The sequence below is a fragment of the Bufo gargarizans genome, chromosome 6 (assembly GCF_014858855.1).
Source record: "Bufo gargarizans isolate SCDJY-AF-19 chromosome 6, ASM1485885v1, whole genome shotgun sequence".
Classification (NCBI taxonomy): domain Eukaryota; kingdom Metazoa; phylum Chordata; class Amphibia; order Anura; family Bufonidae; genus Bufo; species Bufo gargarizans.
Genome location: NC_058085.1, coordinates 276,643,283 through 276,715,371, shown reverse-complemented (window position 1 = coordinate 276,715,371; position 72,089 = coordinate 276,643,283). Strand labels below are relative to the sequence as shown.

General features: G+C 43.9%; 1 protein-coding gene across 2 annotated transcripts; it reads right to left on the bottom strand.

The window, feature by feature from the left end:
• Positions 1 to 33,707: 33,707 nt before the first annotated feature.
• On the bottom strand, positions 33,708 to 70,298 carry HNF4A (hepatocyte nuclear factor 4 alpha). Of its 2 annotated transcripts, none has more exons than XM_044298275.1 (10): positions 70,086 to 70,298; positions 53,862 to 54,036; positions 52,415 to 52,509; positions 43,916 to 44,022; positions 39,632 to 39,787; positions 38,594 to 38,681; positions 37,135 to 37,287; positions 36,464 to 36,700; positions 35,432 to 35,557; positions 33,708 to 35,331 (listed from the first exon to the last, which is right to left on the bottom strand). In XM_044298275.1, the coding sequence occupies exons 1-10, from the start codon at positions 70,204 to 70,206 to the stop codon at positions 35,189 to 35,191; spliced, it is 1,401 nt and encodes a 466-aa protein (XP_044154210.1). In that variant the 5' UTR covers positions 70,207 to 70,298; the 3' UTR covers positions 33,708 to 35,188. The 2 variants fall into 2 exon arrangements, with proteins under 2 accessions (XP_044154210.1, XP_044154211.1); XM_044298276.1 differs by having other exon boundaries at positions 33,708 to 35,328.
• Between the last annotated feature and the right edge of the window lie 1,791 nt (positions 70,299 to 72,089).

The following is a 72,089-nucleotide window of genomic DNA, read 5'->3' as shown; positions in this document are numbered from 1 at the left end:
TGTAGATGTTCTCTTTCTTCATCTTCTCCATTCAGACCAGACCACCGTGATCATTTCTTTCAGCCATCTCACGTCTCTGCAGAGTTTGACAGACATCTTAGTTTCCTACTTTTCCATCATCCTCCAATTAACATCCCATCATGCACCCCCAATAATGAGAAGCTGTGCTCCCCAAAACTATACTGCAAAAAGAACTGTGCTAAGCTGATGCTGTGCCAGGGTGCCCCCAAAGTAATGGTGCCCCCAAAGTCAGTAATGTGTCCCAGAAGTAATAATGCTCCCATAGTCCCCCAGTTGTAATAAAGCCCACCATAATGCCCCGATAGTAATAATTATCTTTATAATGTGTGACAGTAGAACCCCCCCCCCCTTATAATGTGCACCAGTACAAAAAATGCTCAGTCGTGTGGCAGTAAAAAAAGAAACACCTCCTATTAGTGCCCCCAGTAGAGCCAATGTCCCCAGAGTGCCCTCGTGTGTTCTAATGACCTGCACTGTGTGCCACTACAAAAAACACTTAGTGCCCAGTTGAGCTTAGGTGCCCATAGTGACCTTATAATTTGTGCCTGTATAAAATACTCCTATATAGTCCCCCCAGAAGATGCCCACATAGTGCTCCTTCCCCGTCTCCATAGTGCCCTCCATAATGTGGCACTATAAAATGCCCCACATAGATACCCCCATAATGCTCCTTTCCTCCCTTCCCCATAGTGGCATCAAAATGGGTGCCAGTATTAAATGCCCCTATATAATGCCCTCATAGTGCTCTTGTCCCCCACTTCTCCATAGTGCCCACCTATAATGCGTGCCAGTATATAGGACCCCCAGTAGATGCCCCCATAGTGCAGTCATACACGCACTCTCCACATACATGGACGCAGTCATACACGCACTCTCCACATACATGGACGCTGTCATACACACACTCTCCACATACATGGACGCAGTCATACACGCACTCTCCACATACATGGACGCAGTCATACACGCACTCTCCACATACATGGACGCAGTCATACACGCACTCTCCACATACATGGACGCAGTCATACACGCACTCTCCACATACATGGACGCAGTCATACACACACTCTCCACATACATGGACGCAGTCATACACGCACTCTCCACATACATGGACGCAGTCATACACGCACTCTCCACATACATGGACGCAGTCATACACACACTCTCCACATACATGGACGCAGTCATACACGCACTCTCCACATACATGGACGCAGTCATACACGCACTCTCCACATACATGGGCGCACTCATCCACGCACTCTCCACATACATGGGCGCAGTCTCCACATACAAGGACGCAGTCATACACACACTCTCCACATACATGGACGCACTCTCCACATACATGGACGCACTCATACACACACTCTCCACATACATGGACGCAGTCATACACGAACTCTCCACATACATGGACGCAGTCTCCACATACAAGGATGCAGTCATACACACACTCTCCACATACATGGATGCACTCTCCACATACATGGACGCACTCTCCACATACATGGACGCACTCTCCACATACATGGACGCAGTAATACACGCACTCTCCAAATACATGGACGCAGTCATACACACACTCTCCACATACATGGACGGAGTCATACACGCACTCTCCACATACATGGACGCACTCATACACGCACTCTCCACATACATGGACGCAGTCTCCACATACACGCACTCTCCACATACATGGACGCAGTCTCCACATACAAGGACGCAGTCATACACACACTCTCCACATACATGGACGCACTCTCCACATACATGGACGCACTCTCCACATACATGGACGCAGTCATACACGCACTCTCCACATACATGGACGCACTCATACACGCACTCTCCACATACATGGACGCAGTCTCCACATACAAGGACGCAGTCATACACACACTCTCCACATACATGGACACACTCTCCACATACATGGACGCAGTCATACACGCACTCTCCACATCCATGGACGCACACATACACACACTCTCCACATACATGGACGCACACATACACGCACTCTCCACATACATGGACGCTGTCATACACGCACCCTCCACATACATGGACGCAGTCATACACGCACTCTCCACATACATGGACGCACACACACACACACACACTCTCCACATACATGGACGCAGTCATACACGCACTCTCCACATACATGGACGCAGTCATACACGCACTCTCCACATACATGGACGCAGTCATACACGCACTCTCCACATACATGGACGCAGTCATACACGCACTCTCCACATACATGTTATAGGGTTCAGGTAGCCAAACGGCTAATGGTTTCCCGTTTAAGGTCAGATTGTAAAATATAACGGGAAACCATTAGCCGTTTGGCTACCTGAACCCTATAACTTTAAATCCCGGGTCCAAAGGGTCCCTGAAGGGAAACTCCACATACATGGACGCAGTCATACACGCACTCTCCACATACATGGACGCACACATGCACACACTCTCCACATACATGGACGCACACATATACCATACACATATATAGACACCCAGATTTCCTGCTGTGCCTCTCCCCCATACTCTAATGCCTCTGCACTTGTGCCATGCAGGATAGCAGGGAAGCTGGATGACATTTCATGATATAATTCACCCAGCTTTCCTACTGTACTGCAGGTCACATGTGCACAGTCTGGGAAAGCTGAATATAACCCCAGTTCCCCTGCCACTCACATCACTGGTGCAGTTAACTGGTGACAATCCAACTGATGTTCAGCATGATGCTGCTGGGCAGGAAAGGTTCAGGCTGCAGGAATCGCTTCGCGGGTAGAAAAGGGGCGGGGCTATGATAGCTCCGCCCACATCGGCCGTCCTGTTGCTGGCTGCTGCCTGCCACATTAATAAAAAAATAAAAAAACGGCTGATTGTGTTCGGCCCGGCCCACCGGGCAAATGCCCGGTCTGCCCTATGGCCAGTCCGGCCCTGATGAAGAGGAACTTCATCTTTCAGCATGACAACGACCCAAAGTATACATCCAAATCAGCAAAGGAATGGCTTCACCAGAAGAGGATTAAAGTTTTTGAATGGCCCAGTCAGAACCCAGACCTGAATCCGATTGAAAATCTGTGGGGTGATCTGAAGAGGGCTGTGCACAGGAGATGCCCTCGCAATCTGACAGATTTGGAGTGTTTTTGCAAAGAAGAGTGAGCAAATCTTGCCAAGGCAAAATGTGCCATGCTGATAGACTCATACCCAAAAAGAATTATTTTTTCTTCCCTCCACCTAAAAGATTTCAGTTTGTTTTTCAATTGAGTTGTACAGTTTATAGGTCACATTAAAGGTGGAAAAAGTTCTGAAATGATTTATCTTTGCCTCATTTTTTGACATCACGGAAACCTGACATTTTAACAGGGGTGTGTAGACTTTTTATATCCACTGTATGCATGTTTTTCTCAATATTTGACATGAAATCAGAATAAAACTTTCCTGTTTTTTGGTCAATTAGGATTACCATAATTATTATTATTTGCCAAATGCCAGAATAATGAGAGAGAATGTTTTAAGGCATTTTTATCACTTTCTGCAATGTCAAAAGTTTACATACACTAAGATTACTACGCCTTTAAACAATTCTGGATTGCCCATATACTGATTTCATGTGTTTGGAAGCTTCTGTTAGGTTTGTTGGCAACATCTGAGTTAATTGGAGACACACCTGTGGTTGTATTCAAATGCACACCTGAAAAACACTTCTTTCTGTAGCATCATGGAAAAGTCTAAAGAAATCGGCCAAAATATCAGGAAAAGAATTGTGGATTTGCACAAATCTGGCTCAACCTTGGGTGCAATTTCAAGATACCTGAAGGTGCCTCGTTCATCTGTACAAACAATTATACGCAACTACAAACACAATAGGAATGTCCAGCCATCATACCGCTCAGGAAGGAGACGGGTTCTGTGTCCCAGAGATAAACGTTCTTTGGTGCGACATGTGCATATCAACCCAAGAACAAAAGCAAAAGACCTTGTGAAGATGATGGCGGAAGCTGGTAAGATTGTGTCAATATCCACAGTGAAACGAGTACTGTATCAACATGGGCTGAAATGCCACTCTGCCAGGAAGAAGCCATTACTAGAGATGGCCTTGCGGTTCACCCGGCGGTCGTTTCGCGGTTCGCCGAACAAGTGAACATATGGCGATGTCCGCTAGCGCCATATTATTTAGCATTGTGCCGAACTTTGACCCATGACACATCCATCAGGTGGGACAGGACAGCCAATTGAGACGTTTCAGCACATGGACACACACCCTACCCTATAAATAAACCCGATCTGGCAGCCATTTTACATTCTGTTTTTTGCCAGTGTAGGAAGAGGTTGCTGTGTGAAGCAGGGACAGACTGTTAGGGACACCAAACGCTAGCTAATAGGGCCACAAAAGTCCTTTTAAGGACTGGTATAGGTGTGCTATCAATAGGTGTGACATACTGAGGGGTGTGATGTACTTATAATCTACTTTCTAACATAGAAAGTATATTATAGTGCATTTGTATTGTGCAGCAGTTGTGTGCAGTTCTGCTGAGATACCGCAGCTAGATAGAGGGACAAACGCTATTGGAATAACTAATTGCAACTAGTGTGATATACCTGTTGCCCCCCCAAATACAATGATTAAGGGGTGCGATATATCTGTTTCCACAAAATACTGATTGAGGGGTTTGATATACTGGCTTCCAGAAAATACTGATTGAGGGGTGTGATACACCGCTTCCACAAAATATTAATTGAGGCCTGTGATACATCAGGCTTCCACCAAATATTCATTAAGGGGTTTGATATACTGGTTTCCAGCAAATACTCCTTAAGGGGTTCTATATACCTGTTTCCACAAAATACTGATAGAGGGGATAGATATACCGGCTTCCACAAAATATTGATTAAGGCCTGCGATACACCAGCTTCCATGAAATATTAAGGGGTTTGATATACCAGCAACGGCCGCCACCCAGCGGTCTGACGACAGTACCCAGATCAGCCCAAGGATGGAGGTCCCCGCTGTTGCTGCCTACTCCGAGATCTCTAATGTCAGTGGTGGTGAAATTGACGATGATGACTTGTCGAAGGATGTCACGTGGGTGCCCACAAGAGTGGAAGAGGAGGGGAGTTTAGAGGGTGAGACAGAGCAGCAGATAGGAGGTAGAAGGAGGAGAAGCAGGTAGAACTCGCAGTGCACAGGAGGCAAAAAGCAGACAGCAAATGTATCTGTAGCGAGCCATCCACTATGCTCTGTTATATCTGGCGCTCCTAGGATGCCGTCACATGGCTCCGCAGTGTGGGCTTTTTTTAACGTGTCAGCTGCTGACAATAGTATAGTCATCTGCAGCCTGTGCTGTCAACGCATAAGTCATGGTAAGCCCAACACTCACCTAGGGACGACCGCCTTAGGAAGGCACCTGGCCTCCCATCACCGAGCCCAGTGGGAGCAACACCGTCAGAACACACAAAGCCACACTCCCGGCGCTCCACGTCCTGCCTCTTCTCCTCCCATTTGTCCTCCACTCCACCTTCCACCCTGCGGTCGTCGCGTTCATCTGGCAAAAGGCAGGCTTCCGTGACCCACTTTCAGCTCTGCGGTCACAGGCCAATCAGTGGCTAACCCCGGTCAATTTGACAGTTAGTAAAGTGGTGTGCGACAACGGTGCCAATCTGCTGAGCGCGCTGAAACAGGGCAAAATGAGACACGTGCCATGCATGGCACACGTCCTGAACTTAGTCGTGCAGCGATTTGTTGCCAAATTCCCCGGGGTCCAGGACGTCTTGCGGCAGGCCAGGAAAATCTCTGGCCATTTTAGAAGATCTTACACGGCCATGGCTCGCCTTGCTGATGCACCACCTTCAGACGTCTGATTTGTGGCAGCCCGATGGACTGGAGCGCCACCTTGTATATGCTTGATAGGCTGCTCCAGCAGCAACGTCCCGTTAACGACTACCTATACAAACTCTGCAGCAGGACAGGTTCTGGGGAGCTTGGTTTCTTTTCACCGCACCAGTGGCACCATCAGTGACATCATACCTTACGCCTTCTTTCTGGAGCGTGCATTGCGTCGTGTCATTAATCAAGCCGTCGAGGAGCAGGAGCTGGGAGATGAGGAAGTCACAATGCTGAATGAATTCCCGGGGGTCTACTCCATCTGAGACAAGTCAGCAGGAGTCTGGAGAGGAGTCAGAGGAGGATGGTGGCTTGGGGGAGGAGGGGGAGAAAGAAGAGCAGGCTTTAAACTGGGATCCCTGGTGTTGTCCGTGGCTGGGGAGAGGAGACTGAGGACGACATTCTCCTGGGTGATGAACAGGAGCCAGGGCGCTCCATCGCTTCCAATTTAGTGCAAATGGGGGCCTTCATGCTCCAGTTTTTTAAGCATAAAGGGCAAGGACCAGTACTAGGTGGCAACGTACTTAGACCCCCGGTACAAACACAAAATGGCGAACATGTTACCAGCATCACAGACGGCTGTCAGAATGCAGCATTTCCAGACCTTGCTGCGAGAGATGCTGCATTCTACTGTTGCGGGCGCTGGCAAAGGAATTTCCACCCACAGCGAAACAGGTGTGGGTACAAATCCTACCGCGCTTACAAGAAGAGGGCGGTTTGAAGATGTATTGGTCACTTCGGATATGAGATCATTCTTGCAGCCAACCCATCAACAGCCGCCCTCCGGATCCAGCCTCAGGGAATGCCTAGACCGACAGGTGTCCGACTACATCGGGTTAACGGCCAATGTGGACGCTCTGAGAAGCGAGGAACCCCTGGACTACTGGGTGTGCAGGCTGGACCTGTGGCCAGAGCTGGCACAATTTGCCATGGAACTCTTGGCTTGCCCCTCGTTGAGTGTCCTGTCCGAAAGGACGTTCAGCGCAGCAGGGGGGATCGTGAATGATAAGCGCACTCGCCTAGCTCACGACAGTGTGGACTACCTCACATTTCTAAAAATCAATGAGGCATGGATCTCGGAGAAATTCAACCCCTGTGATGACCACGTGTAATTGAATTTCCTCATGCCAGCCCACACATATCTGCCACCACCCAGAACAAAGAATGGTCTCTGTCTTATGTAAATACAGCAGCATAAAAGGCCTTTTCTGTCCAGTGAATGCCTAATGTTTGGGGCCTATACTCCACTGGCCTGCAGTAAAATTGTTATCCAATGACTGTCTAATATACCTTCAGCCACAAAATCACTTGATCTTTTCTGTCCGGTGAATGCCTAATTGTTGGGGCCTCTGAGGAATTCAACACCTGACGACCACGTGTTATCAAATTTCACCTATCATCATTAGTTTTTTTTTAAACATATGTATTTGACATGTATTTGTACTGGACTACAGTGAAATCGTTATCTAATGATCGTCTAATATACCTCCAGCCACATAATCACTTGATCTTTTCTGTCCAATGAATGCCTAATGTTTGGGGCCTGTACTCCACTGGCCTTCAGTAAAATTAATATCCAATGACCTTCTAGTGTACTTCCAGCCACATAATCACTTAATCTTTTCTGTACGGTAAATGCATAATTTTTGGGGCCTGAAATCTTACTGGCCAACAGTAAAATTGTTATACAGTGACCGCCTAATTTACCTCACGCCACATAATCACTTGATCTTTTCTGTCTGGTGAATGCCTAATGTTTGGGGCCTGTACTTCAGTGGTCTGCAATAAAATTGATATCCAATGACCATCTAATATAGCTCCAGCCACATAATCACTTGATCTTTTCTGTCCAGTGAATGCCTAATGTTTGGGGCCTGTACGCCACTGGCCTGCAGTAAAATTGATATCCAATGACCGTCTAATATACCTCCAGCGACATAATCACTTGATTTTTTCTGTACGGTAAATGCATAATTTTTGGGGCCTGTACTCCACTGGCCTGCAGTAAAATTGTTATCCAATGACCGTCTAATATAACTCCAGCCACATAATCACTTGATCTTTTCTGTCAGGTGAATGCCTAATGTTTGGGGCCTGTACTCCACTGGTCTGCAATAAAATTGATATCCAATGACCATCTAATATAGCTCCAGCCACATAATCACTTGATCTTTTCTGTCCAGTGAATGCCTAATGTTTGGGGCCTGTACGCCACTGGCCTGCAGTAAAATTGATATCCAATGACCGTCTAATATACCTCCAGCGACATAATAACTTGATTTTTTCTGTACGGTAAATGCAAAATTTTGGGGGCCTGTACTCCACTGGCCTGCAGTAAAATTGTTATCCAATGACCGTCTAATATAACTCCAGCCACATAATCACTTGATCTTTTCTGTATGATAAATGCCTAATTGTTGGGGCCTCGGAGGAATTCAATACCTGTGATGACCATGTGTTATTGTATTTCACCTATTATCATTTGGGGTTTATTCAAGAGGGGGGGATTTCATTAGTCATGTTTTTAATCCAATTTAATATTTTTTGTTTTTTTAAACATATGTATTTGACATGTATTTATACTGGACTACAGTAAAATCGTTATCCAATGACCGTCTAATATACCTCCAGCCACATAAACACTTGGGGCCAGATTTATCATTAGCTCAAGTCAGAATAATGGAGTTAAAAAGTCGCAAAAAAATGCGCAAATGATAAAACTGCGCACAAATTTGCTGGCCAGTTTTCTTAAAGTGGGCGTGTTTTCTTATGTAAATGAATCTCTAGACAGATTTACTATTGGGACTATTTAAAAAGTCGCAGAAAAGTCACAAAAAAAGTGCAATTTCACTCCAGTGAGGACCATGCTTATCCTATGAGACTTTTTAATAGAACATGCGACTTTTTCGTAAGGACGTGCGACTTTTGTAAAGCTGCTTACTGACAGATAAACTGCTACCGTCAAACCACATTTATTACAGTCTTAAAGGGCCGATCATAAATCTGACTTGGCTAAAACTGACTTTAGCCATATGTGAAAGTGGAGTGAGCTGTCAGAGTAATGATAAATCTGGCCCTTGATCTTTTCTGTCCGGTGAATGCCTTATGTTTGGGGCCTGTACTCCACTGGCCTGCAATAAAATTGATATCCAATGACTGTCTCATATACTTCCAGCCACATAATCACTTGGTCTTTTCTGTACGGTAAATGCATAATTTTTGGGGCCTGTAATCTAACTGGCCAACAGTAAAATTGTTATACGGTGACCGCCTAATGTACCTCCAGCCACATAATCACTTGTTCTTTTCTGTCTGGTGAATGCCTAATGTTTGGGGCCTGTACTCCACTGACCTGCAGTAAAATTGTTATCCAATGACCGTTTAATATACCTCCAGCCACGTAATCACTTGATCCTTTCTGTCCGGTGAATGCCTAATGTTTTGGGCCTGTACTCCAGTGGGCTGCAGTAAAATTTTTATCCACTGACTGACCGCATAATGTACCTCAAGCCACATAATCACTTGTTCTTTTATGTCAGGTGAATGCCTAATTTTTAGGGACCGTAATTTTTCTAGGCTCCAGCAGGGCGCATTTTTGGGAGTTTCCCTTTAAGATGCATAAAAAATGGCCCCTGATTAAAATACATATTTTTTGTGGGAATTTTTGTCATTGATGTCATTGATTGTCTAGTATGTCACTGTCCATGTTGTGGGACTATTTGTGCACTTCTAGTAAGTATTTGGTGGCTGCAAATATGACCCGCCCTTTCCAGCTTTATGCAAGTCAACAATTCTTAATCGTAGGTCTTCTGAGAGCTCTTTTGTGCGAGGCATCATTCACATCAGGCAATGCTTCTTGTGAAAAGCAAACCCAGAACTGGTGTGTGTTTTTTATAGGGCAGGGCAGCTATAACCAACACCTCCAATCTCATCTCATTGATTGGACTCCAGTTGGCTGACACCTCACTCCAATTAGCTCTTGGAGATGTCATTAGTCTAGGGGTTCACATACTTTTTCCACCTGCACTGTGAATGTTTACATGGTGTGTTCAATAAAAACATGGTAACATTTAATTATTTGTGTGTTATTAGTTTAAGAAGACTGTGATTGTCTATTGGTGTGACTTAGATGAAGATTAGATCACATTTTATGACCAATTTGTGCAGAAATCCATATCATTCCAAAGAGTTCACATACTTTTTCTTGCAACTGTATATATAAAATCGTTTTTTTGCTTAACCACTTCAGCCCCGCTAGGTGAAACCCCCTTCATGACCAGAGCACTTTTTACACTTCGGCACTACACTACTTTCACCGTTTATCGCTCGGTCATGCAACTTACCATACAAATGAATTTTACCTCCTTTTCTTCTCACTAATAGAGCTTTCATTTGGTGGTATTTCATTGCTGCTGGCATTTTTACTTTTTTTGTTATTAATCAAAATGTAACGATTTTTTTGCAAAAAAATGACATTTTTCACTTTCAGCTGTAAAATTTAGCAAAAAAAAACGACATCCATATATAAATTTTTCGCCAAATTTATTGTTCTACATGTCTTTGATAAAAAAAAATGTTTGGGCAAAAAAAAAAAAATTGTTTGGGTAAAAGTTATAGCATTTACAAACTATGGTACAAAAATGTGAATTTCCGCTTTTTGAAACAGCTCTGACTTTCTGAGCACCTGTCATGATTCCTGAGGTTCTACAATGCCCAAACAGTAGAAAACCCCCACAAATGACCCCATTTCGGAAAGTAGACACCCTAAGGTATTCGCTGATGGGCATAGTGAGTTCATAGAACTTTTTATTTTTTGTCACAAGTTAGCGGAAAATGATGATGATTTTATTTTTTTATTTTTTCTTACAAAGTCTCATATTCCACTAACTTGCGACAAAAAATAAAAAATTCTAGGAACTCACCATGCCCCTCACAGAATACCTTGGGGTGTCTTCTTTCCAAAATGGGGTCACTTGTGGGGTAGTTGTACTGCCCTGGCAATTTAGGGGCCCAAATGTGTGAGAAGAACTTTGCAATCAAAATGTGTAAAAAATGACCGGTGAAATCCAAAAGGTGCACTTTGGAATATGTGCCCCTTTGCCCACCTTGGCAGCAAAAAAGTGTGACACATCTGGTATCGCCGTACTCAGGAGAAGTTGGGGAATGTGTTTTGGGGTGTCATTTTACATATACCCATGCTGGGTGAGAAAAATATCTTGGTCAAATGCCAACTTTGTATAAAAAAATGGGAAAAGTTGTCTTTTGCCAAGATATTTCTCTCATCCAGCATGGGTATATGTAAAATGACACCCCAAAACACATTCCCCAACTTCTCCTGAGTACGGCGATACCAGATGTGTCACACTTTTTTGCTGCCAAGGTGGGCAAAGGGGCACATATTCCAAAGTGCACCTTTCAGATTTTGCAGGCCATTTTTTACACATTTTGATTGCAAGGTACTTCTCACACATTTGGGCCCCTAAATTGCCAGGGCAGTATAACTACGCCACAAGTGACCCCATTTTGGAAAGAAGACACCCCAAGGTATTCCGTGAGGGGCATGGCGAGTTCCTAGAATTTTTTATTTTTTGTCACAAGTTAGCGGAAAATGATGATTTTTTTTTTTTTCTCTTTTTTCCTTACAAAGTCTCATATTCCACTAACTTGCGACAAAAAATAAAAAATTCTAGGAACTCGCCATGCCCCTCACGGAATACCTTGGGGTGTCTTCTTTCCAAAATGGGGTCACTTGTGGCGTAGTTATACTGCCCTGGCAATTTAGGGGCCCATATGTGTGAGAAGTACTTTGCAATCAAAATCTGTAAAAAATGACCGGTGAAATCCGAAAGGTGCACTTTGGAATATGTGCCCCTTTGCCCACCTTGGCATCAAAAAAGTGTCACACATCTGGTATCGCCGTACTCAGGAGAAGTTGGGGAATGTGTTTTGGGGTGTCATTTTACATATACCCATGCTGGGTGAGAGAAATATCTTGGCAAAAGACAACTTTTCCCATTTTTTTATACAAAGTTGGCATTTGACCAAGATATTTTTCTCACCCAGCATGGGTATATGTAAAATGACACCCCAAAACACATTGCCCAACTTCTCCTGAGTACGGCGATACCAGATGTGTCACACTTTTTTGCTGCCAAGGTGGGCAAAGGGGCACATATTCCAAAGTGCACCTTTCGGATTTTGCAGGGCATTTTTTACACATTTTGATTGCAAAGTTCTTCTCACACATTTGGGCCCCTAAATTGCCAGGGCAGTATAACTACGCCACAAGTGACCCAATTTTGGAAAGAAGACACCCCAAGGTATTCCGTGAGGGGCATGGCGAGTTCCTAGAATTTTTTATTTTTTGTCGCAAGTTAGTGGAATATGAGACTTTGTAAGGAAAAAAGAAAAAAAAATGAAAAATCATCATTTTCCGCTAACTTGTGACAAAAAAAAAAAATTCTAGGAACTCGCCGTGCCCCTCACGGAATACCTTGGGGTGTCTTCTTTCCAAAATGGGGTCACTTGTGGCGTAGTTATACTGCCCTGGCAATTTAGGGGCCCAAATGTGTGAGAAGAACTTTGCAATCAAAATGTGTAAAAAATGCCCTGCAAAATCCGAAAGGTGCACTTTGGAATATGTGCCCCTTTGCCCACCTTGGCAGCAAAAAAGTGTGACACATCTGGTATCGCCGTACTCAGGAGAAGTTGGGCAATGTGTTTTGGGGGGTCATTTTACATATACCCATGCTGGGTGAGAGAAATATCTTGGCAAAAGACAACTTTTCCCATTTTTTTATACAAAGTTGGCATTTGACCAAGATATTTTTCTCACCCAGCATGGGTATATGTAAAATGACACCCCAAAACACATTGCCCAACTTCTCCTGAGTACAGCGATACCAGATGTGTCACACTTTCTTGCTGCCAAGGTGGGCAAAGGGGCACATATTCCTTTTAGGAGGGCATTTTTAGACATTTGGATCCCAGACTTCTTCTCACACTTTCGGGCCCCTAGAAAGCCAGGGCAGTATAAATACCCCACATGTGACCCCACTTTGGAAAGAAGACACCCCAAGGTATTCAATGAGGGGCATGGCGAGTTCCTCGAATTTTTTTTTTTTTTGCATAAGTTAGCGGATATTGATTTTTTTTTTGTTTTTTTCTCACAAAGTCTCACTTTCCGCTAACTTAGGACAAAAATTTCAATCTTTCATGGACTCAATATGCCCCTCACGGAATACCTTGGGGTGTCTTCTTTCCGAAATGGGGTCACATGTGGGGTATTTATACTGCCCTGGCTTTTTAGGGGCCCTAAAGCGTGAGAAGAAGTCTGGAATATAAATGTCTAAAAATGTTTACGCATTTGGATTCCGTGAGGGGTATGGTGCGTCCATGTGAGATTTTATTTTTTGACACAAGTTAGTAGAATATGAGACTTTGTAAGAAAAAACAAAAACAAACAAAAAATTTCCGCTAACTTGTGCCAAAAAAAATGTCTGAATGGAGCCTTACCAGGGGGGGGTGATCAATGACAGGGGGGTGATCAATGACAGGGGGGTGATCAATGACAGGGGGGTGATCACCCATATAGACTCCCTGATCACCCCCCTGTCATTGATCACCCCCCTGTAAGGCTCCATTCAGACGTCCGTATAATTTTTACGGATCCATGGATCAGATCCGCAAAACACATGCGGACGTCTGAATGGAGCCTTACAGGGGGGTTATCAATGACAGGGGGTGATCAGGGTGATCACCCCCTGTCACTGATCACCCCCCCTGTAAGGCTCCATTCAGACATCCGCATGATTTTTACGGATCCATGGATCCATGGATCGGATCCACAAAACACATGCGGACGTCTGAATGGAGCCTTACAGGGGGGTTATCAATGACAGGGGGTGATCAGGGTGATCAGGGTGATCACCCCCCTGTCACTGATCACCCCCCCTGTAAGGCTCCATTCAGACATCCGCATGATTTTTTACGGATCCATGGATACATGGATCGGATCCACAAAACACATGCGGACGTCTGAATGGAGCCTTACAGGGGGGTTATCAATGACAGGGGGTGATCAGGGTGATCACCCCCCTGTCACTGATCACCCCCCCTGTAAGGCTCCATTCAGACATCCGCATGATTTTTTACGGATCCATGGATACATGGATCGGATCCACAAAACACATGCGGACGTCTGAATGGAGCCTTACAGGGGGGTTATCAGTGACAGGGGGTGATCAGGGTGATCACCCCCCCTGTAAGGCTCCATTCAGACATCCGCATGATTTTTACGGATCCATGGATAGGATCCACAAAACACATGCGGACGTCTGAATGGAGCCTTACAGGGGGGTGATCAATGACAGGGGGGTGATCAGGGAGTGTATATGGGTGATCACCCGCCTGTCATTGATCACCCCCTGTAAGGCTCCATTCAGACGTCCGCATGTGTTTTGCGGATCCGATCCATGTATCCATGGATCCGTAAAAATCATGCAGACGTCTGAATAGAGCCTTACAGGGGGGTGATCAATGACAGGGGGGTGATCAATGACAGGGGGTGATCAGGGAGTGTATATGGGTGATCACCCGCCTGTCATTGATCACCCCCCTGTAAGGCTCCATTCAGACGTCCGCATGATTTTTACGGATCCATGGATACATGGATCGGATCCACAAAACACATGCGGACGTCTGAATGGAGCCTTACAGGGGGGTTATCAATGACAGGGGGGTGATCAGGGAGTGTATATGGGTGATCACCCGCCTGTCATTGATCACCCCCTGTAAGGCTCCATTCAGACGTCCGCATGTGTTTTGCGGATCCGATCCATGTATCCATGGATCCGTAAAAATCATGCGGACGTCTGAATGGAGCCTTACAGGGGGGTGATCAATGACAGGGGGGTGATCAATGACAGGGGGTGATCAGGGAGTTTATATGGGGTGATCATGGGTGATCAGGGGTTTATAAGGGGTTAATAAGTGACGGGGGGGGTGTAGTGTAGTGTGGTATTTGGTGCGACTGTACTGACCTACCTGAGTCCTCTGGTGGTCGATCCTAACAAAAGGGACCACCAGAGGACCAGGTAGGAGGTATATTAGACGCTGTTATGAAAACAGCATCTAATATACCTGTTAGGGGTTAAAAAATTCGGATCTCCAGCCTGCCAGCGAGCGATCGCCGCTGGCAGGCTGGAGATCCACTCGCTTACCTTCCGTTCCTGTGAGCGCGCGCGCCTGTGTGCGCGCGTTCACAGGAAATCCCGGCCCTCGCGAGATGACGCGTATATGCGTCGTCGTGCGCAGGGCTGCCGCCTCCGGACCGCACATCTGCGTTATGCGGTCCGGAGGCGGTTAAATAAAAGCACTTACAGCAATGGGGAATGTATATTGCGGACGTGCTAGCGGCGATCTAGCAGCGCATGTCCGCAGCTCTATAGGCAAAATCCGGGTGACAGAATCCCTTTAAAGTAGAGAATTTTTTGAGCGATTAGCAGTATTCTGGATTTTCCCCAAATTTACACGTGCAAGAGAGCCCATATAACTGGACTCCAATAATACAAATGACAGGTGATGATTTGGGGGTCCTGGTACAGATTATGTATCAGGCTCCTGCAGGTTACACCTCTGCCGTGAACGGAATGCGAGGAGCTCAGCATTCTGTAATAGCCATGAAACATTGTAGAGAACACGTTAATCCTCCACTTCGTTAACCATCTAACTCCGCCATGTTAATGTTTCTAGTACAATGAGCCATTTTCATGCCCGGGGTGAGAAGAGTAAGATAACTTATTGACTTACACTGCTTGAGTCAGCACAATGGTTGTAGGACAACGTCTAATTAAATGCCCGACTTTAATTGAAAGCAGTGGCAGAATTGGCAATGGTGATCGATGGGTATAACGGCATCAGATTCACAGTAATTTGATTCATGCGTGGGATTCAAAGATTTTAATAGTAGGAAATATTTTTTTAATAATTCTGGATCAGTGTAGGCAAGAATTATGGGGGTCATTTATTAAACAGCAATATGCCTAAATTAGTCGTATTTCTGTCGCAGATTGTTGTACAAAGGTCCTTTGCGCCACAATCTGCAACTTCTTTCCACTCATGCCAGGTCTAAAAAAGTGGACGTGGCATGGGCGTAGAAAATGGTCTAAATGTTAGACAGCTGAATCCGCCGAAGTTATGAAGACAGTGACGCCTCTTCATAACTCTGACGGATCCACCACCAGCACAGGGGTTTGCAGTCAGCAAAAGGCAGATCTGCAAAACACAGACACCGGCACTGTAAAAATGCCTATTCTTGTCCGCAATAAGGACAAGAATAGGACATGTTCTATCTCTTTGCTGAGCACCAGAACGGACATATGGAAGTGGACAGCACATAGTTTGCTATGCATATCTTTTGCAGCCCCATAGAAATTAATGGGTCCGCATCTGATCCGCAAAAATTGCGGATCAGATGCAGACAAAAAATGGGGCCTAAAACAGCAGGGAGATTTGTGGATTGCAAATGTTAAAAGTAGGATTAGGTCAGAAGTTTTCAGATCTGAGACATAATTTTAAGTAAAACTGCAGGGCCTCAATGTAAATTTTTTTATCATGACCGCCAACTATTATATTTCATCGATTATACTGTTGTCTTTTTATTAGGCACAGCCCAGGCGCCTTTGGACACCATTAAGTACCAGGACCGATGAGACTGCTACCTGTGAACCCGATCCGTTCCAGTGCAGAGGGTCCGGTCCATGACGTGTAAACTTCAACAAGCAGCTTGTCACTGTTGGGTCTTGTGCCACTTGGGGACACATCACCGCTGAGGCCAAACAGTGCTGCTAGTGCCAGACTGCAGGAACACACCCATGACAGGTAACACCCATCTGGACCTTCAATGGAGCCAGCTAGCAATTCATTCATAACTTCTAGCAGGAATAATAAAGGAATGGCACAACATAGAGTCATAAGAATTGATGCTCCCGAATTGTTATTACATGGGGAATGCTAGTACGGGTAGTTACTAAATCAGACATGTCAGGAGAGGTAAGGGGGGTCCTCTTTAAGGGTTGGAAAACTCCTTGGCCAACCCCTTTAATAAATGACATCAGTGCATAGTGTTATAAACTTCTCTCCATTGATAAGGCAGCTTTTATTGCTACTTAGTAGTCACTATGCAGTTAAGATAACACTTGATCTGTGCTGTATCAGCATTGCCACGTCTCCATCGAGTCACATCTCTTTTTATGGCAGATTACATACAGGGGGGTTGTTTACAGTCGCATTGCATGCAGCGTTCACATCGCTCTGGGGCTGTAAAGATAATTCTTATTATTGTGTCAAAACCATGAGAAAATCCAGCCATTTTAGATGCTGAGTAGAGTTGAGTGGACACCTGGAAGTTCGGGTTCGATGGGTTCGGCCAAACTTTGCAAAAAAGTTCGAGTTCAGGACCCGAACTTGACCCCGAACCCGAACCCCATTGAAGACAATGGGGACCCAAACTTTGGAGAACTAAAATGGCTCTAAAGTCATGGAAAGGGCAAGAGGGCAGCAAAAGGCAGCAAAATGTGGTTTAGAGCATAGCAAGTGCTCTGCAAACAAATGTGGATAGGGAAATGATTTAAAATAACATAAAATACGTAATAAAAATAATAATCTTGATCTAGGAGGAGGAGGTCCATATGGAGTAGGTGGTAGATGAGGTGGTGGATGTGGCGGTGTAGGTGGAAGCGGAGGTGGGGGAGGTAGCCAACACTTGTTTTTGTTGTTTTTTATTTTATTATTATTATTATTTATTTTATTTTTTACAAATTTGGGTAGACCTCAAAACATTGGAAAATATAAAAAATAAAACAAAGAGAAAGTGCGCTGGAGTACAACAATGGCTGGGTGAGGCCGATATACATGCCTATTCTGAACAAGGTACGGACAAGTCCTGTGGGATCCATGCCTGGTTCATTTTAATAAACGTGTGATAACCCCCTCCTATCGTGCTAAACAAACGTTCAGACAATACACTGGCTGCAGGGCAGGCCAGCACCTCCAAGGCGTAAAGGGCAAGCTCCGGCCATGTGCCCAATTTTGAGACCCAGAAGCTGAAGGGGGCAGACCCATCATTCAGTACGTGTAGGCGTGTGCACACATACTGCTCCACCATGTCGCACGTCCCCGTGACGTTCACGATCCTATTGGATATTTTTAACTTTCGATGTTCTTTTATGCGCCTACCATGGTGATCACGGGTAACGGGGACTCAGGGTTCCATGGCGGAGAGGGAGCCTGAGAAAGGGATACCACATCCAAGGAAGGTCAATGGCTGAAATCTGATTGGGTGGAGATGTTGGACAAGTTATTAAAGCGGAAGAATCGAAGGAAGGCAGGAGGCGCGCGACAATTACCCACTCCCGACTCGGTGACGATAAATAACAATCAATACAGGACTCTTAAGATGCCCTGTTATTAGAATGAGTAATAAAAAATTACAGGGAATGTCACTGCGGTATTTTGGATGAGGAAACGTTATACAGGAGAGGCTGTGCTGCCGCTTTGTTGAGTCTAGATAACTACTGCCTGATCGCACGTCCCCGTGACGTCCACAATCCAATTGGATATATTACCTATCAACTTTCGGAGTTCTTTTATGCGCGTACCATGGTGATCACGGGTAACGGGGAATCAGGGTTCCATGCTGGAGAGGGAGCCTGAGAAAGGGATACCACATCCAAGAGAGGTCAATGGCTGAAATCTGATTGGGTGGAGATGTTGGACAAGTTATTAAAGCGGAAGAATCGAAGGAAGGCAGGAGGCGCGCGACAATTACCCACTCCCGACTCGGTGACGATAAATAACAATCAATACAGGACTCTTAAGATGCCCTGTTATTAGAATGAGTAATATCATCATCCGAGACGTGCTGCGGTGGTCCTCCCAGGCCCGGTGCTATAATAAGGCAGACCAAGCGGCCGCCTTAGGGCTCTGAGAGAGGGGGGTGGAAAAATGAAACTTTTTTTTTTTCATTAATCACTTGCATGCCGCCGGCCTCCTGCGGCTGTTCTCCTCCGTGTGGTGGTCCTCATATCTTCTCTCTGGGCTCCCGAGTCTTGACAAGTTGTTTGAGGACCTTTCCCACTCTGCCAATCAGTGGCCGCAGCTGTGTCACGTGTTAGGGCAGTGATTTCCCGCTGAGCCAATCACTGGTCTGACACATGACATAGCTGCAGCAACTAATTGGCTGAGTGGGAAAGGTCCTCAAAGTCTTGTCGGGAGAGCAGAGAGAAGATACCAGGACCACACAGAGGAGAAGAGGAGCTGCTGCAGACGGGAACAGGCCCAGGTGAGGAGGATAATGTTTATTTTTAGACAACATTAATAGAGGGGGGCAATGTGCCATGGAGGGGGGTGGTGATGTGACATGGGGGGGGGAGAAATGTGACATGGAGGGGGTTGAAATGTGACATGAGGGGGGAAATATGACACAAAGGGGGTGATGTAAAAAGCAGGGGGTGATGTCACATGGAGGGAGAGAAATGTCACATTTCTCCCCCTCCATGTCACATCACCCCCCCATGTCACATTTCTCCCCCTCCATGTCACATCACCCCCCCTCCATGTCACATTTCTCCCCCTCCATGTCACATTTCAACCCCCTCCATGTCACATTTCTCATCCCCCTCCATGTCACATTTCTCATCCCCCTCCATGTCACATTTCTCATCCCCCTCCATGTCACATTTCTCATCCCCCTCCATGTCACATTTCAACCCCCTCCATGTCACATTTCAACCCCCACCATGTCACATTTCTCATCCCCCTCCATATCACATTTCTCATCCCCCTCCATGTCACATTTCTCGTCCCCCTCCAGGTCACATTTCTCGTCCCCCTCCATGTCACATTTCTCATCCCCCTCCATGTCACATTTCTCATCCCCCTCCATGTCACATTTCTCATCCCCCTCCATGTCACATTTCAACCCCCTCCATGTCACATTTCTCATCCCCCTCCATGTCACATTTCAACCCCCTCCATGTCACATTTCAACCCCCTCCATGTCACATTTCAACCTCCTCTGTGTCACATTTCTCATCTCCCTCCATGCCACATTTCTCGTCCCCCTCCATGTCACATTTCTCGTCCCCCTCCATGGCACATTTCTCGTCCCCCTCCATGTCACATTTCTCGACCCTTTCCATGTCACATTTCTCGTCCCCCTCCATGTCACATTTCTCGCCCCCCTCATGTCACATTTCTCGTCCCCCTCCATGTCACATTTCTCGTCCCCCTCCATGTCACATTTCAACCCCCTCCATGTCACATTTCAACCCCCTCCATGTCACATTTCTCATCCCCCTCCATGTCACATTTCTCGTCCCCCTCCATGTCACATTTCTCATCCCCCTCCATGTCACATTTCTCATCCCCCTCCATGTCACATTTCTCATCCCCCTCCATGTCATATTTCAACCCCCTCCCTGTCTTATTTCTCATCCCCCTCCATGTCACATTTCTCATCCCCCTCCATGTTACATTTTTTCATCCCCCTCCATGTCACATTTCTCGTCCCCCTCCATGTCACATTTCTCGTCCCCCTCCATGTCACATTTCAACCCCCTCCATGTCACATTTCTCATCCCCCTCCATGTCACATTTCAACCCCCTCCATGTCACATCACCCCCCCATGTCACATTTCTCCCCCTCCATGTCACATTTCTCCCCCTCCATGTCACATTTCAACCCCCTCCATGTCACATTTCTCATCCCCCTCCATGTCACATTTCTCATCCCCCTCCATGTCACATTTCTCATCCCCTCCATGTCACATTTCTCATCCCCCTCCATGTCACATTTCTCATCCCCCTCCATGTCACATTTCAACCCCCACAATGTCACATTTCTCATCCCCCTCCATGTCACATTTCTCATCCCCCTCCATGTCACATTTCTCGTCCGCCTTTAGGTCACATTTCTCGTCCCCCTCCATGTCACATTTCTCACCCCCCTCCATGTCACATTTCTCATCCCCCTCCATGTCACATATCTCATCCCCCTCCATGTCACATTTCTCATCCCCCTCCATGTCACATTTTTTCATCCCCCTCCATGTCACATTTCTCGTCCCCCTCCATGTCACATTTCTCGTCCCCCTCCATGTCACATTTCTCGTCCCCCTCCATGTCACATTTCAACCCCCTCCATGTCACATTTCTCATCCCCCTCCATGTCACATTTCAACCCCCTCCATGTCACATTTCAACCCCCTCCATGTCACATTTCAACCTCCTCTGTCACATTTCTCATCCCCCTCCATGTCACATTTCAACCCCCTCCATGTCACATTTCTCATCCCCCTCCATGTCACATTTCTCATCCCCCTCCATGTCACATTTCTCATCCCCCTCCATGTCACATTTCTCGTCCCCCTCCATGTCACATTTCTCGTCCCCCTCCATGTCACATTTCTCGTCCCCCTCCATGGCACATTTCTCGTCCCCCTCCATGTCACATTTCTCGACCCTTTCCATGTCACATTTCAACCCCCTCCATGTCACATTTCTCATCCCCCTCCATGTCACATTTCACAGAAGTTTAGGTTGGGGTTCAAGGTTGTGTAGATTGTATTATTTCCCCTTATAACATGGTTATAAGGGAAAATAATAGCATTCTGAATACAGAATGCATAGTACAATAGGGCTGGGGGGGTTAAAAAAAAAATTACAATAATTTTACTCACCTTAATCCACTTGTTCACGTAGCCAGCATCTCTTCTGTCTTCTTTTGTGAGGAATAGGACCTTCGATGACGTCACTACGCTCATCACATGGTCCATCACATGATCTTTTACCATGGTGATGGATCATGTGACGGACCATGTGATGAACGTAGTGACGTCATCAAAGGTCCTATTCATCACAAAAGAAGACAGAAGAGATGCCGGCTGCGCGAACAAGTGGATTAAGCTGAGTTAAATTTTATATATATTTTTTTAACCCCTCCAGCCCTATTGTACTATGCATTCTGTATTCAGAATGCTATTATTTTCCCTTATAACCAAGTTATAAGGGAAAATAATAATGATCGGGTCCCCATCCCGATCATCACCTAGCAACCGTGCGTGAAAATCGCACCGCATCCGCACTTGCTTGCGGATGCTTGCGATTTTCACACAACCCCATTCATTTCTATGGGGCCTGCGTTACGTGAAAAACGCACAAAGAGGAGCATGCTGCGATTTTCACGCAACGCACAAGTGATGCGTGAAAATCACCGCTCATGTGCACAGCCCCATAGAAATGAATGGGTCCGGATTCAGTGCGGGTGCAATGCATTCACCTCACGCATTGCACCCGCGCAGAAATCTCGCCCGTGTGAAAGGAGCCTAACAGATGGATTTCATTAATAGATTTTCCCTGTCAGATATTCAGCACAGGGGTACTTCACAGAAAAAAAATTTGAATATGTCCCCCCCCTGGGGCCCTGAAGTCACAGATAGATTACCTATATTATTTTCCCTTCCCCTGGCACATATGCAGTGCAGGTGTCCTTAAAAAATGCCTAGATGTCGCCCACTGAGCTACCAGAACAGGATTAAAGTAATGTCCCTGGCACACATGCAGTTGCAAGTGCACTGCACTTGCAAAAATGGTTGCCGACGCCTACCTAACAAACAGACTGATTAAAGCTTATTTCTCTGTGGCACTGGGCTCAGGGGTACAGAAATGTAGCATAGCACCACAAAAATAATCGCAGTAGTTTGCAGATTTAACACCAAGAACACCAGAATTGTTTCTTAATCTCTCCCTCACAGCTGCAGCATCTTCTCCCTACACTAGTAAGAGCTGATGTGACGTGTGGCACTACGTGACTCCAGCTTATACAGGGCTCCAGATGGCGACCAAAATGGTCGCCAATGCGACTTAGAATTTACAAATGGCGACAAGACTTTTTAGTCTTGTCGCCATTTGCGACTAGACCCGCCGCCGCAGCTCTGCCGTTGAACAGCGGCGGGCACAGGAGCTGATAGTTCTCTGCCCCGCCGCCGATGTTCTTCTCAGTCTGAGTCAGTGAGTCACAGCACACAGTAGCAGAGCCGCTGGCAGCAGGGAGGGGAGGGACTCGGGAGGAGTGTAATCTGATCCTAGAGTGGAAGCTGCTTCTGCCAGCCCCTCCCCTCCCCACCCACCAACCAATCAGAGCTGAGACAAGGCAAGCACTAGCAGCTCTGAGTCACACACAGTACAGGGAGGAGTGTAATCTGATCCTAGAGTGAAAGCTGCTCTGCCAGCCCCTCCCCTCCCCGCCCACCAACCAATCAGAGCTGAGGCAAGGCAAGCACTAGCAGCTCTGAGTCTGAGTCACTGACACAAGTACAGGGAGTCTAAGAAAGAATCAAATGAGTCACAGGTTAAAAGAATCTAAAGATCCGACTTAGTTAGTGACTCATTCGATTCTTTGAGTTAAAAGAACCGTGAGTCAGACTCGAATTCTCAGCAGCGCAGTGGAGAAGGAGTCTCTCCCTCCCCCTGTGCTGCTTCCGCCCCCAATAAGAAGAGAGATGGGTAAAGGAGGGGAGGGGCTGTGGCCACTGTGCCACCAATGAAGATAACTGACCTGTAATACAAATACAGGAGGCGGGTGCCGGAATCAAATAGCCGGCACCCGACCTCTGTGACAGGGAGCTGCGATCAGTGGCAGTTGAGTTAACCCTTCAGGTGCAGTACCTGAGGGGTTAACTGTCGCTGATCGCAGCTCCCTGTCACAGAGGTCGGGTGCCGGCTATTTGATTCCGGCACCCGCCTCCTGTATTTGTATAAGAAACATTGGTGGCACAGTGCGCCCCCCCTCAGTATAAGAAACATTGGTGGCTCAGTGGGAAGTGCCAATGAGGGTTAAAAAATACTAAAAAAATTAACTCACCTCCTCCAGTTGATCGCGTAGCTGCCGGTCTCCTGTTCTTTCTTCAGGACCTGTGGTGACGTCACTGAGCTCATCACATGGTCCATTACCATGGTGATGGATCATGTGATGTATCATGTGATGAGCACAGTGATGTCACCACAGGTCCTTTGACAGGTCCTGAAGAAAGAACAGGAGACGATCAATTGGAGGAGGTGAGTTAATAATTTTTTTATTTTTTAACCCTCATTGGCACTGCCCACTGCGCCACCAATGTTTATTATATTGAGGGGGGCACACTGCGCCACCAATGTTTATTATACTGGGGTGTTGGTGGGGCACACTGCGCCACCAATGTTTTGTTATACTGGGGTTTTGGGGGTTTCACAGCGCCATCAATGTTTATTATATTGGGGGGGGGGGTGCACTGCGCCACCAATGTTTAATATACTGGGGTTTTGGGGGTTTCACTGCGCCACCAATGTCTATTATACTGGGGTGTTGGGGGGGCACACTGCGCCACCAATGTTTATTATATTGGGGGGGGGGCGCACTGCACCACCAATGTTTATTATACTGGGGTGTTGGGAGGTGCACTGCGCCACCAATGTTTATTATATTGACCTTCTACTATGCATTCTGTATTCAGAATGCTATTATTTTCCCTTATAACCATGTTATAAGGGAAAATAATACAGTGAATAGACTGTCTCCTAGCAACCATGCGTGAAAATCGCACCGCATCCACACTTGCTTGCAATTTTCCCGCAGCCCCATTAACTTCTATGGGGCCTGCATTGCGTGAAAAACGCACAACATAGAGCATGCTGCGATTTTCACGCAACGCACAAGTGATGTGTGAAAATCACCGCTCATGTGCACAGCCCCATAGAAGTGAATGGGTCCGGATTTAGTGCGGGTGCATTCCGGTATTTTGAATGCCGGATCCGGCACTAATACATTCCTATGGGGAAAAATGCTGGATCCGGCATTCAGGCAAATCTTCAGTTTTTTTCGCCGGAGATAAAACCATAGCATGCTGCAGTTTTATCTTTTGCCTGCCTGATCAGTCAAAATGACTGAAATGAAGACATCCTGATGCATCCTGAACGGATTGCTCTCCATTCAGAATGCATGGGGATATGCCTGATCAGTTCTTTTCTGGTATAAAGCCCCTAGGACGGAACTCTATGCCGGAAAAGAAAAACGCTAGTGTGAAAGTACCCTAAAATATTAAGTTTAAATCTCCCCTTTCCCAATTTTACATATAAAATATATAAACAATAAATAAACATATTACACAGCGCTGTCCAAATGATTAAATTATTAAAAAAATATCTCCTATGCGGTGAGCATTCGCCATTTTTTAGTCACCTTGTCACCCCAAAAAATAGGATAGGACTGTTCTATTATGGGCCAAATGTTTCATAAAATGCAAATGGCACGCGGCCTTTTTAATTTTTTTGCGCGGTATTGAGTATCGCAATACTTTTTTATGGTGACAACAGCGAATCAAAATTGTGGTATCAAAACAACCCTACGCCGATCTGATCGGCGTAGCGTTGTCACGATACCAAAATTTTGATTCGCTTTCGATTTGGCGACAAAAAATTTGATTTGGCTCCTAAATTTTTCAGTTCAGGAGCCAATGGCTACTAGATATTTTTTTTTTGTCTGGAGCACTCTTATATAGAGGCTGGGTTACATGCTGCACTGGCCAATCACAGCCATGCCATTAGTAGGCATGGCTGTGATGGCTTCTAAGGGCACACGAGTTAAACGCTTGTTGATTGGCTGCCCTGCAGGTTTTCAACACGCGCCATTAAATCGCCGAACACCCAAACTTTTACTGAAATGTTCGGGTTCGGGTCAAGGGTAAAAAAATCCGTAAAGTTCGGTACAAACCCGAACCTTACAGTTCAGGTTCGCTCAACCCTAATGCTGAGGCAAACAGGAAAAGTACTCACAATCTGATAAGAAGGAAAGATGCAAATTTTGAGTTGGGTCCCAACTGGGAAACACACCCATTTGCTCTGTTAGGTTATATTGGAGTCTTTTATCCAGACAGGAGGGTAGCTAGGAAGCATTGAAAAAATAGAAGGAACAAAATTGAATATGTAAAAGACAAATTAAAGCAGCCAAACTAGGGATAGAGAGATTCATTGCCAAAGAGAGTAAACTAACCCTAAAATGTTCTTCAATCATATAAATAGTAAAAAGTATAAATCTGAAGGTGTCGGCCCTTTACAGAGTAATGAGGGGGGAGTTGCAGACTGCGATGAGGAGAAAGTAAAGCTATTAAATATTTTTTTCTCCACTGTATTCACTGAGGAAAATAAACTGTCAGATAAAAAGCAGAATGTAAATTTTAATTCCCCATTAAAAGTGTCCTGTCTGACCCAGGACGAAGTACAGTGGCATCTTAAAAAGATTAAAATAGACAAATCGCCGGGACCAGATGGCACCTCCCATCTCCTAAGAGAATTAAGTAATGTCATAGCCAGACCGTTATTTCTGATATTTAAGGATATTATACTGACAGGGAGTGTTCCACAGGATTGGCGTATAGCACATGTGGTGCCAATATTCAAAAAGGGTCTAAAAACAGATCCTGGAAACTATAGGCAGGTAAGTTTTAACATCTGTCGTGGGTAAACTGTTTGAAGGTTTTCTAAGAGATGCTATCTTGGAGTACCTCAATGAAAATAAACAATTAATGCCATATCAGCATGGCTTTATGAGGGACTTCTCCAAAGCATTTGATACTACATAAAAGGTTAGTAAATAAAATAATAATGCTTGAACTGGGAGAAAATGTCTGTATGTGGGTAAGTAACTGGCTCAGTGATAGAAAACAGAGGGTGGTTATTAACGCTACACACTCAGATTGGGTCACTGTCACTAGTGGAGTACCTTAGGGGTCAGTATTGGGCCCTACTCTCTTCAATATATTTATTAATGATCTTGTAGAAGGCTTGCACAGTAAAATATCAATTTTTGCAGATGACACTAAACTGTGTAAATTAATTAACACAGAAGAGGACAGTATACTGCTACAGATGGATCTGAATAGATTGGAGGCTTGGGCAGAGAAGTGGCAGATGAGGTTTAACACTAACACATTTAAGATTATGCCCATAGGAAGGAATAATGCAAGTCACCAGTACATACTAAACAGTAAAACACTGGGTAATACTGACATGGAAAAGGACTTAGGATTTTTAGTGAGCAGCAAACTAAGCTGTAGAAACCAGTATCAGGCAGCTGCTTCCAAGGCCAATAAGATAATGGGTTTCCATTAAAAGGGGCATAGATGCCCATGATGATAACATAGTCCTACCACTTTACTAATCCCTAGTCAGACCACACATAGAGTACTGTGTATAGTTCTGGACTCCTGTGAACAAGGCAGACATAGCAGAGCTAGAGAGGGTTCAGAGGAGGGCAACTAAAGTAATAACTGGAATGGATGGACTACAGTCCCCTGAAAGATTATCAAAATTGGGGTTGTTCACTTTAGAAAAAAGACGACTGAGGGGAGATCTAATAACTATGTATAAATATATCAGGGGTCAGTGCAGAGATCTATCCCATCATCTATTTATCCCCAGGACTGTGACTGTGACGAGGGGACATCCTCTGCGTCTGGAGGAAAGAAGGTTTGTACACAAACATAGAATAGGATTATTTACTGTAAGGCCTCATGCACACAGCCGTTGTTTTGGTCCGCATCCGAGCCGCAGTTTTTGCAGCTCAGATGCGGACACATTCACTTCAATGGGGCCACAAAAGATGCGGACAGCACTCCAGTGTGCTTGAAAATCAAACAGCGGTGGCAGCATCTCCTATCATTCCATCTAGATTAGGACTTCACAGCATACATAAAATCAGCAACGTTTCGGCTGTACAACAGCCTTTGTCAAGCATGCACTCCTTGTGCTGTCCGCATCCGTTGCTCCGTTCCGTGGCCCTGCAAAAAAATATAACCTGTCCTATTCTTGTCCGTTTTGTGGACAAGAATAGGCAGTTATATCAATGGCTGTCTGTGCAGTTCTGCAAATTGCGGAAAGCACACAAACGCCATCCGTGTTTTGCAGATCCGCAATTTGCGGACCGCAAAACACACAACGGTTGTGTGCATGTAGCCTAAGAACAGTGAGACTATGGAACTCTCTTCCTAAGGAGATTGTGATGGTGAGTTCACTAAAAGAGATCAAGAGGGGCTTGGATGTATTTCTGGAGTGTAATAATATTACAGGCTATAGCTACTAGAGAGGGATCCAGGGAGTTATTCTGATTGCCTGATTGGAGTCGGGAAGAAAGGAATTTTTTCCCCTAAAGTAAAGAAAATTGGCTTCTACCTCACACAGCTTTGTTTGCCTTCCTCTGGATCAACTTGCAGGATAATAGGCCGAACTGGATGGACATGTCTTTTTCAGCCTTATAAACTATTTTACTATGTTACCAAGCTGTAGATAGAAGCTCCAGCCCCAGAAGACCTGGACCAACCATATACTGCATGGCTGTCTATTCATTTGGATGAGTGCAGGTCAATTGTGTGAAGCCACTTTTGGCAATCAGAGCTGATCCATAAAGGGGTTTTCTGTGATTTTCATATATATGACTTATTCTCAAGATAGGTCATTAATGAGAGATCACTGGAGTCCAACCCCTGGCACTCCCTCCGATCAGCTGTTTCAGGAAGTCTTGGCGCTCACTGGAGCTCCAGTTAACTCTGCAGCTTACCAAGCACAGCGCTGTCCATTTAAGAGTGGCTGTGCTTGGTACTGCAAGCCAGGCGCATATACTTGAATGGGGCAGAGTTTAACATAGACCATGTGATTGATGAATGTGACGTCACTGGCCTAGAAAGAGGCCTAAGCACCCATGGAGCGCCGCGGCCTCTTCATACAGCCCATTGGCAGAGGTGCTAGGAGTCGGACCCCTGCCAATCTTATATATTTATGACCTATCCTGAGGATAGGCCAGCAATATGAAAATCCCAGAAAACCATTTAAAGGAGCTTTCCGGGAGTTTAAATTTGATTTCCTATCCTCTGTGTAGAACTTCAATACCTGATCAGTGGTGGTCTGAATCAACCCACCCCAGGCCAGTGACGTCACATTTATCAGTTACATGGTCTATGTGAGACTCGGGCACATTCAAGTGTATGGGTCTGTGCTGCAGTCCCACGTACAGCCGCTATATAATGTATGTATTATGCTTGGTAGGCTGCAAGGACGCCGCAGCACTCACAGTAGCACCAAGGCCTCTCCAAACAACTGATCAGTGATCAGATATTGATGACCTATTCTGAGGATTGACCATCAATATTGTACTGCCACAAAACCATTTTAATGACCATAAAATCATGTGTGATATTACTTATGTCTATTTATCTGTAGTATCCTCACCTACTGTGTCTTTCCCCTTTCCCTTGTAGATTGCAAGCTCTTGCGGCCCTTTGTACCAATCTGTTATTAGTTTCATGTTTATGGTATTTGTGTTTTTACGTATTACGTATGTATAACCCCTCTTTGATGTAAAGCACCATGAAAATAATGGCACTTTCAAATAAATAATAATGAAATAATAATATCCATATAGACTACAAGCAATGCTCTCCTATTGACTGTGATGATCAATGGTCCATAAACATGTATGTATGCACATTGGAGTATAGAAACATTTGTGTGTGCACTATGGGGGTTATTTACTAATCTGAAATAGGCCTAAATTAGGCATCTTTCAGGCGCAGATGGCGATGCAATGTTTAGGTCTAAAATTGTTGGCGTGGCATGGGCAGGGAAGGGGATAGGCCGGCAGGTCTGTCTCATTCACCAGTTCCTATGCCTGTTTTAGGCATAGAAAATGGTTTAAATGGAAGACGGCTCGGAAGCTATCTTACATTTAGAACTGGCGCTGGATGTGCCGAAGTTATGGAGAGGCCTGCACCTATTCAGAACTTAGGCAGGTCCACCTCCAGCTATAGGGCTTTATTAAGACTGGCGTCTAAAAGGACGATCTTAATAAATGTGCCCCTATATGTATGTCTCTTGTTCTATTTCTCTGGGCTTGCATACCGTATGTATAATGGATGACTTATACTTGCATTGTGGCTGTATAATAGAAGCCACAACTCTCTGGCAGATCCATTACTTGGCGAAAACCCAGAGGCTCCCAACAGACTCACTGACTTATACTTGGGTTGTCAGGTTATGCCAAGTTGTCCGTTGTTTTGATGGGAAAAATAGTGCGAATCTTGGTTCACCTTTTCCAGGCAAAAATAACAGACACAAAACAGATCTGAACATAGTCTTATAGGAATACATGAAAATCTGACTTCCACACTTTTAATTACTCCATATTTCAGCAGAAAGGGGGGGGGGGGGGGTGTTAAAGGGCATTTGTAAATATAAAACTGACTGACCTATTGCATGTGCGCTTGGCAGCTGAAGGCATCTTTGTTCGACACACATTGCTGAGAAAAATGATGATTTAAAGGGGTTGTCTCACTTCAGTAAGTGGCATTTATCATGTAGAGAAAGTTAATACAAACCATTTACTATTGTATTGTTATTATACATATTGCTTCCTTTGCTGGCTGGATTCATTTTATTCACATTATACAGGGTGGTTGTTTCCATGGTTACAGACCACCCTGCAATCCATCAGTGGTGGCCGTGCTTGCACAATATAGGAAAAAGCACTAGCTTATGTGGGCTCCCATGGTCCTGGCCACTAGAGGCTGATGCTTTTTCGTATATACTGTGCAAGCACGACAACCACTGATGGATTGCAGGGTGGTCTGTAACCATGGAAATGAGCAGTGTATAATGTGATGGAAAAATTAATCCAGTCAGCAAAGGAAGCAATATGGACAATAACAATACATTAGTAATTGGCTTGCATTAACTTTGTCTACATGATAAATGCCACTTACTGAAGTGAGACAACCCTCTGCACTTTAATTGACAGGGCCAGGCAGTGAAAACATAATGCTTGGTCCTGATAATGCTTGGTCCTGTCAATCAAAGTGCAGAGGGCGCAGCAGTTGCAGAGAGAGCAGAGCCTCTAGGTGTAATGGCAACTCCCCTCTTGCTCCTAGGGGTTCATCTGAAGGTGCCCAGGGGCGTCGTTCATGCGGCCACTGCCCAGGCCCCTAGTCTCTTTTCATACCAAACCCCTCCCCTTTCACCCCTCTAGCCCGCCCTAGGTTCTTCTGATTACATCCTCCTCTTAGAGAGAAATCCAGCACCAGCGCCGTTCAGAAGATTTGCCACGCCTGCGCACTTAATTCCCCATTATGGACAGAGGCACAAGAGCGTTTAATGTGCATGGTCCGGCCCGTACATCCCGATCTAGCCGGCCTTGTGCCTCTGCCCATAATGGGGAATGAAGTCCGCAGGCACGCGAATCTGTTGAACGGCGCTGGCGCTGGATTTCTCTCTAAGAGGAGGACCTGAGGGGTGAAAGGGGAGATGTATGAAAAGCGACAAGGGGCCTGGGCAACGGCCGCATGAACGCCGCCCCTGGGCACCTTCAGAAGCTAATTAACATATTGAATAAAAGTGTTTTTCTGAGAAAATCGGCGATGGACAGCAATATGGAAGGTAGCATTCTAATATGAGGAATGTAATGGAGATCCTGATGGTAGTGTTCTATAATGGTGATTTTAGGTGAAGGACTCCCTTTAAGTAAATGGTGGGGCTTAAAGTGTAGTGTACATTGCAATTAGAGCAAACCCTTCAGTCAGTGACAGAGCAGCCTATGTTCTAACCTATAGTTCTTAGAATATCAATAATGGACCAAACAGTAATGGCACGCACATACATATCCAATTCCCAATAGAAAGTAGTACAAATAAAACATCAGTAACCGGTAAGGGCTCCAAAATATAAAAAAAATATAAATATCTTTATATTATATCTGACACATATTGCAAATTATTAAAAATACAACCCACTTGATAAAAATAAATCTAGGGTTAGTGGCAGAAGAGAAGGCAACATCACAGGCCATGGAACCAATACAACAGACTATCAATAACTATAATAATGAGAGCAAAGAGGCATAAGACCCATAACAATAATACAAACATAGGGTAAGGAAGTATGAAAATCACAGGGTGATGGTATATAAAACACTCTTATCTCCCCTACACACCATATGTAAAGACCCAAAATGAAATAAAAGAGGCCAAAAAGGAGCAACACAAAATTAGACATCAAATGCCGAGAGTCTAAACCGTAAAGTAACTACATGGTCACTGTAATATATCGCCAAATGTAAAATAAATATGTATGAAAAATATAAAACTGATTTGATAATTCTCTTCAAATCTAGTGTATGCTTATTTGGAGTGAGGAACACCCGGAGGACCCATTCACCAGGATTCAACAAGAGTTATATAAAAAAATGAATAATGCGATTTATTTTCAGTCTTCATAAAAGCTGATTACTTACAAAAATAGTTTAGGAAGTGTTAATCTATTGTCTATGTGTGAATATGAAAGTCCATAAAGTATCATTGTTGAAGGTTAGGAATCTTCTTCTAAGGTTCCTTGTGTGTCTTCCATCTTCTTAGGCTACTTTCACACTCGCGTTTGGTGCGGATCCGTCATGGATCTGCCCAGACGGATCCGTACTGATAATCCAAACGTCTGCATCCGTTCTAAACAGATCCGTTTGTATTATCTTTAACATTGCCAAAACGGATCCGTCTTGAACACCATTGAAAGTCAATGGGGGGGCGGATCCGTTTTGCATTGTGTGTGTCAGGACTGATCTGTTTGCCTCCGCATTGTCAGGCAGACACCAAAACGCTGCAAGCAGCGTTTTGGTGTCCGCCTCCAGAGCGGAATGGAGGCGGAACGGAGGCAAACTGATGCATTCTGAGCGGATCCTTTTCCGTTCAGAATGTATTAAGGCAAAACTGATCCATTTTGGACCGCTTGTGAAAGCCCTGATCGGATCTCACAAGCGGAAACCAAAACACCAGTGTGAAAGTAGCCTTGGCAGCAACCCCCAACAGAGTGAGTAAGAAGACTACCCCCTTGTCTGTCTCTGTTAGTCATTTATACCATAGATACAGGCGGGTCTTACTAATGTATGGGCTTATACATTGTCATATATGGAGACTTCAAATATAGGTCTTGACATCCTCATGCAGACCTCCCATTGCCAAGTGTATTACTATAGATGGTGTCAGTGTGTAGAGTAATAAATCCTTGATATTAAATACCAATTAATTTTATATCACATTATTTAACAGTCACGTAATAAAGTGAAAAAAAAAAAATGCTAAACCATGGTGCATAAACCAGGTTACCTTATTACATGACTATTACTTACTTTATGAGTTAGACTCTTGACATTTCATTTCTGTTTATTTGTTACTCCTTTTTAGCATCTTTTATTTCATTTTGGCCTTCACATGTGTGTGTGGGGGCATTCTGGGTATTTTATATACTATCACCCTGTGATTTTCATACGTGGTTCACCCTATGATTGTATTATTATGGTTCTTATGCCTCTTTTCCCTCATTACTATATTGATACCAGTGATGTCACCTTTCTCCTGCCATTTATATTATATTCATTATCAAGTGTGTTGTATTTTTTATTATTTACGATACGTGTCAATAAAGAGATTTATGTATTTGGTATATTGTGGCTCTGGTTCATTGTAGGTTTGCTACTGTTCCTAGAGTCTAGATGGAGGAGAGGTGGCAGGTACTGCAGTGTGCATGGACTACCTACGTGTGTGCCGCCGCATGGTACCGCCATATGGCACCACACTCTACCCTAGAACCAACAGCAATCTAAAGTACATTAGGATCTTTAAAAAAAAAAAATCACTGACAAATCCAGTATAAAACATGTTATTTAATTGTGTACAACCCATGAGCAGAAAAAGGAAATTCTTCACCGGGTATTATAGGACACACAATATACAAACCTCTGATATAACACAATGGAAGAGACGTTCCTATAAAACCCAGAATAATTCATGACTTATCGAAAATTGTTAATTTCCAGCAATCAGTCAAATGTACACAAATAATTTACACAGTGCATCCATTTGTAGAATAAATTACAGAGAATATCACATATCTACATGTGGAATGGTAGACCAGAATATTGAGATGTGGGCATCTCATGTATCTTATGGGATACCCCACAGACTGCTGAACGTCATATCCCATGATGCTCAGCCAGATGCCCGCCTTACTATTTCAATTCTGAACATGATGAACTATTAAAAACACAGCTTTTTACGTCATATATAAATCTTTCTTATCACAATATGGCAGTGAAATTGTTTTATAGTATAAACCATGGGCAGTGGGTGTCTGGCAGGTACGCATAAAGTTTAACCCATTCAAATGACCATATTCATGGAGAAGTCATGAATCCACAAGCTGTTATAGACTGCAGTACTCGGAACAGCCTGTGGTGGTGCTAAAGAGGGAATTTTAGTCAGTGCAAGGCCTTCGCCACCTATTGGTTGAAAAAAGTACTATAAAAAATGTTAAAAGCAGTGTTTTTCAATAAAAAGGTGATTTGGGAAGACGGCTTCTCAGTATAAGGCATAAATAATGGCTGAGGTTAAAATTAATAAGATATAATTTGCCACACACATATGTAAAGGCAAATAAAGAACAGTAAGCGTCAGATATCTGATCAACCCCATTCACTGAATTATAACTCAGTCTATAAAAATGTATAATTATCCCATTTACATGAGTTGACCAAGATTACGCAAAAGGGTTTGCGTTTATGTGTCTGGTATTGAAGCTGAACAGGGGTGAACTACAACACCAGAAGTAGCCCGTGAACAAGAGTGGCACTATTTATGAAAAACGGGAGACCATCTATAACTCTTGGGTTCCTTAGTGGATATAAACTTCAAGTGTATCTAAAGGAACAAAGTAAACCACAGCTCAACAGGTTTAACTGATGCAACATCTATGGGAAAGTAGGTGGTTTTAGGAGGAAGTTAGTACCTCTCAGACATCACAGACAAAATGGCAGGTTCAACCCTAAAATGGCCACCTTCACCGCATATAGGCAACATATCAACTTCATAGATAAAAATCATCACAAGACTAATACAATATACTGCATCTACTATGTCCATGTATAAAAGTTTCCAGAAGCTAAGGTTCAAAGAGAAAAATCCAAAAACGTGAAACTATACAAAAATATAATTTTCTTTAGGCAGAGGGAAGGAGCTATGTGGCTGCCATGATGGCATGGTCTCCAGTCTCTACAGGCAGTGGACAGAGCAGTCTTTTTGGCTTTGAGTCTATTAGTTCATTTCTGTTGCCATTCCTATTACGTTTAGGACATTACATGGCTTCCTGCTTGGTGATGGTGGGTTGTGGAATGGAAGTCGGATGCTTGGATACAGCAGTGATTGCTCCGTGAACGATTTTATACTGCTCGGCCCCTGAGCCTGCCGGTGGGGACGGTTGTGGGGTCTCTGGGGCTGCTGGAAAACAAAAGATTTTCAGCGTCAACAAAAATGGCAATAGTTGAAAAATGACAGTATTAGCAGTCGCAACCTAGAGAATTGACTAGAATATACTCACACATGTGTCCATTGTGGAGTTGGGCAGGGACGGTGTTGTTGGCCACAATGACGTTCGTCGCTAGATGCTCCTGAACAAGATGGGGGTGAAGTGAGTGATGGGAGTGGGAGGCTTCATTTGCTGAACCTGTGTGTACCAAAATGAACATTAGTATTGCACATACATTTCCATAACAAGTTAGCTACCCTTTATTCCCATTCTGTGTAAAATGTCATTGATGATTTAGAAGTAGACATGGTCCAAATGGGTCAGTGAAGAGTTCATCTGGATGCAGGGCTGCAGTCAGCACCAGGCAGACCTGGGCAGGTTTCAGGGCCCAACTGGACTTGAGGTTGTCCCATAACAATCTGGAAAACCAAGCTTTGTGCTTGTGGAACCAAGGCTAGAATAGAGAGTAGCGTAGCTTGTGGAACCAAGGGTAGGATAGAAAGTAGCATAGCACTGTTGTAGCACAAGAGCCCCCAAAGACCTGCAGCCAGTCCTGACTGGGGACAAATAAAATGGCCGCCATTACAGACACATTACACACAGTTCCAGAATTTTGGCACTTCTAATAACAGGGAAGTCTAGGGTGAAAACTGTCACCCAAAGATAGTCCCACCATAAGCTATCAAATATCTATAGCTTTATTCCAGTAAAATAAAAAGGCCCCCATTTTATGTGCATGACCATTTATCTCAGTGATGTCAATGTTAATAGTGATTAGATTAGTAATGACTTTTTCTTGACATGTCTGATTTGCTAACTACTTGCATTCCCCATGTAATGTAATTCTGGAGCATCTTTTCTTATGACTCTATATTGTGTCATTCCTTTCTTATTCCTGCTAGAAGTTATGAATTAATTGCTAGCAGTTTGCATTGAAGATCCAGATGGGTGTTACCAGTTGGGTCTGTCTCCCTGAACAGTCTGACACTGGCAGCACTGATTGGATAGTGTCAGGCTGTGCAGGGACAAACTCCCAACTGGTAACAGCCATCTGAACCTTCATTACAGGTCTTTAGATCTGAACATCCTTGCATAGATACTGACCTCCTAACAGCATTTCCTGCAGCAAGTTATCAATCTTGGCCATTCCGAAGAGTTTGACGAACTGGATCTGCTCAATCATCTGCCACGTTATGCTCTGCAGAGTCGGCAACAAAAGAAGCAGTTCTCCAAATCTCCCCCGAGAGTCGTACTGCCGATCATTGATATAATCTTCCAGGCTCACCTGGACCTGGTACCTCATCCTCTTGATTTTTGTTGGGTCGCTTAATCCTTTGGCATCTGGAAAAAACATAAAACGGGGGGAGAAAATGATTGTCTTCTACTGTAATACTAATTATTGAACCAAACTGCCCTTGACCTAGGATGGCACAAGTTCAGGGGACATTCAGTCGGTGCTTAGTTTCTCTGATACAGAGCTCCAAATGCCCTCGATAGATATAGATTTCAAAGATAACATTCTAGCTGCCTGCAACCACCACTAGAGGGAGCTTAAGAGATTACCGCACAGCATGTTATTATTGAGATCATATTTGTCATTCAGAAGTCTGGGAAATCAGGTTGTCAAACACTAAAGCAGCAGTAATGGCAGCCATCCAGCTTTCCTATAAACAAATTTAACTGATTACATTTTTTTTTAAAGGGGGGCTGTCAACCGATCTTTAACTGACGAGTTTTTGTACTTTCGAAGCTCATGAGATGATGGTTGTACTTACCAGGGTCAAAGAATATGATTGCTTTAAGGCAGGAATATTCATTATCGTCAATCTGGAGGTCCTGGAATGGAAGCACTAACTCGTCAAGGATTCTGACAGCCACTCGACCCACTTCAAGTTCGGAGCAGTTTCTTGGCACCACACGATCATTACCTGTAATTAAGTAAAGTTTATGACCTGTTTCTGGCACTGTAAATCGCAGGTGCATACTCAGCCGAGCATATATGTGAATGGGAGTGTAGTTTGTTTATTTCACTCATAACAAAATTATTGGGCTTGGTCCGCAAAAACCGGATCCGCAAAAAACACGGATGCATTCCGTATTTTGCAGAACGGAACAGCTGGCCCCTAATAGAACAGTCCTATTCTTGTCCGTAATGTGGGACGGACACACGGAAACGGAATGCACACAGAGTAACATCCGCTTTTTTGCGGACCCGTTGAAATGAATGGTTCCGTATACGGTCCGCAAAAAAAAAAAAAAAAGGAACGGACATGGAAAGAAAATACGTTTGTGTGCATGAGCCCTTAATGACACCCTTGTTCAATACTGATGTACAACTAGGCAGATTTGCCATTCCTGAGTCTTGAAAAGACCAGAGGGAGTAAAACTTCATTCATAACCAACTTTCCCAGAAATGGATGAAGCTAGGCAACTAGAATTTGTATCAACTTGACAGAAGAAGAGACTCAGAGACCGAAATTTTAATTTTAAGGGGTAATTGATATCAATGAAAGTGTTAGAATGGGCAAAATATACCAGTATTATAAAAATCATTCAAAATCCTTTTAGCTATGGTGTATTGAACATTATTTGCTTCTGACAATTTTGCACCCATTCCACATAATCTGGAGTGCTGTGTATGGAGCTAATCATCTAGATTGCAGCCGGCACCTTTTGTATCATAAATCCACAAATCCATAAGACAAAAAAAAGTTTATCCTTCATCAAACCCTCTGTAACCGCTGGGCCTTGTTTCATGTAGACTTCTTTATGAGTCTGGCCTTTTTTCGTGGTGAGTGGGCTGCTTATCAGTGTGGGTCACTAATGTTTAACACATAATGATATCATGTATTATCTGGGGGTGTTACAGCGTTTGCTATCTTAACGACATGCCATAAACATGATGTCAAGAGCTCTGTTTTTGTCGCAAACAGTAACTTGGAGACTGAAATGACCAGGTAATTTGGCATAAGGGGAATAGTTTAGATACAAAACACCAAGCGGCACCATTTTACATCAGATTGTGAGCTTCTGAGATCAGGGGAAGAAGGAGAAATGTGGGGTCATATCTCCCACATGGGCAATAACAGATCCCAGGATGCATGCATTACAACAGTCAGTGGATGTGTTGCTCCCCTTCCATTACAACATGCAGCAAAAGCAGGCAGCAGGGGGCTGGCTTCTCTATACTGCCTCTGACTGCCCCCCACCCAATTTTCTGCGACTGAGACCCACCTAGAAGTAAAACATCCTTGTAAATCATTGACCTCTTTGCAGCTCCGAGAAGTAAGTGTTCGCCTGCATGTGCACGTAACAGCGCCACCTAGGAACAAAAAGGTGGTAATGTGAGAAACATGCTCAAACTCATTGGCGTGACAGAAAATTTGCATTAAGTGGATGTGTTCGGGTTAAGTGGCTTTCACATCAATCTAGCACAACCATATTGGTGGACTGATGAAGGGTTAGAGTTATCATGTGTTTTTGGTCATCCCACCTATAGACACTAAGAGGCAGCATTGAGCATTTTTGCCCAATTCCTACTGCACCATGAGAGTTGTTCCTTAACCAGGACTTAATAAAGCTTGGCCATCAACAGAAGAAGTTAAAAAATGAATAGGATGAGCCGGATCCCTCACTTCGTTAACCATTGTTACTGTCACCCAGTTAAGCATCAAAGGTTCTTGAGGACAGAGAGGTTAATGAGTGGACGGGTCAGGTGCTGGATGGACTCTGTGAAGGACAGGGCTGGATAATTAGTGTCAACCCCACAGTGTGAACCTCATTACAAACACATGAAGGGTTTTCTGGCAGGAAATTTCCTTTGATGTTCTCACACTGGCCGAAGGGGCACACAGAAGCCAGGGCTAAAAGTCATGTAAAAAATTTCAAGACATAAAATATATGAAACATTTGGAAGAATTTACAACATGGGACGGATGAAGGGTTGTTAGCCCTGATACCGAAGGTAAGCTCTACAGTTCTTGTTGATTGGACCCACCAGCAGGTAGGGACTCTAAGGTTCCTAAAGATACCAGCATCAAAATATAGGATCATTGGGCATACAGAATACGCTGAGGCCAATTATCTGAAACCACTAATTCTACATTACACCACAGGTGATGACATGGGCAATCCAAGATGACTGCCTGATAGATAGAATTCTCTAGGTGCCAGGAGCCCACCAGAACTTGGGATAGAGCACCATGCAATAATATCTCCCTGTCTGTGCAACATATCTCCAGAAGGTGGAAATCATTCACTATGTGAACCTACCTGATCATCTAAGGGAAGTTCACAGAACGCTGGGATGTATTTGGCCCATTCCACAAGGACCAAGAGCTGTTGTTTCATGGAATCGCAGACGTCTGTGATACTGGCAATCTTCTTGCCTCTGATGTCTGTATTCAACATGGAGACTGATGACGTTATCTGTAAGAGGAAGGACTAGTTGTCATATCTATCATTCCGTCTACCTATCTATCTCATATCTATCTATCTTCATAATTTTCCTAAATATCATAAAGCCATGTAACACATTTGCACACTGCAGCGTCCTAGATCTCCCTGTAATCTTCTAACTAATTTAAAAATCCAATGAACAAGGTAATTACTAAACTACAGACACAAAAGCACTAACTATAGGCTACCAAAGTACTAGTCATGGGACTTGACATACAGTATCTCACAAAAGTGATTACACGCCTCACATTTTTGTAAATATTTTATTCTATCTTTCGATGGGACAACACTGAAGATCTGACACTGTGATACAATGTATAGTAGTCAGTGTACAGCTTGTATAACAGTGTAAATTTGGTGTATTCTCAAAATAACTCAACACACAGTCATTAATGTGTAAACAGTTGGCAACAAAAGTGAGTGAAAATGGCCAAATTGTGCCCAAAGTGTCAATATTTTGTGTGGCCAACATTATTTTCCAGCACTGCCTTGAGTCTCTTGGGCATGGAGTTCACCAGAGCTTCACAGGTTGCCACTGGACTCCTGTTCCACTCCTCCATGATGACATCACGGAGCTGGTGGATGTTAGAGACCTTGCGCTTCTCCACCTTCTGTTTGAGGATGCCCCACAGATGCGCAATAGGGTTTAGGTCTGTAGATATGCTTGGCCAGTCCAGCACCTTTACCCTCAGTTTCTTTAGCAAGGCAGTGGTCATCTTGGAGGTGTGTTTGGGGTCGTTATCATGTTGGAATACCGCCCTGCGGCTCAGTTTCTGAAGGGAGGGGATCATGCTCTGCTTCAGTATGTCACAGTATATGTTGGCATTCATGGTTCCCTCAGTGAACTGCAGCTCCCCACAGCTCATGCAGCCCTAAACCATGACACTCCCACCACCATACTTAACTGTAGGTAGGACACACTAGTCTTTGTACTCCTCACCTGGTTGCCGCCACACACGCTTGACACCATCTGAACCAAATAAGTTTATCTTGGTCTCATCAGACCACAGGACATGGTTCTAGTAATCCATGTCCTTAGTGTCCATTTACACGTCCGTTGTTTCTTTCCTGATCTGTTCCGTTTTTTGCGGAACAGATCTGGACCAGATCTGGACCCATTCATTTTCAATGGGTCCTGAAAAAAATCGGACAGCACAATGTCTGATTTTTTTTCAGGACCCATTGAAAATGAATGGGTACAGATCTGGTCCAGATCTGTTCCGCAAAAAACGGAACAAATCAGGAAAGAAACAACGGACGTGTGAATGGACCCTTAGTCTGCTAGTCTTCAGCAAACTGTTTGCAGACTTTCTTGTGAATCATCTTTAGAAGAGGCTTCCTTCTGGGACGACAGCCATGCAGACCAATTTGATGCAGTGTGCGGCCTATGGTCTGAGCACTGACAGGCTGACCCCCCCCCGCCCCATCCCATCCCTTTAACCTCTGCAGCAATGCTGGCAGCACTCATACGTCTATTTTGAAAAGACAACCTCTGGATATGACGCTGAGAGCATGTGCACTCAACTTCTTTGGACGACCATGGTGAGGCCTGTTCCGAGTGGAACCTGTCTTGTTAAATCACTGCAGCTCAGTTTCAGGGTGTTGGCAATCTTCTTATAGCCTAGAGCAGTGGTGGCGAACCTATGGCACGGGTGCCAGAGGCGGCATTCAAAGCCCTCTCTGGGGGCACCCATGCCCTGTAAAAAGTGTAAGGCGTACCAATATGCCTTAGACTTTTCCTGCCATTCACCAGCGCAGCGTGCACTATGTACAGCACAGGCAGTGCACTGAATGTAGGCAGGCTATTATAGCTAAATGATAAAGTACATGGAAGATATACTATACTGGACTGTAGTATTCAGGCTAAATTGCCGTGTTGGCACTTTGCGATAAATAAGTGGGTTTTGGGTTGCAGTTTGGGCACTCTGTCTCTAAAAGGTTCACCATCACTGACCTAGAGCCTAGACTGTCTTTATGTAGAGCAACAATTCTTTCTTTCAGATCCTCAGAGTTCTTTGCCATGAGGGGCCATGTTGAACCTCCAGTGGCCAGTATGAGAGAGTGTGAGGGCGATAACACCAAATTTACCACACCTGCTCCCCACTCACACCTGAGACCTTGTAACACTAACGAGTCACATGACACTGGGCAGGGAAAATGGCTAATTGGGCACAATTTGGCCATTTTCACTTAGGGGTGTACTCACTTTTGTTGCCCGCGGTTTACACATTAATGGCTGTGTGTTGCTATTTTGAGGGCACACCAAATTTACACTGGTATACAAGCTGTACACTGACTACTATACATTGTATCAAAGTGTCAGATCTTCAGTGTTGTCCCAAGAAAAGATATAATAAAATATTTACAAAAATATAAGGGGTGTAATCACTTTTGTGATATACTGTATATACCCTCATATACGGTACATATCATATAATACGGTAGTTATACACACATTCTTGCCAACCTTCTGGCAAGACAAGATTGTGTGTGCTGCTGTATATTTTTAGGGGGCTAGCCATGCCCGTATGCCATAAACCACTTTCTGTTGGCCCACACCCCTTTATGTGCTGTGGCACTGCTACCATTCTCTGTAAGTTGCAGTTGGGGCTGTGTCTGATGATGCTGCATCGGCAACACACACAACTAGGCGGTAATCTCTGGGAGGTACCCGGAGTATTGCTCTGTACCCAGGTGATTTGTTAACTCTTACGGGAGTCTGGGAGGTCTCCGTTTTTTTTCTGGGAGCAAGTATGGTTATACATGTGCTATTTAAAAAAAAATCATGACCATCCCATGACTGTTCATACCAGTGAAATTCAGAAATGTCCACTTCCCACCCAATTTTTACTGAAAGCGAAACACGATCCCTAATTATAAAATGTCCATAATTTCAGGCAGGAAAAAACGCTCCATCGTGACAGAACCGCCTGTTGTACTCCCAGTCTCCTGCCTTGTGCTGTTCAATCAGTGCGCTCAGTGACACAGGCTTAAACAAACAGCCTGAAAAAACAACCATTTCTAATCAATAAGCCATGACCCACAAAATGAGGTCTGATCTAGAGGTGGCCGGGTCACTCATTTACTTATCTGAAATGGGGACATTTCCTGTACAAAGAAAGAAAATCATCTCTGTAGGATAAATGACATTATAATGACCTGCAGCAACTTGTGGGCCCCTAATAATAAACTGATTGGGCTGCTGCTCCCAGCTGTAATCTGTGGGGGGAGCCAGAGAGCAAATGATCAATTCCTCTGTAGCGCCACCGCAGGAGAAATAAAGCACTACACAGTGCACACTGGAATCAATTGTCTGTATGTATAAAGTACCAATATGATGAGTCCTCCAGAGAAAGAGAGACGCTCTTATTATCTCTCCACTCTACTAACAGATGAGGGTCCTGGGGTCAACACTTTGCCTGGGGCAAGACCAGTGAGCCCTATTAAATTGCTTGTATTTTTTCCACTTAGATTTTATGTGGGTCCATCATTTGCGCGTTCGGTATTTTTGCAGTACCACCTGATATTATAGTATGTTGCACTAAATGATAAACCCAGCTCTGCTACATCTGAAAAAAGCTGGTGTCAACTCTTTGCAAGATGGGTGTATATTAAAATTCATACTCTGGACATAGGGGGTCATTTACTAACAGAAATATGTCTATATTAGGCGTATTTCTTGTGCAGATTGTGGCGCAAAGAACCAATCTGTGACTTTTCTCCGTTCACGCCAGGTCTAAAAAAGTGGGCATGGGCAGGGAAAGGGGATTTTGTACGCCAGTTTTAGGTGTAGAAAATGGTCTAAATCTACGCCAGCAAGGAAGCCGGCATAGATTTGGAAGCGGCGGTGGATCTGCAGAAGTTATGTAGAGGCCGGTGTCTCTACATAACTTCGCGGATCCACCACCAGCGCAGAGGCTTATTAGGACGTTTTAGACAGGGGTCTTATTAAATGACCCCCACGCACAATACAAACCTAAAATGCTGCCTTATTATGGCTTAAACCTGACAATCTCAGCTCTGCTGCATCTGACAACCTCATCTCTGCTGCACATTAATTAACTCCAAGCCTAAATACTAAAGCATTCAGTGGCCTACCTGCTGCGATAAAACCTCAGCTTGGATTAAGACATTGATGGACGGCAGGCTGCTGTCCTCATAGCTTGACCTCCGTGTGCTTATCCGGTCTCGTTCATTTTGTACAGCTGTAAAGGAGACACAAGGGTTAACAGAGGTATGGGACTGGGGCAATGGGAAACAATCCTAATTCTGCTCATCCATTGAAAAAATATAGTACTCAGTAAGGTGTGAAAGGGGTTAACGAAGCCTGACCAACACATTATGAGATCAAAGTCAGTGGACATCTTATTCTGGAGTATGGGGATGAGACTGTCAGGGAAGACTGGTTCCCAATTCTGCAGCGGAGGAGGGAGTCGAAATAGTCCCATAGATAGATGGATATCTGTCTATAGGACTTACCTGCTGTTTTTATCTGGTTATTAATCCTGTGATGTGTTATTCTCTGTTCACAGAAAGCTAATATCAAAATTCTGCTGGTTCCCTGTGACCGGAGAGGAGTCCACTGTGGGAGCTCAGATGGCAGTCCTATAGGTACAGCTGAGCTGTAAAGTCACAGGGTGGATACATTGCGTACAGACTCTAAAAAGGATCCGGCTAAATTTTACTTTGGGCGTGACTAGAGAAGAAAACAATAACTAGCTCAAAAATTAAATTTGCATACTTATTAAAGGGGTTATCAAATTAAAAATATTCAAAATTTTTCAAACCAGCACATGAAACTGAATATTTTTGTAATTGCATGTAATTACAAATTTTGGATAGCCAGCGAGTTGTTCAATGAAATCTATCTGTATAGCGCCACTTGCTGCTTGCTCTTTTTCAACATTTTCTTTCCACTTCACAGTTCTATCCTTCAACTGCCACCAGCTGCACCAGACAGGGCACGCCCCCTGAGAAGGGACGCGCTTCTCAGCTGCCAGCTTGAAATAAAGCTAGCAGAGCAATCGGGGCAATGGATGAGGAGATCACTGGATCCATGGGAGGTACAGGGCTGGTTCTAGCTTTGTTAGAAAGAGATCGTCATGGACTATATGATGTCTGATTTTCATTTACATTACTCATGCGATAACCCCTTTAAGTTACTTAGCTTTTGATGAAGTTTACCTTTAAATTCTAATACAAGCAAGTGTATGGAGAAGCAGAATAGGCCCAGTCCACAATGTAGCGGCCTTTTCACCATCTGGGCCCTGATCAAGCCGGGAGAGAATCAACACGGTATTTACAGCAGCACAGCACAGACAAGTGGGTCTATGTCTGAATATGAAGAGAGTCTAGTTGAGATTACAGCTAAGATTAGCCAATGGACTTCACAAGCACCAGTGACCGGGAGAGACTTCTGGGACATAGTGAACCTGAATACTTCAGGAGAGCATCCTACATAACATAATGAAGCAGAGAGTTTGCCTGCCACGATGGAGAACCCCCTTATTGGATTGCTCAATATAAAGTAAAGAAAACATTATATTCAGTACCTGAATGCTAACAAGTGGACCTATTGTAAACCTATATCAGCAACAATCTATTTCTAGCCTGTTAGAGCAACTGCCCTAGGAAAACTCATTAACTGACAACTGCCCAGCTAACAGGATTACAACATATTTGATATTTGAAATATTACCTTCTTCTGTACTAATGGACTGTACTGACTACCTAATGACAAGTGATTTAGTAAAAGTTCTGTTGTTTACTACAATTGACAATCCTTCCTACCAACTTCATTTGCACCTAACGGTGCTGGTGTCACGAACACAGGGGCCCAGCCACCAAAGCACCTTAAGCATACCCATTACCATCAAGGGCACCTCAACTTCCATCTGGCTGGTGTTCCCTGCAATAGAGAGTGCCCTGAGGATTCAGTGCTGTCTTTCTCATCACTGCACACCGGTCCATGGAGGCTCTGCTAACCGTGTGTACCAAAAACGACTACTACCCCCATCGGCCCACCGTAGCCTCATGTGTTGCCCCTGCGACTCGGTCCACTGCAGAAGCACAATCGGCAGAACTGGCCATGGTCAGGTATGTACTGGACCGCCAGGTGTTATACTTGTAAGTAAATAATTATCTGGCACGTAATATCACAGTTTATTCGGGGTTAACTAAGGAAACATTCAGTGTTTGCCAAGTGATTTGAGCTCATAAAGTGATTACACGGTACAAATAGCCAAACCACGATTGGCACTGTGATTTTCCTATAATGCACAGTGACGCTGCTGAAATCCCTGCAGCAACGACAGGACGTACATGACCTGATAAGCTCCCATTCACACATCGGACTGCTAAAATGCCAGGCTGAACCCGCCATTGAACGGAATGGAAACCTCAAGCAGGGACATTTTCACTCCTAGCGCCTCAGTCATTGGGTACATGGACCCACCCCCACCCTGTGTTCTACTGCATTATCAGTGCCAGGATGTCCCCTAAATATTTACTCAGTGTCCATTGGTCAGGGACCTAATGTCAAAACTATTGAATATTAACAGAAGTAGTAATATAGGTAAATATAAGACGACCGGACCAAGAACGGTCCCAAAATATTGTAATCACAATGTCCTGAGACCCCAATCGTCAGGGTGTCACTGTCCGGGATCCTAGTTTTCAGGGTGTCACTGTCCTGTCTCCTAGTTGTCAGGATGTCACTGTCCTGTCTCCTAGTTGTCAGCATGTCACTGTCCTGTCTCCTAGTTGTCAGCATGTCACTGTCCTGTATCCTAGTTGTCAGCATGTCACTGTCCTGTCTCCTAGTTGTCAGCATGTCACTGCCCTGTATCCTAGTTGTCAGCATGTCACTGTCCTGTCTCCTAGTTGTCAGCATGTCACTGTCCTGTCTCCTAGTTGTCAGCATGTCACTGTCCTGTATCCTAGTTGTCAGCATGTCACTGTCCTGTCTCCTAGTTGTCAGCATGTCACTGTCCTGTATCCTAGTTGTCAGCATGTCACTGTCCTGTCTCCTAGTTGTCAGCATGTCACTGTCCTGTATCCTAGTTGTCAGCATGTCACTGTCCTGTCTCCTAGTTGTCAGCATGTCACTGCCCTGTATCCTAGTTGTCAGCATGTCACTGTCCTGTCTCCTAGTTGTCAGCATGTCACTGTCCTGTCTCCTAGTTGTCAGCATGTCACTGTCCTGTCTCCTAGTTGTCAGCGTGTCACTGCCCTGTATCCTAGTTGTCAGGATGTCACTGTCCTGTCTCCTAGTTGTCAGCATGTCACTGTCCTGTCTCCTAGTTGTCAGCATGTCACTGTCCTGTCTCCTAGTTGTCAGCGTGTCACTGTCCTGTATCCTAGTTGTCAGCATGTCACTGTCCTGTATCCTAGTTGTCAGCATGTCACTGTCCTGTCTCCTAGTTGTCAGGGTGTCACTGCCCTGTCTCCTAGTTCTCATGGTGTCACTGTCCTGTATCCTAGTTGTCAGCATGTCACTGTCCTGTCTCCTAGTTGTCAGGGTGTCACTGTCCTGTCTCCTAGTTGTCAGCATGTCACTGTCCTGTCTCCTAGTTGTCAGGGTGTCATTGTCCTGTATCCTAGTTGTCAGTGTGTCATTGTCCTGTCTCCTAGTTGTCAGGGTGTCACTGTCCTGTATCCTAGTTGTCAGTGTGTCATTGTCCTGTCTCCTAGTTGTCAGGGTGTCACTGTCCTGTATCCTAGTTGTTAGCATGTCACTGTCCTGTATCCTAGTTGTCAGCATGTCACTGTCCTGTCTCCTAGTTGTCAGCATATCACTTTCCTGTCTCCTAGTTGTCAGGGTGTCACTGTCCTGTCTCCTAGTTGTCAGTGTGTCACTGTCTTGCATCCTAGTTGTCAGGGTGTCACTGTCCTGTATCATAGTTGTCAGTGTGTTACTGTCCTGGGACCCCAATCATCAGGGTGTCACTGTCCGGGATCCTAGTTGTCAGGGTGTCATTGTCTTGTATCCTAGTTGTCAGTGTGTCATTGTCCTGACTCCTAGTTGTCAGCGTGTCACTGTCCGGGATCCTAGTTGTCAGGGTGTCACTGTCCTGTATCCTAGTTGTCAGGGTGTCATTGTCTTGTATCCTCGTTGTCAGTGTGTCATTGTCCTGACTCCTAGTTGTCAGCGTGTCACTGTCCGGGATCCTAGTTGTGAATATGTTACTGTGCTATATCCTAGTTGTCAGCGTGTCATTGTCCTGTATCATAGTTGCCAGTTTGTCACTGTCCTGTATCCTAGTTATCAGAGTGTCATTGTCTTGTATCCCAGTAGTCAGCATGTCCCTGTCCTGTATTGTAGTTGTCAGCATGTCCCTGTCCTGTATCCTAGTTGTCAGCATGTCCCTGTCCTGTATCCTAGTTGTCAGCATGTCCCTGTCCTTTATTGTAGTTGTCAGCGTGTCCCTGTCCTGTATCCTAGTTGTCAGCGTGTCCCTGTCCTGTATCCTAGTTGTCAGCATGTCCCTGTCCTGTATCCTAGTTGTCAGCATGTCCCTGTCCTGTATCCTAGTTGTCAGCGTGTCCCTGTCCTGTATCCTAGTTGTCAGCGTGTCCATGTCCTTTATCCTAGTTGTCAGCGTGTCCCTGTCCTGTATCCTAGTTGTCAGCGTGTCCATGTCCTTTATCCTAGTTGTCAGCATGTCCCTGTCCTGTATCCTAGTTGTCAGCATGTCCCTGTCCTTTATTGTAGTTGTCAGCGTGTCCCTGTCCTGTATCCTAGTTGTCAGCATGTCCCTGTCCTGTATCCTAGTTGTCAGCGTGTCCCTGTCCTTTATCCTAGTTGTCAGCATGTCCCTGTCCTGTATCCTAGTTGTCAGCATGTCCCTGTCCTGTATCCTAGTTGTCAGCATGTCCCTGTCCTGTATCCTAGTTGTCAGCGTGTCCCTGTCCTGTATCCTAGTTGTCAGCATGTCACTGTCCTGTCTCCTAGTTGTCAGCGTGTCCCTGTCCTTTATCCTAGTTGTCAGCATGTCACTGTCCTGTATCCTAGTTGTCAGCGTGTCCCTGTCCTGTATCCTAGTTGTCAGCATGTCACTGTCCTGTATCCTAGTTGTCAGCATGTCCCTGTCCTGTATCCTAGTTGTCAGCGTGTCCCTGTCCTGTATCCTAGTTGTCAGCGTGACCCTGTCCTGTATCCTAGTTGTCAGCGTGTCCCTGTCCTGTATCCTAGTTGTCAGCGTGTCCCTGTCCTGTATCCTAGTTGTCAGCGTGTCCCTGTCCTGTATCCTAGTTGTCAGCGTGTCCCTGTCCTGTATCCTAGTTGTCAGCGTGTCCCTGTCCTGTATCCTAGTTGTCAGTGTGTAGTGTGTCTTTGTCCTGTAGCCCAAGTGTCAGTGTGTCATTGTTCTATACCTTACGGGTCCTTGTGTCATTGTTCTGTAGTCCGTGTCGGTGTGTCATTGAATTGGAACCTTAACCCCTTAAGTACTGGGCCCATATTTGGTTTTACATTTTCTATTTCTCCTCCCCACGTTCCAATAGCCATAACTTTTTGTAATTTTCCGTTCATATAGCCACATGAATGCAGATTTTTTGTGTGGGATAAGTTGTATTTTTTAAGTGCACCATTTAATTTACCATGTCTGTTATAGGAAAACAGGAAAAAAATTATTTGTGGGGTTAAATAAAAAATAAATAAAAAACACAATTCCATCAAGGTTTTTGGAGTTTTGACATCATGATGCTCACTGTGCGCTAAAAATGACATGACATTCTCATTCTGCGGCTCAATACGAATACGTGGACACCAAACTTGTATAGGTTTTTTACTACTTTTCAAAAATATAAACCTTTGAAAAAAATCTAAAATTTTCTTTGCATCGCCACTTCTGAAAGCCATAACTTTTTTTTATATTTCCATCCACAGAGCTATATGAGGGCTTAATTTTTGCGGGACAAACTATATTTTTGTCCTGGTACCATATTTGTGGTACTTTCGACTATTTGATCACTGTTATTCAATTTTGTTTGGGGGGGGGGGGAGATGCCAAAAAAATGGCAAATCGTGTTTTTTTAATAATTTGCCCGCACAAGAATTCTTTTAAAATATTTTAATAGTTCACACATTTGTGGATGCGATTTCACTGCTGGGGCTCCGATCGGAAGGTAGAGGGAGCTGCATCCCTCTACCTTTACTCACAGGTGCTGCGATCAGGGCTGATCGTGGAACCTGAGGGGTTAAAGGACGGGGTTCGTTGGGATAGCCGTTCTCTGTCATTGTGGCAGGGTGCCTGCTGTATGATACAGCCGGCACCCACCGCGTATGGAGCGGGGTCACTGCAGCAGTGGGCTCTATACATTCTCTCAACCACCGCGACGTATGGGTACGTGACGGTGGTTGAAGTGGTTAAAGTTTTTTTTTTTGGTCGGATTAAAAAAGTTTAACAGTGGCCGGCAAATGGTTTAAATTTTTTTTATAAAAGATCTTATACTCATTGATCCCTGCTGCAGCAATTCCTACCAGCTCCTGCTGTGCTCCGCTTCCTACTCTCATCCCAACACAGCAGAAATTAGCGGAGAATAGAGCTCAACCGATCACTGGCTGAGGCAAGTCATTGCTGTAGCCAGTGATTGGCTGAGCGGTATTCCCAGCTGCTATCAGGACGAAAGCAGGAAGTGGAGCAAAAAACAGCGGCGGTGGGGATCTGTGAGCATACGTTTTTGCAGACGACTAGCACACTTTTTTATATATATATGTCTGGAAAACATTTAAAGAAAACGTGCCATCAGAAAATTTCCTATTATTAAAATCAAGTTTTTTATGTAAAATATTCTTTTGAAAAAAATTTGGTGATGCTATTTTTCATTTTCATGTCACCATACTTTAAAAAATTATAAACTCATTCAACTCATTATTATCACAGGCAGGATTACAATGAAAGAGAACACTGATACACAGACAAAATATACGGTAATTCACTATTTGCAGTAGGCAATGCTGACAGCTTATCTACTCCCCTCCCTGCACAATGACCTCTGCACAGCTCACACAGCATGTCTACAGTCATCTCCTGTCCACTGGTCATAGGGTTGCTCGAAAGTATGGGGCACATTTATTAAGACCGGCGTTTTAGACTGGTTCTTAAATGCCGCTGCTTCTAAACGTAAGCCAGCTTCCTTGCTGTCATATATTTAGACCTTTTTCTATGCCTAACCCAAGCGTAAAAAAAATGATAAATAAGATGAGCCTACCGGCACGTCCCCTTCCCACAACTTTAGACCTGGCGTGAGCGACGATAAGTCGCAGATTGCGGCACAATTAACTGTTGTGCCACAACATGCGCCTGAAATACCCCTAATTTAGGCGAATTCCAGCTTAATAAATGACTCCCTATACGTCTAAATATTGCTTAAAGTAGCTAAAGGGAAGATGTGCCAATGTCAGGTAAAGACAATAGAATAAAAAACTACAATGGGGAAAATAGAAACAGATAAGAATAAAGGAATATGTTTCAGTATCTGTTTTTAATTAGTAAACTAGATATTGAAATGATTCTTTTATTCTTATATTTTTATTCTTATCAGTGACCCCAAGTATCAGTATGAAATGTTATGGGATTCTCAGAACAAATGATAAGCTGGGAACATGGATACTAGAACATCAAGTCCTGGGACATGAATCCGAACCCTTGTGTTGTCATTGATGTGGGATGCCCAAAGCATATCGTTCCCAGTAGATGTACATATGTGCCAAAAACACACCTCCAAACCTGGCATTATCTACACTGAAATCAGCCAATATTTAATAAGCAGATAGTATGCTTGACATCTGCAGACTGAACCCACAATGACTTCCAAACATGAGGTGTATGTCCCTGGAAGGAAATTCCCTTGTATTAAAGAGGACCTTTCATGGGTCAAGACATTATGAAATAACTAGCGCGGTCCAATCACAGCGGAAAGCATCACAGCCGGGGAGAAGGTGAGAAGGAGACGCCCATTGAGAAACAGGGCAGTCTCCTCCTCCCTGTACCGATGCTATTCATTACATACACACCAGCCGGGAAAACTGCAGGGGGGCACAGCGGGCGAACGGACAAACTAGTAAGCAATATTATATCCCTGCATTATGCCCTACATATCCTGCTAGTTATTTCATAATGTCTAGACCCATGAAAGGTCCTCTTTAAGAGCCCTTTACACGGGTTGAACAGACCATCACTAACCAGTGTTCATCGTAACGCCCATTAGCGATGATCTGGCCGTGTAAATGCACTGCCGCTTACCATTGGGTAATTGCTCATTCGGGTAATTGTATCTTCCGTGCAGCACAAAAGATCATCGTTTCCCAGTGGCGGATCGTGCTGTGTAAACACAATCTACTGCCGGAAAACACTGACTCTGTATGGGGAGGAGTGATGGCATTAGCGATCGCTCCTCCCTATACTCTGGAGGAGATCGCTGCATATAAATGCACCAGTCTCCTCCGTTAGCGATCAGCAGATTGTCGGGAAGGAACGCTTCCCTCCCAACAATCTGCTAGATCATCGTCCCGTGTAAAGGGACCATTATTTAGTTGGTAATTAGGTGGGCACCACATTAGGTCCCTTTGAGGCTAATAAAAGTACCCCTCACCTTCTTTCTTCATACCAGCCCGAAAACATTTCTTTAATCTGCAGTATCGACACTGGTTCCTCTTGTCCTTATCGACCACACATTGTCTATTAAACCTGAAATGAAACAAAGAAGATGGGGGTTTGTTGCTTATACACGGGTCAATTTTGCAGGTGATTGTTGGGAATGACATTCTTTCCCGACAATCGTCTACTCGTCAGTGGAGGAGACCATCACATTTCCTAAATGCAGCAATTTCCTGCACAGTATGGGGAGGAGTGATTGCTAATGCCATCGCTCGTCCCTATACAGACTCGTTGTTTGCCAGCAGCAGATGCTGTTTACACAGTACAATCTGCTGCCTGGAAACAACGATTCTTGTAACCGCATGAACAATGTGAATACCCGATGAGCAAGCATTTCGCTCTTTCATCGGGTAATCGGCGGCACTTTTATGCTGCCAGATAAGCATTCCTATGAACCAGTGAAAAGGGCCCTTTAGGGTTCATCCCACCAAAAATGGTGATAAAATCACAGCAGTGGAGTCTGGGAATTTAGATTACCACTAATTTCCTCTCCTTGGGGGTGGGTTGGGGGGGGGGGGGGGGGGGGTTGTACATGATTTCTATAAAGCTTTACTCATGTTTTATTGAAATTTGGGGTGAAATATATCTGTTTGCCAGCAATGGTCTACACATTCATCCTGGCAACTGTTTTCTGCACAATTTATGCTCATTTATTAATCTGGGCCAATATTGTTCTCCTGATGTGCAGTGGTGTACATAGAGAAGTAAGGGCCCCACAGCAGGGATCAAACCAGGCCCCCCACACAGGACAGAAGGGTTTCTGCCTAAACCCTTTTCAATGACCCGTGGGCCATTTTTCCACTGCCTCATTTGCTAAAAGTTGTTCCTTTAGATTTAGAGGGTAGAGTCCTGACCAAGTTTTCACCTCCAGTAGAAGAGGAGATAATCCCAACTAAGACTGGGCCCCTCTTGCCCTGGGCCCCATAGCAGTCGCATGGTCTGCCGCTATGGTAATTACGCCCCTGGGGATGTGATATTATTATACCCATTAAAGGGGTTGGCAACGATTAGAAAAGCACGGCTGCTTTCTTCCAGAAACAGCTCCACCCGCACCACAGGTTGTGTCCGCTCATCTTCATTGCAGTATGTCTCTGTTTCTGGTACACATGCATGCTCACTCTCCATTGCAATTGATGGCATTTATGGGAGTATGGGAGCAGTCAGAGGTTTCCATAACTCATTACTGATTGATATGTCATAAATTCTATTGTTGGAAAAATCACTTAAAGGTAAGCTCTGGCAAATATAGGAGTCTCCAACTGAGTGATTCATTAGGAAGTCCTACTGCTAATAAATTTACAAGGGCATTTACATGCCTCACCTATATATTGATTAGCCCATTGTGGTTGAGCTAATAGCTATAAAACATGGATCCACCCTACCTGCATGAGTACATGTGGTTCTTTCTGACGCTTCTTCTGAAAAATCCTTTGCATCCATCACAACTGGAAGCCCCGTAATGTTTTCCGGTCGCTCGGTCACCGCAGATTGCACATAAAGGGTTAACACCAATACTGTTTGCAGCATTGAGACCGGTCACTTCTGATGGTGAAGTATCTGAAGATACATAAGATTTACAGAGGTTAATTTTCAAACATATTATTTCAGTCACTGAAGTTATGGCCATATACTGGGTCAACTGTTCATCTAAAAACGAGTAATATTCTAGTTTTCAGTGACCACACTGGGATTCTGTATTCCTGGGGAGGTCACATTTGTTATTGGTTGTAGAAGAACTGGTGGCACATCATCACTTTCTAAATTTTTTCTTTAAAGGGGCTGATCTGCTTTAAAATTTTTTGTTTTGCTTAGAAAAGTCCCCTGATTATAAGCAGATCACAGAGAATCCTGTTGCTTGTATACCCAGATTCAGTTGTAATAAAAGGGGCCAACCTGCATTAAAGGGCTTCTGTCACCCCACAAAAGTCATTTTTTTTTTTTGGGGCTAGTTACAGTCCTTATAGCGCGATATAGGAGAATATAATGTTGTCACTTACTTTCATGCGGCCGTTTCTTGAGAAAACGAAGTTTTATAATATGCAAATCCGGTCTCTACCAGCAAGTAGGGCGTCTACTTGCTGGTAGCCGCAGCAGAAAACCGCCCCCTCGTCGTGTTGATTGACAGGGCCAGCCGTGATCTCCTCCTCCGGCCGGCCCTGTCAGTATTTCAAAAATCGCGCGCCTCTGTTCATTCGGCGCAGGCGCTCTGAGATGAGGAGGCTCGTCTCCTCAGAACTCCCTCAGTGCGCCTGCGCCGATGACATCACCGAAAGAGAAGACGTCATCGGCGCAGGCGCACTGAGGGAGTTCTGAGGAGACGAGCCTCCTCATCTCAGAGCGCCTGCGCCGAATGAACAGAGGCGCGCGATTTTTGAAATACCGACAGGGCCGGCCGGAGGAGGAGATCACGGCTGGCCCTGTCAATCAACACGACGAGGGGGGCGGTTTTCTGCTGCGGCTACCAGCAAGTAGACGCCCTACTTGCTGGTAGAGACCGGATTTGCATATTATAAAACTTCGTTTTCTCAAGAAATGTAACTAGCCCCCCCCCCCCAAAAAAAAAGACTTTTGTGGGGTGACAGAAGCCCTTTAACTGCTCTGCAGCACCTCCACAGGTAAGCAAGAGTATTACACATCCCTTTCAAATCTATGGGCAGTCTGTGTAATCCACAGAGGTACTGGGTCCTCCAGAGCAGGGGTCCCTGTTTGTTGCCACTCACCACAAATTGTTGAAGGTCTTGAATGTGGAACCCCTTCTATTAACTGTTGGAAAATGGGCCTTCTTAATCTAATCCAGACAACGCCTTATATTTACTTAAGTAAAAAGCCATTTAACCAGAATAGTAAAGTCTATCTAATTAGATATCGCATATGCTATGTTTATATATACTACAGTAGAATATGGGGAAGGGAGTCTCCCAGCTCAGACTGGCCCATAACTTAAAAATTTTGAAAAAAAACAAAGAGGGACAATGGCATATGCATTGCCGCAATTTTTTTCATACTACGCTCCGCCTCTAACTCCACCCAAATCATAATTACTAACTCCATCAAAACTGCAGCAGCTGGGGATCGGTTAGGTGAGTATAAGTTTCCTATTTATTATTTATTTTTACAGCATGTGGAGCCCCTAGGACAATTTTTCTTTCTTGCTCTTCAATATCGTAAATCATCAGATTATAGATATTTGAACGTCCAAATAATTAATTTAGGGTTTAATATACAGGTAGAAGCCATACAGGCACTTTAGTAAGGAACAATTTAGTAAATGTATTAATGTACAATTAATTACAGAGGGGTTGGGTTAAAAAGAGGAATTGTCCTTCCAGAAGAGACACTTGGGAGGCATGTTCTACCCCATAAGCAGCTATAACAGAAACATGAACAAGTACTGGACCCTCATAATCCAGCATTTTCATGGGTATGATGGGTTCAACGAGTACCAGGAAGGGGCCCTTTTTTCATTATTCTTCTGGGGACTCTATACTTCTTTGTACAAAATTAGACTTTTCATTCATGGACAATAGTTTTTTTTTTTTTTAACAAAGATGTTTTTATATCTTAGCACCTTTGTAACAGTTCTGTAAATGCTTCAATTTTATTACCCATGAACCAACAAACTCCAGAAGAAAAAAAAACAAACAGGCCGCACCCTAAATCAGTGCAGCCCTAAGCTGCCATCTACTTTCACTATGCAACACCCTGCAGAACAATCATATGTAAAAATTAACCAAGGTGAAACAACGGTACAGAAAGACAACAGGCAAAGACAGCATATAACACCACCTCATACTCGAGTCCATGCCTGAGATATCTGACTGTAAATATTAGCCTGCAGGATAAAGTTTATCAGTGAAGGCAACATAAACATTGGCATTGTGTGACCAACCCCAGGTAACTTTCACTAAAAACAAAACCAGCAACAGGTTGACAAGTTAGACACGTTTTGGTGGATCTTTTCTTGTTTGAGAGGATCGACCAACAGATGTGCAGTGCAAGGGATCTAGATTTCTCTGGATAACCACTTTTGGCAGAAGATCAGATATATCATGTTTGGTGGAGTCTTTGTTCTTTGACAAGCACCCACCAGTGGTCTAATGTGTATGGGCAAGACACAGCTACACTCTCTTTCTACAGCAATCAGATAGACCATGTTTTTGGATCTTTTCCTTATTAGGAAGATCCACCAATGGTCTAATGTGCATCAGAAAGGGGTGTTTCAGACTTCGTTTGGCAGTACACATTTGGTGAGAAACCAGAAAGATCATATTGGTAGATCCTGTCTTTTTTGGCAGGATCCATCAGACTGAAGTGCCTCAGGCCTACCAGAGGAATTTATTCTATATAGGACTTGTACATGCCCACTTTTAAATAATTATCATTACACATGAAGGACTTCTCATCAATAAGAGTTAAAATGATATCTGGTTATTGGTTCCTAGGTCAACTCCAAATTAGAATATCTTCTGCTTAGGGGCTCTGTTTTATTAGGGTTCCATTATTGTAACCGAGCTTGGACCCACTAGAGGATCCTCTGGTAATCTGTTGGGCCAGTCCGACCCTGCACCAATGGTCTAAAGTTCATGTACAAGTATTTTCTAGAGTCTCAATGTAAATCATATAGATCATGTTGGTGGAGCTTCCCTTCTTTGGCAGGGTCCATCATTGGTCTAATGTGAATTGTAGTGTTGAGCGAATCGAAGTTAACGAAGTGGACTTCAATACAAATTTCAGGAAAATTTTGATTTGTCACGAAGGTGAATTTCTCTGCATTTCGTGGTAACGAATCAATTTTTCCTGAAATAGCGGTAACAAATCAATTTTTTCTAAAATACTCACCTCATCCATTTGATCGTGGAAAGGCCATTGCAGCCATCTTGATTGAAGAAAACATGCCAAATCTCGCGTGGCGCTGATGTGTGATATTACCACGTCATCACACTGGCAGGATGCCCAGCATGATGACATCATCACGTCAGCGCACGCAAGATGTTGTATGTTTTCTTCAATCAAGATGGCCACGACGGTCTCTCTGCGATCAAATGGATGAAGTATGTTTGTTTTTTGTTTTTACCTCTGCTTAACCCCTGACTCTCAGATCAGCGTTGAATGCGGAATCCAAGAGGTTCAATGATGTGGGGCGGAGCAATAGCCATTCCCTGTCATTGTGCCCGCTACATACAATGGAATGTCATTCGTGACATAGTACTTCGCAATGAATCTAATTTCTTGTCGAAGTTCGGCGAAGCAGCTGAATCAAATTTTTTAAAACTTCGCTCATCACTAGTGAATGGCCAAGGGATTTTTTAGACTCTCTTAGATGTCTGCCTATGGTAGGAAATCAGATATACCATGTTGATAGATCCTTCCACCATCGGTAGATTCACCAATGGTCAAATATGCATGAGTAAAGGTCCTGGGATGTGAATTTTTGGTTTTATAAACAATATTTGGTCAATAAAGCTAGGAATGGACCCATATACTTAAATATTCCGATTTTTCTTTACCATCAAAATGTTTTTACACAGCATAGAGTAGATACATGATTATTTGCCATGATTGAAGTAATTTTTCCATAAAATCTCCCAAGAAAACTGTAACCATTGTTAGCATGGCAGTCCATGCCTGCCGCTGCTCCTCTCTCCCAGGAAGGCACAGGTGCTGCCTCACTCACCCTTCCCATTCTGCTTGGCAGCTTGGACCCGCTATCCCTTCTCTTGCTTACCCACAGCAGGCCCGGCCACCAGAGTCTAGTGCCTTTCCTGCAGTCGCACCTTGCACTTCCCTGTTTGGCCAGTTCTCATGCCTGTAGGGCCCACGCATGCTTCCTAGTTCTTAAAGAGCCAGCACATGTCCTAATTCTTCCTCAGCCTATGGATAGTTGTCTCAGTTGTCTATAGAGCACCATTTCCATTTGGAGGGTGCCTAAGCTTAGGTTCCTTGCTTGCCTTTTACCTGTGAAGCTGTACTGTTCTGACTGTCTGTTTGTGTACCACACTTCTGCCTGCCCTGATCTTAACCTGTCTACCATACTGACCCTTTGCTGCTCACTCTGATCTCGGATTAGCCGGAAAAGCAGGAACTGTGCCTGCCCTCTCCTCTGCCTGTTTACTGTATATGCCAGTATTGCCTGATTCCTTGGTGCTTTGCACTGGTGTCTCTAGTGTGTCAGCTGCCGACTACACCTGGATTATTCCAAGAGGTAGTGGCTAGGTGGCTCCCTTGCAGCGAAGACTTTATCCCTGCACAGGGGTTAAAGGGTGAAAACCAGGGGACCACCAGGATAAGTTGACCGCCAGATTGAAGTTGATCCTTCCACTTAAATTAAAGGGGTTCTACAGTTTGTTTTAACTGATGATCTATCCTCTGGATAGATCATCAGCATCTGATCGGCGGGGGTCCGACACCCGGGCCTTCTCACTGTTTACCGCTGGCCCAGTGACGTTACGACTAGTATCAACAGGCCTGGGCGGGGCTAAACTCCAGTCGTGACGTCACTGGGCCAGCGGTAAACAGGGAGAACTGCTGGAGCGCCGCTGCCTTCTCAAACAGCTGATCGGCGGGGGTCCTGGGTGTCGGATCCCCGCCGATCAGATGCTGATGATCTATCCAGAGGATAGATCATCAGCTAAAACAAACTGTAGAACCCCTTTAAGTCAGCAATTGGGTCCCTGTAAAGGGGTGTCATCATAGTTTCCCAAAAGTAGTGTCTTTTTTTTAATCCTTAATATTGAAAAACCAATTACACTGACATCTTTTCTTTTTCCCCCCTCTTAAAGAGTATAAGGGTCAACAATACCTGATATCAATGTAAAATACCAGGAGAGATAAATCAGAGATAAGTCCCTAATTTAGTAGGGTGATTCTATAAGTTGGTTGGAATTTCCCTTTAAGTAAAAGTTACAAAACAGTGTAGAATGTAGTATACAGGATTGGCTGTGTTTGCGCAGATAAGGCAGAGATAAGAAGACAAGTTTCCTTTTATTTTACGGCAGATGAGCATGATTTAGTAAGTCACCTACAATAGTTTACATGCTGCAACATTGAATTACTCAAGGACCCATCTCGTGACTTTCCTGTTCTTGTAAATGGGCGACACATAAAAACAGCAACATTTCTCAAAATACAAAAAATACAATAAATCAGTATCGCAAAATGATTATTACATGATTCTTATTATTTTTCTTATTATTTTTGGACTCGTCATTTACAGCAAACAGTAAGGAGTCTATCAGGGGGTTGTATTATGGAGAAAGGCTTTGTTTGCTGTATATATCTGTGTTGGAGGAAGGGCTGGGTGATGTTGTAGACATTCTTAAGTTAAGTGGTTTACTTTTGTTGAGTGGACATTTTGAAGATAACCCTAACCTTGTCCTATCTTTAACAAGGGGTAAGAAGTAATTCCTTAAATACTATTTCAGGTAATGTAGTATCTTCTATACTTGCTTTACTGCTGGTTGTTTCTCTCAAGGACTTCAGATGTTCATACTCCAGTCTACATGGAAAACGCATTGATTTCAGTGTCAATTGTGTAATACTTGATTACCCCTGTGGTGGCACTGTAAGAAAATTGCATATCTTTGTCAGGTTTCCCTGTACATTACAGATGATCACTGGTGATCTCAGAAGTGGACAATCTGTGATCCACGTATTATTGAGGGAACTTTCTAACTAAAGAGATGGGTGGACACCACCTTTCTAGCTGGTCATACTCATAAATTATCTATACATCCAGACTACCCATAAACATACCTATTTAGCTCAGCCAAACAGCATGTTGATTCAATAGTGAATGATGTGAGAAGAATGACTGGCAGATATCTCTTCTGCCACTTATCTCACAGAAAAGTAAAAGACCTCCCTTAAAGAGGTGGACAGTCAGGCTATCTCCATACACATTAGATTCAACTGCAATGATGGACTCATACTAATAAATTCCTAATGTTTATGGCTATCGGTTCATGAAATGAGTTAAAAGTTAGCATTTTCCCAGAAACAGCGCCACTCTCATCCATGGGAAGCATCTGGAATTGCGGCTCAGCCTCTTTCCCTTGATTAGTCTCTGGAAAAGCATGTGTAATAGCTAATGTGGAAGTAATCAAGGATCCAACAAGATAGACGTTGCCTGCCCAAACCTTACTTTTCTCTGACCATTCCAAAGGGTACCACCTCTGTCATGTCCAGTAATATATTAAAGATGCATTTAGACACACCAATAATCGGCCACCTTATCGGGAACGACCGTTCGTGCGAATGGTTGTTCCTGATCATCTGGCCATCTAAATGTGCCATCAATCACTGGACGAACGAGCAAAATGCTTGTTCATTGGGTGATCCTTTCGCTTGTGCAGGTACCACTGATCATGACAGGGGCAGGGCCAGAAATTTTGGCATTTGCCCCTCATGGTGTCATTGAGACACGGTGATTTGTTTGTGGATGTCTCCCCCCACCTGCTTATTTTTTATTTCTCGTCAGGTAATCCAAATGTTAGACGGCAACAGGACCGAGAGTTGATTGGCCAAAGGTCTTGCTGGCCAGTTGCTGGGCAGAGGGCTATTTTTAACTGGACTATGGATTGGCTAAGGTCCAGTTTCAGCAGGAATTTGGAGTATTTATGCACTGTCATCGGCTGAAGAAAGAAGAACGTACCCCGCCCACCGTCCTTGGGTTTTAGTCATGGTCTTGTTGAAAAGGGGTGGTGGGGGTTAGTCACTCAGTCTTCATGGGTGGACTGTTAATGAGCAGTTCATTAATGGACTTTAGTTAACATATGTGGGAATTTTAATGAATTAATAATTAGTGGATTTGTTAATATTTATGGTCCCCCCCCCCCCCATTTCAATAAAGACCGCAGCCATTTTTATCCATATTGGTAATACGTCTTTATTTATTAATTATTATAATTATTATAAGGTTTAAAGTTGTCAAGTCTGGCACCATGGCTTCTGAGCAGCAGATCATGCTGTCTAAACAGCAATCTGCCACGAGTGACCTCTCTATCCAGCTGTTTGCATAGACACGTTGCTGTGGTTCACCTGAATAAAACACTGTTTTTCTTTTGTTGATCAGAGACTTTGTTCTCGATTTATGATATTTTTTCTTAATATGAAAATTTGGCCTTTGGTGCAATGAGGGCGTAACCATTGCTCTTGTTGCACCCTTGCTCTGCTCCTTTCTTTGGCCAGCCCTTCCCTTGCTGCTTTGATTGACAGGGCCAGGCAGAGGCAAAGCAGAAAGGGATGGGCTTGCCACAAAAAGGAGCTTGTTTGCAACAAAAGCAATGGTGATGTCCTCATTGCACCAAAGGCCTAATTTACATATTAAGAAAAAGTATTATAAGTTGGAAAAGGAGCCAAAGAAAGAAAGCGTCAACCACAGCTATGTGTCTATGCAAACAGTTGAATAGGGAGGTCACGAGTGACAGATTCCCTTTAACCCCTTCCCGACATACTGTATGACGTAATAGTACGTCATGTCAGCAAGTGACTTGCAGCATTTTGACGTACTATTATGTCATAGTGATTGGACGGGCACCGGAGCTGTGCGCACCCCATAACTGCAGGGTCCCAGCAGTCCCCGATAGCCAGGCCCCTGCTGTATCTGCCGGCATTGCTGTAAAAGCTGACGCTGGCGGATTAAACCCTTCTATGCCGGGGTTTGCAGCGGGTAAGGGAGCCCATGGGGTCCCTGCGCTGCTGTGGCGGGGACCCAATGGGTGACAAGGCAGATGCCATGCACAGGCTGCCCAATACCTTGCACGGCATCAGGACCTGCCTTCTACGGGTGCCGAGGAGATCTAGCTTCAGGCTGGGTCTCCTAGGCAACCTGTTATTGTATTACTCTGTGTAATACACTAACAGTAAATGCATTACAATACAGATGTATTGCAATGCATTGCAGAGGGCATTAGATCCCAAAAAGTTAAAGGCCCAGAGTTGGACAGAAATAAAGTTTAAAAAAAAGTAAAAAAAAAGAAGTTTCAAGTAAAAAAAAAGAAAAAAACGCCCCTTTCCCCTGATTTTATAATAAAAAATAGAAAAAAAGGAAAAACATACATATTAGGTATCGCCGCATCCGTAACAACCAGCCCTATTATCACATGACCTAACCCCTCAGGTGAACACTGTAAAAAAAAACAAAAAAACAACAATGCCAAAAAAGCCATTGTGGAAGCGCTCATCTCCATAGTCATCTGTATAGCCGTTCTCAGATGTGCTACGGCGGGGCAGGGGAGAGGCGTCTCCCTTCTCCCTTCTACGTTCCTCTAGGTCTGCAGCCTATCAAAGGCCGATGCAGGCGGCATGTCATCGCGCCGCCTGAGCCGTACAGCGCGTGACACAGGCCGGAAGAGGCCTGCATCGCATCGCTGCCAGCCTGATGGAGTATAAGTGTTTATTTTTTTATATGGTACTACTTACTGGCACATGATTGGGGGGGAATCTATGGGGGCACTTATTACTGGCACATGATTGGGGGCATCTATGGGGGCACTTGTTACTGGCACATGATTGGGGGCTTCTTTGGGGGCACTTGTTACTGGCACATGATTGGGTGATTGGGCAGCATCTATGGAGGCATGATGGGAAAGTAGTATACTAATATTTTGTTTGTCAAACTGCAGAGACGAGAACTGGCTGAAAACTGGTCGTCTGGTCTGAAGGTCTAAAAGGAGAAGATGAGTTAAGAGAACATCTACATCAAAGGAGACGTCACTAGATGTAAGAGGTATGTGGCCTGTATTACCCTGTATGTTCTGTAGTGATGGGAGGGTGGATATAGAATTTGGCCCACCCTGCTGCATCCTGGCCCCAGACTTCAGGTCACACTGTGCATGTTCTGAATTCTGGGGGCTCACACCCATCTACTACACTCCGAGAGTTATCACTGTGTTACGCTACTTTCACACTGGCGTTTCTGGGTCCGCTTGTGAGATCCGTTTTAGGGCTCTCACAAGCGGCCAAAAACGGATCAGTTCAGCCCCAATGCAATCTGAATGGATAAGGATCCGTTCAGAATGCATCAGTTTGGCTCTGTTGCGCCTCCATTCCACTCTGGAGGTGGACACCAAAACACTGCTTGCAGCGTTTTGCTGTCCGCCTGACAATGCAGAGCCAAACAAATCCGTCCTGACTTACAATGTAAGTCAATGGGGATGGATCGGTTTTCACTGACACAATATGGTGCAATTGAAAATAGGTCCGTCCCCCATTGACTTTCAATGTAAGTCAGGACGGATTCTTTTGGAAGAATAATGCAAACGGATCCGTTCTGAACGAATAAAAGCGTTTGCATTATCGGTGCAGATCCGTCTGTGCAGATACAAGACGGATCCGCACCGAACGCAGGTTTGAAAATTGTGCGCAGTTTTCTTCCAGCCGATTCTCAGTGTATTTGCCGAATGCAACCGGATCTCCACTGGTCCCCATCATAGTGGATGGGGCCGGTCGGAGCTTTACAAGTGATCCAGCAGGCTGTTCCCTGCCTCAACAGCCTGCCGGATCGCAGTCGCTAGTGCACAACTAGCCTTATACATAGACCACTTTGAAAAGTGTTGAGGACTACCAAATATTGCAAATTTTGACTGTATGTCACAGAAAACGGCGCAGTTGGCATAACTTGTGACTTTTTTGAGCCACAAAACTGACCTATCTGATTTCATAAATGTCCCCCTTAGTTTTTATGACATTCCCTAGGCAGTAAAACTGACATGTTAACGTCAATCTGTGAGTCGGTACGATTACAGCAGTGCCTAATTTTTACAGATTTTCTTATGTCTTAAGGTGATGGGACGATGTACACGGGACGATGTTCAAGCAGATTGTCGGGAGGGAAGCGTTCCTTCCCCACAATCTGCTGATCGCTAGCGGAGGAGACCGGTACATTTACATGCAGCGATCTCCTCCAGCTCCTCTAGAGTATGGGGAGGAGCGATCACTAATACGATCGCTCTTCCCCGTACAGACTTTTTTCCCGACAGCAGATTGTGTTGTTGATCTGCCACTGGAAAACAAGGATTTTTGTGCTGCAGAAACGATCCAATTACCCGATTAATGAGCGTTTTGCTCGTTTATTGGGTAATTGGCGGTGCATTTACATCACCAGATCATCTCTAGCAAGTATTACTATGAACGCTTGTTAGCGATGATCTGTTCAATTCTTGGCCTGTGTAAAGAAAGGGCCCTTTAGTAGCTATAAAGACTTTGAAAAAAACATTTCTTTGCATTGCCATATTGTGATCTATATCCATAACTTTTTAAATATATATTTATGTATACGGAGCTGTGTCAGGGCTCATTTTGTAGGACAGTGCATTTGCTCTGCTCCATGTCCTATCTAACGGTAGGAATTGATAGATTGGCCACAGAACTTCTGCCCCCTAGTGATGAGCGGCAGGGGCAATATTCGAATTTGCGATATTTCGCTGATATTTTGTAGAATATTCGTTGAATATTCACGAATTCGAATATCCGTTATATTCTACTTTTTTTTTTTACTTTAAAATCGTCAAGGTAATGATTGCGTAATATGCGAATATTACGCGATCAATACAGGCGTCGGTCAAAAACTAATATATAGCACTATAGAATATAGTGCTATATATTTGTTTTTAGAATATTCGTCATTTTTTCCATCTGAACACATGATTGGCCCAAAAGCAATTTAAGCAGGGAGGAATCATGACTTCAGATGGAAAAAAATGATGAATATTCTAAAAACTAATATATAGCACTTTATTCAATATAGTGCTATATATTCGTTTTTTAGAATGTTCATCATTTTTTTCTACCTGAAGTCATGATTCCTCAGTTGCTTGTGGTCCAATGACTCATTGGCCAACAAGCAAGAAGCAGGGAGGAATCATGACTTCAGATGGAAATTTTTTTAACGAATATTCGAAAAAACGAATGTACAGTATAGCACTATATTCAAATTCTCGAAGTTGCGATATTTGAGATAAAAATTAGCTTTTCGAATATTCGCGCTCATACTACATAGTCTAAGTGTATTCACTGTATCTGATGTGAGTTCAGCCTGTCTCCCTTGCCTCCTGCATGTGATAGGTTTCTTATTGTCAATTATTACAAGCAAGAGGCAGGGGAGAGAAGCAGCATCTAAAAAGAAATACAAGGCCACTAGCAGCGGTGGTCGTGCTTGCACACTATACAAAAAAGCGCCAGCTTCTCTGTGGGAGAACACATAGGCCACCTGATATCTGCGCTTCAGTGGTGGTCGTAATCCCTGCAAACGATGGAAAAATGAATCCAGCCAGCAAAGAAGGCAATATGGACAATCACAATACATTCGAAAGTGCCTTGTTTACATGATAAATGCCATTTACCGAAATGAGACAACTCGTTTAATAGATGTTGGACCCTTTATTCAGAATCATCTACATAAGATGGACAGCCCATTCATTCATTCACATTGTATAATGCTTCACTTTTCCTGGTGGAGTACTACAGGGAAATTAGACGCTTGATGGCAGATTCCCCTGACACATCATTGCTAACCACTGGGGAAAAGGATCAGGACAGCCTGTAATCAGCTCATTATCCACGGACCCCTCTAATGAAACAGGATTTCCGAAGTGGGCAACCCTTTTAAAATCAAGGCCTTTTTATTTCAAATTGTTTAGGACGCGCATGAAGTGAAGGGTTTAATGGAAGTTAGGGTGACAGGAAGTAAGAAGCTTAAAGGGGTTGTCCGGGTTCAGCATATCCCCTTCTTCCCCCACTCAGCCCCTCTGACATGAGCATTGGAGCATTTCACGGTGACTAGGGATGAGCGAATCGACTTCGAATGAAACATTCAAAGTCGATTTGCATAATACTTTGTTTGAATACTGTACGGAGCGAGCGCTCCGTACAGTATTAGAATGTATTGGCTCCTATGAGCCGAAGTTATTACTTCGCGAAGTCTCGTGAGACTTTGCATAATAACTTCATAAATCAATTTCTACTGTAAAAAAACATTTCCCGAACTCGGGTTTGGTTCCAAGGTAAAATGTATTTTTTTTTACAGTAGAAATCGATTTATGAAGTTATGCGAAGTCTTGCGAGACTTCGCAAAGTAATAACTTCGGCTCATAGGAGCCAATACATTTTAATACTGTACGGAGAGCTCGCTCCGTACAGTAGTCAAACAAAGTATTATGCAAATTGACTTCGGATGTTTCATCTAAAGTCGATTCGCTCATTCCTAATACTGGCGTACTGGGCTCTCCATGGGTAATAATAATATGCATGTCTCCGGCCACTATTTTAAATAAGGATGAGCCCTTCATATCTTGACAAGTAACGGAAATGAGCTACGGTATGTAACACCGAAAGGGAAGAGTTATCAAAGGTGTTGCAAAGGAAAACTGACTTTCAACCAATCAGATTGAGCCTTTCAGTTTCCATAGGAGCTGTGAAAAATGCAAGGTGGAATCTGATTGGTTGCTATGGGCAACTAAACCAGTTTTCCTTTACACCAGTTTTTATAATCCCCCCCCCCCCCCCTTCTGCTTTAAGAAAACCTTACAGTGTTCTTCAGTGTCCCTTGGTTCCATTAAGTCCAATTCACCCTAGCCTTCCAGGTTAATGTGTGGTGGGCTTTCCCTTGAATATTTTGTTTTCACACATGGAAGTCATTCAACATGGCTGACACAACCAGTCATGTTACCTCACAATCCTGTCCTATATCCAGTTTGGAAACCAAAAATATCCACAGATTAAACCAATTTTCCTTTACAAATATGCCCGGCAGTCTCGTCTTTTACATGGGCATAAAATCATTTGCAGGCAGGACATCTCCCCTTGTACTGAGGGACGTGCTGCTGACATATTCAAAGAGTATGGGACAAATTATTTTGTGAAAGATCAGGCCGCATGGACAATATTTACCGCATGTAAGTGACAGTAAATGAGTGACGTTCGATTTGCTCTATTGTCGGGGGCAGGAAATCACCCCCGTGTAAATGGACTCTCGTTCTTTCTTGCTTTTAATTCCTCATAGTTCAGCTCCATTAATTTGCATGAGACAGGAGAGGAGATTACTGCTGGATGGCGTTTCCTTCTCTTCCCTAACATGTTACAGGGAAGGCACTTTTTTTTTTTTTTACTAGTCCCGGAAATAAAAGTAAAGCAGGATAAATAAATGTATTATTTTAAGATGTGGCTACAAAGATGTGAGTGATTGTCAATGGAGAGAAATTGAGCCAGAATTCGGGAACACAAGTAATCTGTCTTAGACCCTTTTCTCACCTTGCTTGACAAGTAGGGTGGCTCTAAGGGGCATTCCCATATGGAGCACTGATGGCATATCGCAGATAGGAATAGGTCCCAAAGGTGGGGACCCACACCTATCTCCAGAACGTGGCCCAGAAAGTGAATGGAGAGCAGCCGCGCATGGATGGTCACCCTCCATTCACTGTGATGGTTCAGCAATTTTTGGCAGTCCCATAGTGATGAATGAAGAGGTGGCCACACTGGCACAGCTTGCTCTACATTCAATACTATGGGAATTTCAAAAACAGCCAAGCACAGTCGCTGGCTACTTTCGGAAGTCCCATAGCGGTGAATGGAGAGCAAGCTGCACAAGCGTGGTGTGCTTTCCTTCACTTTGTTAGCCCTGTTCCGGAGATAGGAGTGGGTTCCAGAGGTGGGACCCACACCTATCTGGCATCCCAGCGATATGCCATCAATGTCCCAGATGGGAGTTATCTCCTGGGGGAACAAAACGTTCAGACGAAAATATTAATTTTGCCCAATCCTTCCCTCCCCAGACCTCACCTGTTGGAAGAGAGTTGGGAGCTTCTCATACAGATTACAATACACTTATATATATAGGGTTTACACTTTCAAAAATCTAGTATCAGCAAATCTGCATGTTTTGGATTGTACAATAATTAATACAGTCATTGAGAAGAATACGCAGCCCACTCAGACAATTATTAGTGCTGTAATGGGGGAGGGGGCTCATAAAGATTTGCCCATTTTCCTTGGAGGAGCATCCACTGAAGTGTTCATCTTTTGATTTCAGTAGCAACCTTTTCTCTAGATCTAGCTGATAGAAAGGGACCAATCTAACCCCAAAACTAGTCATACACATTAGATCCATGACAGCTGACAGCTGACACATTAGATCCATGCCGGTAGACCATCTAATGTGTATGGAGTGCCCTGACTCTATCCTAACCTGACAGTTCATGCTGAGGGAGATAAGGATAGGGAATTTTGAGATTTCAACTCCTGAATCCTTTTGTTTTCAGAGGTGTCTAGTAGCGGCCTTCCGCTCAACCCTTTTTCACTCCATATAGATGCCTGGCTGGGCGAGGATGCATATGTATGGGAGGATCTGGAGAGATAGCTGTTGGTCGATAGTTATCTAATGTGTGAGGCTACCTTATGTGATGGGGAAATCTGGCTAACCATGCAGAAAAAGGTGACAGAGGCATTTAATGGTACAGATTTACTATTCAGGAATCTGGCAAAACTGGTGGCAATCTCTATTGAAGCTGTAATGACAACTATATTGACTGTCACCTGGTGTTCCCTGAAAATGACACAACTATGCTTGAATTTATTACTAATTTACTACTACTTCTGGTTCTACAAAATGTCTTTAATTCGACATTTAATAATCCAGAAATCTGCATTTAACTGGACCAGATTTATGAGACCACTAAAAGACAATATGAGAAGATGTGACTTTAGTTCCTCCTCCCTGGAGGTTCTCTACCCTTTGGTTTTAATTTCTATACACTTAGTCTGATAATCCAGGTCCCATTACTGATCCCTTTCTTATATAAATGATAAGGCTACCAAATAAGTTAGTATATCTAACAATAACTATAGCAGCCATAAGAATACCGGAGGATCCTTTGGTGGGCCCAGGCTCTGATGCCATATGTGGCCTCAAAGATCCAGGATTTGGAGCCATTAACTTGCCACTAAGGTAAACTTCTGTGATTCAAAACCCATTAAACTTTATTCCTGATATAGGGGTTTTGGGGCATTGAGAATAATTTCCTCTGGTGGCCTCAGTCCGACACAGTGGAATTTTTCGTGTTCAGTACTTTGTTGCCCCCCACCACTTACTCTCCCCCCCAGTTGAGTTGAATGTTAATGATGGCCCAGCAATTTCATGGCCTGGTTCACCTTAAATAGGCTCTATCCAATTTAACATCTACAACTTCCATCATTAAACTACTATTGACTGGCAAACGAGTGCCATAAAAGCAGACCATAAGAAAATCTAAAAAATAATAACTGTTTGGTAAATTGTAGTTAAAATGAAAAAGAAAGCTAACATAACAGAAAATGTTAACAATTTGGAGTATTTGAATATCAGTAAATATATTGCTTGGCTTGATACAACATCCTAGTATAGGCAGTGACCATTGGCTCTCTTGGTTTCATGGGGACCCTACAAAGGCAGGGGCCCAAAGCAAGAGCAAGAGCGAGGATGAAAGTGGACTATTAACACTATAAGTCAGTATAGGCCATTTACTACCTATGAAAGGCACCCAAGTGCTGGGCACTGTGGGCACAGCCGCCGCATTAATAAGGCACTACTACACCCATCATTACCTGTGGACATGAAGTTACAGAGAGTCTCTTACCATTCCCTATGGCCAGCACTTGCATGTTCTCAAATTCCAATGTGGTGTAAGCCGGGTCCAAAGCCTCAGTGTAGTCAGCCATATCCATATCTATCAGGGCTTTAGAAAGTCTCATTATCATCAGCAAACAGCGGCTGGCTTCCAGCAAATTCCCCCCTGTAAGGTTATTGGCCCTTCAACCTCGGCTACATTGACTCCAGCCTGTCACCTCAGCAGTGCAGGTAACTCTGATAGATGAGCACATAAGCAAAAAAAGCCTATAGCTTTCTTAGGGTGGAGTCATGAAGTTAATTTTTAAGCAACCCACCTCTAGATGCCCACACTCCCCCCCCCTGAGATACTTGCTAAGGATTTAATTGACATGCTCAGTGACTGCTGGATGTGTACAAGATGTTGTGTAAGCTCTATAAAGTTTGTTGTTTTCTATCCTATCAACTTTACATTCAAAAAGAAATTTATCGTAACAGCAGTAATAGTAATAGCAGTATTATAGTAATTATATTCTTGCATATAGGAGGCAGTATTACAGTAGTTATATTCATGTACATAGGAGCAGTATTATAGAAGTTGTATTCTTGTATAAAGGGACAGTATTATAGTAGTTACTGTATATTCTATTATATAGGAGGCAGTATTTTAATAGTTATAGTCTAGTATATAGGAGGCAGCATTATAGTAGTTATATTCTTGTACATAGGGACAGTATTATAGTAGTTAAAGTCTTGTATATAGGAGGCAGTATTATAGTAGTTATATCTTTGTACATAGGGGGCAGTATTATAGTAGATATATTCTTGTACGTATGGGCGGTATTATAGCAGTTATATTCTTGTACATAAGGGGCAGTATTATAATAGTTATGATCTCGTACATAACGGCAGTATTATAGAAGTTATAATCTTGTGTATAGGGGTAGTATAATAGTTATAGTCTTGTATATAGGTGGCAGTATTATAGTAGTTATATTATTGTATATAGAAGGCAATGTTATTGTGGTTATAGTCTTATTCATAGGGACATAATTATGATCTTGTACATAATGGCAGTATTACAGAAGTTATATTCTTGTGTATAGGGGTAGTATAATAGTTATAGTCTTGTATATAGGAGGCAGTATTATAGTAGTTATATTATTGTATATAGAAGGCAGCGTTATTGTGGTTATAGTCTTATTCATAGGGACATAATTATAAAAGTTATAGTATTGTTAATCAATGACTGCTTTGCTGACTTTCTCTTATTAAATTAGGAATATATTCAGTGAGTAAGGATAGGGATAAAAACTAAAATGATGACTGTGTAAATTCCTATACACTGAGCTCCCCCTGGTGGTGGCTGTAGCAAGATAGTTTTATTATATACTGTTTCAAGGGAAGTAAAGTCCTTATCTGTGGTAGTCATTCTGGTATTCTGTTCCGACAGAGGAACAGAATGCGGAATTGCTGTATATGGCACCTGGATTACATTTACTATAATGAGTATACTATAATGTTTCTGGCATGAATGTAGTTAAAATGAATGGGAGCTGTCCAGCTACGCTGGATATGGTAATTCTGGTATTCTGTGCCTCTTCCGGAACAGAATACAAAAATGCCTGTTGTAGATGTGGAAGTAGCCAAATATGCCAGTTTTCCAGTGTGCAAAATCGCTAATTTTGGCACAAGTGTGCTTTGCACCAAAATATGTGACTCTTTTCCCTTTTACATCTTCCTTGACACTTTTATAAAAATTGGGCAGTGCGGAGCACCAGTGGTCCAACACATTTACATTTCACCTGAAATCTACACCAGATTCCTTGTTGACATAGATTTTCTGGCACACACAATGTGCAAGAATTATTGCCTATTAAAGGGGTTGTCTCACTTCAGCAAATGGCATTTATTATGTAGAGGATATTAATACAAGGCACTTACTAATATATTGTGACTGTCCATATTGCTTCCTTTGCTGGCTGGATTAATTTTTCCATCACATTATACACTGCTTAAATCCAGGGGTTACGAC

Coding starts and splice junctions, on each gene's coding strand:
- HNF4A (XM_044298275.1), bottom strand. CDS start 70,206: ATGATAATGAGACTTTCTAAAGCCCTGATAGATATGGATATGGCTGAC. Junction 54,037..70,085: donor AGTGCTGGCCATAGGGAATG/GTAAGAGACTCT, acceptor ATGTATCTTCAG/ATACTTCACCATCAGAAGTG. Junction 35,558..36,463: donor GCAGGAAATGCTGTTAGGAG/GTCAGTATCTAT, acceptor TGGTACACACAG/GTTCAGCAAATGAAGCCTCC.